Below are 61,609 nucleotides of genomic sequence, written 5' to 3' on the forward strand. Positions count from 1 at the left end.
CAATCGGGCTCCATTACTGACACTGAGCCCGATCAAGAGACTGCTTGTGGGGTCAGTGTGAGATAGATGTTGAACACATTCCAGGTAGACGTAAAACACAAAAACAAAACAAACAAAAAAAAAAGTATGGCGATTCACTTTAGTCCACGTATTGCACCACGACTGACACACAAATTGGCAAGGGAGTCGATGTTGTCCTTTAGCGGTTTCAGGGTTTAGTGCCTTCCTCAAGGACACCAGGAAGTCAACCAGCATCTCTCCAATAATTCACCACGTTTTTTGGCCATATCCTTTCCTCACAGACTTTTGCACCGCTGGGTACTTTGCACCGTAAACACGAGACTTGGAGATGAAAAACAAGTTCACTTGACGAACAAACGTTGTCTTTGAGCAAATAATTAAAACCCTAAAAAAAAAAACCTAAACGAAACCCTTCCTTAGTCAACTTATCGATTTAATACCCATCCATCGATTTTCTATCGCGCTTGTCCTCATTATGATCACGAGTGAGCTGGAGCTTATCCCAGATGACTTTGGGCGAGAGCCAGGGTACACTCTTGACTGGTCGCCAGCCAATTGCAGATTGATGTAATTTATCAATTAGGAATATCATTATGATATCATTCCAATAATAGTGGTAGGAGTAGCAGAAGCTGTGGAAGAATAGTAAAGAAATGTATTTCTTTTATCACTATTTTTGTTATACGCCTTTTTTCTAAGTTATCCACCTATTCATCCACCAAAATATTTGTTAATAGTTTTTGGTGGCTGTTGAGCTGCATCCTGTCCCACACTGGATTGGTTTCCAGGGAATCACAGGACACCAATAGACCAACAACCAGTCACACTCATATTTGCTTTTTATAGACAATTTTGTGTCTCCAATGAACCTAACATGCATGTTATTTTTTTATGTGTGAGGAATAACTGGAGAAAACCCACACAAGCATGGGTAGACCATGCAAACACCACACAGGAAGGCCAGAGCTCAAATTCAAACCCTGGACCTGTCTCGACTATGAGGCAGATGTGCTAGCACACCGTGCTGCCCTATCGTCATTTTTGTTGTTGTCACAACACGTTCATTATCACCACCGTTCTTCAATGACTGACTCGGAAAATTCAGATACTTCTAATCCCTTTTAAAATGATGCGTAGGGACCACTTTCATTGACAAAATATTGTATGTCTCCTTGCCCTATAAAATTTTGTGACCAGAAGGCCCCAGGTTTGATTCCCTGATGGGCAGCGGGAGTGAATACGCAGCCGGAGGAAATGTGCATTTAAAACATACAGTATGAATGACAAAAACAGAGTAAAAATCGTTAAGTGGCATTGGTTGCGGTGTCCCTGTGGACAGCAACCACTGGCACAAGTACCTGAATATGGTACGTTGAACCTGACGTGAAGTCAGTGAGCAGAGTCTCTGGGACCTCCAGGTACTTGGTCACTTCTGTGAAGACGGGATCCGGGTAAGGACACACTTCCTTGTACCTAGGAAGTATTAAGTCATCTCAATTTACAGCATAGCCTACTGATTCTGGTCCAAATAGAGAAAAATTATACCTGATGGTATAGCCGTCAATATTGGTGGTATCAGTCGGCATGGTCCAGGAGAGAAGAATCCCGTTGGAGCCTACAGCCTCTCCTTCTAGACCTGAAGGTGGACCAGGAACTGAAGACCAATAGTATGTTACTATTCTGTCACTAGGGATGAAACTATTTACATTTTACATGAACCACGTTAAACAAATTCAAATCGTTAGTACAGTGTGCAGTTCATTTAAAAAAAAAAAGATATTATTATTATTATTTTTTACTGTATACAGTCAAGTCAGAATTTAGACTTGTTAGCATTAAGCTAGTGGACTTCCATTAGACATAATCATGTGGTTTCGTTGAACAATTTAGATATACACTTTTTATGCGCCAAACAGGCCCTTGGAAATACTTTAAAAGTATTTTTTAAACGACTTAAAGAGTAAAAAGCACGCAGGAGGGATATATATACCGGGTGATTGAAAAGTAACTCCCTATTTTTAAGTACTTGTAATTTATTTCTGAAGTCTAATTTTTACAATAAATGAACATGTGAAGAAAGTGTATTGCATGGAGTTTGATTGAAAATTCGATATGGGCGCCAGCATGAGCCGCCAGTTTGTCAAGCCGCCTGGGAACCGCATTAACTGATTTCGCAAGGAACTCTTGTGGGAAGGAAGACATAACTTCTCGTATTCGCCCTTCAAATTCTTCCAAAGTCGTTGGTTTGGTAGAATAGACTCGCTCCTTTAATCATGGAACATACAAAAAAATATTACAACATATGAATAAATTATTTTTAAAATAGGGAATTACTTTTCTATCACCCTGTGTGTATATATATATATATATATATATATATATATATATATATATATTATATATCGCTCCATCACTGGCACGTCTTTGTATTTTGTGACACAGCATGTTATTAGCGATAGCATTCAGCTAACCGAATGAAGGTAAGAGTTATTGAGTTGTTCCCACCTTGCTGAGAAATTTCTGCCATTGTTAAACGGAAATAATGCTAGCGCCTTATTTTCAGTGATAATGTATTGCAGTGGTGGTTTTGAAGTGTAACAACCATTTGCTGGTGTGTTGTAGCTTGCTAGATTGTCCAGATGATTATTGAAGTTCTCAACAAAGGCCGGTTTGTGTTTGTGTTGCTGTATTGACAGATTACACGCATGTCCGTACAACAAACCTTCTTCCAGTTTACATTCTTGTGACCAATGAGGGAAGCAGACAGCTCAATCTTGCGATTTATGATGCAATTTGGGATCTTGCATGCAAGAAAATTAATTTAGTTTGTTGCTGTTTCAAATTTCTCATGTATAAAAAGTGCATAGGGTTGTTGATAATATATATACTTTATCGTCAAAGTACACCATGTTGTGTCTAATTTTTTTTGCTTACAATTCTTCCAGCAATATTGGATAATACTTAGTGTGAATTTTGGTTACTATCAATGTGAAGGGAAATTTTCATCCCTTTTCATCTCTCGCTGTCACTCGTTTCCATTCTTTTTTTACTTATCACTTATCGTAGCGCTGAAGAACACGAAGGACAGCATGAACAGTAACAGATTAAGTATGCTCGCGAGCACGGGGGCTTGTGCTCGCGTTTTCACTGATCTGAGGCTTCCCTTAAAAGTGACATTCAAGAGACGCTCAGCGCTGAGCTGTTCATCGTGTACTTCAAACACAAAGCACGTAAGTTAGCAGAGAGGAATTTAACAGACACAGTTACTAATACTGACACATTCTTGTTCTTCAATTCGATGATGACTCACTCAGAATAAAAAGACAGAACTGAACCTTTTGGAGTACAATGTCTTATCACCAGGCTGGTACCTTTAAAAGATATTGCATTTGTACCATAATAAAACTTCATTTTTACAGACAGTTCAATAATTAGGCCTGGCTGTAATGTGACAAGTATTGATTGTATCATTTGTTGTTGATGATGCTTCTGCGCCACTAATTTGACACCGCAGTAGAGTGGGCGGGGTGAGCAGTTGTTTTTTGCATGACACGGCCGCCCGCTTAATACATGCTGAATTCAGCGAGGCTACAAAAAGAGAGTGAAATGTGTACTACTATAGCGTAGTTACTTTTTCTTTTCTTGTTTTTTTCTCACAGATTCTCTGCTACGGACGTGGGGGCGCAAATGATTATGCCCAAAAAGGAGAGACGCAAGCACACACACAAAAGGCTTATAAGCAAAGGCTTATAATGAAAAAAAAAAAACCTGTTGGTTTTCTTTGTAATTAAGTACATTGGAACAAAATTGGAATTAAAAAAAAAAACTCACTAGAAAGTAAGAGAGCATTTTAACTTTCTTGTTTTGTTGCCCTCAAAATGCCGCAGCGAGGGATCGCAATAGACTCATACAGTAGTCTCTAACAGCGAACTATTGAAAGTACACGTGACCCAAATCAAGCATCGGGACGTCTCTCACCGCTCTCATTGGCGTTGAGCATGTGACTGACTCCCGGACTGATGTTGGTTGAAGACGCTGCAGTGACAGTCAGTGTGTATTGTGTGGATGGACTCACACTGTCCACATCAGCCTAGGGCAAACAAAGCAACAGCAACACACGACATACACAACATCAGGAAATATCACCACTAACAACACATAATCAAGTACAGTATGTGGTCTACAATTATTAGGGCCAAAGCATGGAGGTGCGAGGACCCTATTGAAATTACTTCCTTATTATTATCATTCTTCTGATGAATTAATCACATTTTTGAGGGTGTCAGAATGCCTGAAAAGCATGTGTATCCTGGTGAAAATACTGTATATACATTTTAAGGGTCCCAAACACGACCCCTCGAAACTCACCCAATAACACCCCTTGGAAAATTAGGGGGGGAAACGAGCCCCGGACACCAGTTTCACTGATCGGGATGAAAGTAGTTGGACATTTGAATCCTAAAATGACGCACGAAAAAGTCCCAAGGACCCATGCCCGAAATTGAACAGGAAGTTGGTCAATATGGTTTGAAGCAGACATTTTGAGTGAATTCCACGGATTGTGCTTTGACTAACTCTGACTAAAAAATTCAACCAAATGAGCCCCAATTTAACAGAATCCTAAACAGATAGGAGTGACTAAATTGCTAAAGTTTTTTTTTTGTTTGCCTCAACTGTGGCCAGCGCATGGCATCAGAGTTTGGTAATCACTTCAAGGATTGACCATGAAAAAGGGGTTCAGGGCCTATTCATTGCTCTTCGCAGATTTATTTTAATTGATTTTTAACTCAAATGATGAGTTATCTTTGCTAAGGCCGAAGGCTTTACGATGCTGATTAGGCTTATCACTGCCATATAAACCATCAGTGGATATTTAATAGATACCTCCCAAAATAATGCCCGACATTGGGAACTTACCTTTGAGTGAACAAGAGCCACGCAGAGTCTGAGCAGCAGGATGCGATAAAAGAAGGCCATGACGGAAAGGGGAGTTCAAGGTTTAGCTGAGTCGCACTAGTGCTGAAGTGCATCCAGAGTCACTGCAGGTAATCCGTGCGGCTGAAGAATGCCAACAAGCTGCTTCGTGCCGTGACTGGACCTGGCAAAGTTAGTCATGGAGAGACTAACCAGAGCCATACAGTTTTCCAACGTTTTGGTGTTAAGGACAGAAGACAGTGAATGCGTTCATTCCCTACTAGAGCAAATAAAACATTCAGGGTTAAGCTCATGGAGCCAACTCAATAAGTCATGAGATCTGTTACTCACCTGTACGTGTGTGTATGTGATGGTTAGGGTTACATTTTGGAGAGTGGGGGTATGGGACACATGGCAACCGGAAAGAACCAAGATGGGGTGAAGCCTGGCTGAACGTGTGTGGTACAATTCTGCACTGTAATGTCTGACCAGCATAAACTGTGCTAGGATTGAGAACCTCTGACGCATACTAAAAACAATATAACAAATGAACACCTTTTGAGCAACCCTGTATTATTTTTATTTGTGTTTGACCAAATACGTGTGTACACGTGCGTGATGTGCTCCTTATGAGTGCAAAACCGGACTGCATTCAGGGTCCCTCATGCTCTTAACGCTTATGCTGTAGTGTAGTCACTCACACACTCACACACGCGTGCGCACGCATGCCCATGCACACACACACACACACACAGGCGCGCACACGCGTGTGCGCACAAGAAAGTAAAGCCTCAGTGACTTTCAGGGACAGCATGTAGAAGCAAGCTTGGTCATTCTTCCTGGCCGAGGCCCTATGTGGATCATACATCTTTAAACGGCTGGAAACTCAATCTGTCAGGCGCTGACAGCAGTTGCTTAGCAACTAACAGGTGAGCGTGGAATGTGACGCAAACGTGTATATTGAAGAAATACTATTTTGTGTTTTACAGAAATGACATCATCAAGTGGTGCTCGATTGATGTCCCACCTTGTAGTCGTCCATCTGTCCTGGTGGGGGTTCCAAACACGGAGCTTGCCACTTGCCCCGCCAGCGCCAATTTCCGTGGCGCCTAGCGGGACTGGAGACGAGACAACATAGTGACAGCATCAACGCTCACTTTGAATTTGAGGGTTTCTTATTGAACCAGAAGAATGGAGCTAAATTTAGCACGTTTCAGATCCACTATCCATCCATCCGTTTTCTATCACTGGAGCCCATCTCAGCTGACTTTGGGCGACAGGCGGAATCCACCACGGACTGGTCGCCAGCCAATGGCAGGGAACATAAAGTGGCTCTAAAAAGTCTCCGCAACCCTGCGCAAATGGCAGGTTTTTGTAATATAAAAAAATGAGATCAAGATAAATAATATTAAAACGTTTTCCACCATGGCTGATAACCTGTGCAACAAATTTTTTTCTGTATCATTTTGACTGGGGAAGTAAATATAAACAACTGAGATAATGTGGTTGCACACGCGTGCACACCATCTTATACTGTAACTACGATGTGGCTGTGTTCAGAATTAACCAATCACATGCAAACGCATGTTAAGTGGGTGTCAGCACACACTTGCCACCATTTAAAGCACCTCTGATTAACCACACAAAACAATTTCAGATGTTCTAGTACATGCTTCCTGAGATTGTGTTTGTTTGTTTTTTATGCTTTCTGGCAAAAGCCTTTTTGCTCACACTGACTGCTATTTCAATTGTTCTTAATTCTTTATACCTTGTGTGCGCTGCTACCACTTTGCTTCAGTGTTGGTATGGTGTTCTTTGGGTGAGGTGCAGTGTTGAGTTCATGACAAATCTTTTTGGAATCGTGACCAAAACCTTCAATGTTGACGTCATTGGACCATAACACATTTTACCACATTTTGAAACATTGAGAGATTGCAAACATTATTTGTTACCAAGCCACAGTTTAAAATAAATTGAACAACAGTTTGTCAAATCGTTTTCCGTATTTCAAAACTAGTTAGAGGTTGTTTTCCCAAAGAGACTGTAGGCACCAAAATGTAAGAAACTTAAATGGTGACGATGCTGGATTTACACTACGGAGTTCAAGTGATACTATTCCTATGTTTTGTTCTCAAATGTCACAGTTGGGATATGCATCATGACAGTGTAAATAGGGGGGGGGGGGGGGGGGGGGGGTAAATGCATCGAAGCAGACATCTTGGGATCAGAAGCAGGCCTCTTCCAGATATGGATACAATTTCAATACGTAAAGAATATCTCCTAATGTGAGCGCAGCATTAAAAAGCCCACATTAAAAACAGCAACTGCAAATCGAAACAACAGAAAAAGTCCATTTAATATGGTATCTATATATGATATATTTGAGGTGTGTTGATTATTAAATAAGCAAAACAGAGCCAAGCAAACTAAATGGTATATAACATTTCATGTTTGTATTATTTTCGAAATATTGTTTAATTAAGTGCTGTCACAGCCCACTGTTGATTCTTGTAGCATTTTTAAGTGCAGTTTGGCCGATTTGTTTCATTACATTAGTGTAAACAACCCATATTCAACGTGTCCCTTGAAATTTACTTGGAAATTGATGGAATAACGGCGTTAAATCTGAATTGGGCACTTGGGTAAAGTAATAAATCAGACAAAAACACATTTAAAGCTTTTATTGACCTATTCTGGTGCGTCAGTAAGAAGGTGGAACGAGTATTGTCTTTTAACAGTACTTCTATAGAAAATCGGGCTCATGCAAGACGTCAGTTGGTAAAGACCCATGTTCATCTCCTCAAAAATATTCTACATTATAATACATTTTTTGGGCTAAAAATGATCAGTTGTCAAAAATAAGCAGGATACAACATGATTGTAAACTTCCCTACAATGGTTAAGTGGATGGGTACAGTCGATATGAGTGTATTTAAATTTTTTTTTAAATAAAACAAAAATTCTTTCAATCTAAAACAGTTCCAGGGTGTCAAATAATCCCAAGGATCAAGAGTTACAGTACATCTTACACACTCTATCCAGTGGCTTGCTGAAAATGGCCTATTTTGGGGGGTTTGCCCTCATCCCTTGAGCCAATGGCGAGTCCGGCTTTAGTTTCCATGACAACTCGATGCAGAGTTTGTGCTTGGCAACTGCAGTTGCCACATCTTGCCGGCGAGAGAGAGAGAAATACTCCTTTTTAGGGCCGCACTCAAATCAGCTTGTTTTTAAGGGGGTGGTCAAGGCAAGCCAATTTTATTTACACAGTGCCAATTCACAAGAGAAGTTATCTCAAGGCAGTTTACACTTTGGGTAGGTCAAGTACCACACTCTTCATACATTAAAGAAAATCAACTAAACCCCACACAAGCAAGCACTTGGCAACAGAGGCAAGGAAAAACTCCCTCGAAGGAAGAAACCTCAAACAGAACCCAGGCCCTGAAGTGAACCCGTCTGGTGCCGTCTCATTCAAGTGGGATCACAAATCAGCAAAATTCTGAACGGCTCGTCGACATTGACGTTTTCGGAATTAGGCAGCTAACAAAAGTTTTATTTGGTTGTTTAATTTCACACTTGATGGGTGAGCAGGCATTCCACAACTATTCTATTTGTATCCAAGCAAATAAAAAGACAATTTTCCATAATATGTCCCCTTTGAAGCACTGTATTACCTTGATCTCTAAGTGCTGTACAAAATCTAATGTGATACCTTCCCTGTACTACGTCATACATGCATCACAAATCTTCGAGCCCTCTGTTATTTCCTTGCCGGAACCTTTCATTCAGTTCCACTGGCAGGTACAGTCCAGGGGCTCTTGAAAGCGGTACGCCACCCTGGTGGCATTGCGTGTGCAGTAGAGCGCCACTGAGCGGGACTGCAGTCCGTTCTCACGGCAGCACTTGCAGAACCTGGCGTGACTGTTGATGTTGAAGTTGAAGATGGTGGCCGACGGACATTTTCCATCACAGGAGAAGACTGTCACCTGTAATAAGGCCGGGGCACAGTGTGAAGGCAGATGTATAGGCTAAAGTGAACCTCGTTCATCCTGGGGGATATCTGTGGTCTATAAATACCATATAAACACATTTAAATATACAGTGTGAGGAAAAAGTATGTGAAGCTTTTTTTCTTAAATTTCCTCCTTCGTGTTCTCCCTTGTACCTCACCATTGTTTGACGTATGGTAGATTTGTCAACAGATATGTTGGCATTTGCTCGTAATTTCTCACTGACACTCTAGGGTTCTTTTTTTACCTCATTGACCATTGTGTCCTGTGCTCTTGTAGTCTCCTTTAAAGGACGGCCACTCCTTGGAAGAGAAGCAACAGTGTTGAACTTTCTCCATTTATTTAACCATCGCGTGATGAACATCAAGTATTTTAGCGATACCTTTTGTTTTTTAACCTTTTCCAGCTTTATACAAGTCATCAATTCTTAATCGTAGGTCTTCTGAGCAAGGCATGGTACACATCAAGCAATAGTTCTTGACCAGAGACAATTGTAAACTGGTTGTGTGTTTTCTCGTGACCAGAGCAGCTTTCAGCCACATCTCCATTCTTGTCTCATTGATTGAACTGGCTTACACCTGACTGATTAACTCTTGGAGAATTTGTAACTGAGAGGTTCACTCACCTTTTCCTCCCTGTCCTGCAACTGTTTACATTTGCAATAAAAATATGAAAACAGAATTATTTAAGTGGTATTAGTTTCAGCAAATTCTCTGCTAGACCACGTTTTATGACCAATTTATGCAGATATGTAAGAAATGACTAACGTGTCACATATTTTTTACTCCCAACTGTATTTGATCACAAACAAATTTAAACATAAAATAGAAAACACTGTACGCATTGAAGTGTCCGGGTGGCTCAAGCGATGGTGAGTCTGTGTGTGAGTGTCCGGGCATGAGGTGTGGCGGACAGCAGGTTTTGCATGAGTGTGCTCATTACGTTTTAGCGGCGGGCGTTCAATAAACAGCCATAAAGAGCATTGGTGACAGTTGCTCTTCTTTCCCAAATGTGAGGGCATTTGCCATTAGTAAAACATAAAAGCCCATAAAAAAACAATTACTACCAAATATAGATTGATGCAATTTAGCAGAGATTTCCCTCACAGAGAGATATTTTTCACACAAAAAAAATCTGTGACATAATGAGGGTCAGAACGAGGATCCGCGATATAGTGGGGAACACTGTATTGTAATTGTGTGCGTGTGTATGTTTTCTCACAGGTGTGTTGCTCCTGCAGTCATCTTTACGTATGGTGGTCCGGATGGCCACTCGCTTGCATGTCTTACCGTCCTCTTTGCCTGTACTCACGTTCACAGAAAACCACAAAAAGTAGACGAATCACTCACAGACACTCTCTAATATAATTCAATACAAGCACTGTATCAAAAATGATACCTTGAAAAAAAATAAAGCCGCAAGCATCGATGAGTGGGCCCTCGATTTTTCATTGCGAATGTTCAAAATGATCAGGAAACTTTAATGCTTTGCTCCGCCCACGTTAGATGCCGTAGGCAAAAAGCTCAGCAATTTATCGTTGTGTATTTTGATTTTCTTACAATATGTAATCATCAAATTTCTTGCGATAGCGAATTTTTGTTTTTCGTTCGTTGTAAGCTATAATCATAAATTATATTTCACTCTGTGAAGTGTGCAGTGAATTTATATAAAATTGGAGTTTCACTTTTTGAAACAAAGTATTCCTCGATATTGTCATTTATCAAGACACACCTGTATATGAAGCTACAGTGTGACTCAAACTGAGCATCATTGTGTTTAAATGTGTTTGATACAGCACTTGTACTGGATGTCATTACAGTATAAATTCATGGTTACCGAATATTACCATTCAATGTAAATTATTATAATTGGCAAAAATGATGATGAATGACAAAAATATAAATAAACACACACATCTACACGCACACACACCTACACGCACACACACATTCTTATTAGGGACCCTGTGAGGACTATTGAGCTGGATGTTTTGTTGCCCAGCAGCAGCTATTTTATTGGGGTGCTCAGACTGCGCTTGGCTACAATGGAGAATGAAGATAATTGCAAGTCAATCAATTGGATCAGGCCTCATCGTCTAATATCAAGCAGCACATACCTGTGTCACAGTTAGTACTACCGGTGGGGGTTATGGGATTAACGGTAAAGGGTAAAACACCCACTCCAGCACCTGGTAGCATCGTCAGGACAGCAAAGAAAGAAAGCGCCGGGAGAACACAAAAACCATTAAAAGAAAAAACAACATCAAGAAGTCAACATGGCACAGACACAGCACAGAGAGGACGCAGGGCGCTAGCATGCACATGCACTTCCACACCTCAACAACAAAAGGAACCTAAATCACATAATGCGTGAAGACAACCTCTGCGCTAGCTCACAACCTCACCGTGGAGCAACTGCAAGGTCAAAGCAGGCAAGCGGTGAAGAAACAATCCACTTTCAATCACCCGGAGCGTACCATTACTGGATTGATGCACAGATGATTATAACTTTCCTTTTTCCCGCCTGTCGATCACCAGACCAAAGTCGCAGATTGTAGGGAAAAACAGGCCAAGCGTCAGGATTGATCGCCAGTTGCTACAACAGGCCACGCACCCCTCATAAAATTCAGCCAATAAGCCCATCCGCTGTCAGGCAACAAGGCACTCACCCTTCTCAAGCATTAATAAACGCAGACACTCACATGTCCTGCAGCAGCCGTCCAAGTACCTCTGAACCACACCACCTTTCTGCAAGTAGAGAACAATACTTACCACTTCTGTTTAATTGTATGATTATATATCTTCATTTTGACGTGGTATGCCAGCTCAGAAGCCCGAAACATGAGTAAAAATAGGAATAAAGGGAAACATTTGACCAAATTAGCACACATCCATCCATCCATCCATCCATTTTCTGTACCGCTTATCCTCACTAGGTTCGCGGGCATGCTGGAGCCTGTCTTAGCCATCTTCGGGCAAGAGGCGGAGTACACCCTGAACTGGTCGCCAGCCAATCGCAGGGCACATATATAAACAAACAACCAGTCGCACTCACATTCAATTAAACTACCATGCATGTTTTTGGGATGTGGGCGGAAGCCGGAGTACCCGGAGAAAACCCACGCAGGCACGGGGAGAACATGCAAACTCCACACAGGCGGCGCCGGGATTTGATTTGCTAACCAGTCGTCCACCGTGCCGCTTTTTATCATATTTATTTATTAAAATAATCTGTGAAAAAAAATCAGCCCTATGTGCCCCCATCATGTACCTCTAATATGATTTTTAAGAAACTACCACGCCCGAGGACAAACAACCAATCCGAGATTGAAGCTGTGACTCATGAAGTGTCATTCATTTCCCATTCACTCGCGGGCACACCCCCACTGCCTCACGCTCATCTGCTACCTGCATGGCCACCGCCGCAAAATTCAAATAAAAAATTTGCTCATCCTTCAGTTGCTAACAACTGGGCATAAGAGTAGCGTACAAAAGCAGAGCAAAGGAGCTCAGGCAGCTGAAGATTCAGAAGCTATGCCGAATTAGCAACCATTCTGCTCAACAACCCACAACGAGACAAAAAATAAGTTGTGTAAAGTAATAATTTTGTAAAAAGTTTAAGTGGAATTCAAAATATTGAACAGCTACTGTATCATATTGGAACCTAATTGATTGGTTGAATATTTTTGGGGCATGAATACACAATCACAAACAATTGAGAGGATGTCTGGTGTGATAAAGTAGCTATATATAAAAAGTCTACACATCCCTGTGGAAGTTTTTTGCGTACTATGGCTTGTGCTGTAAAATGTGATACAAACATCATAATATGCGGTCCCGACCATACAAAAGCCTTTGAAACTTCACAAAAGCAAACGCCAGTGTTACGTCATCTTCACAAACTCTTTTTCAAAGTTCTGAGAGCCATGAATGATGCAATAAATAAAACCATGAGGTGACTACCCCTGTGTATTAGGGGGATATTAATCTAATCGTGGTTCAAGGGCTTCCTTCTGCAACAAAGCAGTACAGCGATCGATGTTTTTTTAAAAAAATTAAAAAAGTAAAAAAAAAAAGGCTTACTCAAATGCATCTAACCTTATGCTGCAAGGCTCCCACAGAGTGAAGGAAAAGGTGGAGTTTGAAATTGGTTAATAACTCGTAAAAATAACAGACAAATTGTGGACACTCCAAATAGTATTCCATCCATCCATCCATTTTCTGAGCCGCTTCTCCTCACTTGGGTCGCGGGCGTGCTGGAGCCTATCCCAGCTATCATCGGGCAGGAGGCGGGTTACACCCTGAACTGGTTGCCAGCCAATCGCAAGGCACATACAAACAAACAACCATTCACACTCACATTCACACCTACGGGCAATTTAGAGTCTTCAATTCATGCATGTTTTTGGGATGTGGGAGGAAACCGGAGAGCCCGGAGAAAACCCACGCAGGCACGGGAAGAACATGCAAACTCCACACAAGCGGGGCCGGGGATTGAACCCCAGTCCTCAGAACTGTGAGGCAGACGCTCTAACCAGTCGTCCAACGTGCCACCACCAAATAGTATTGATTTGTGAAAAAATATGAAAATGACCATATTTGGACAGCGCCACAGGTTTTCCCACTGACAGCGATGAAATCCTATGACCACGCATGACCATTTTTATTAGATATTTTCAATTCAATGCTTTCAACTTTGTGGGACCATCTCACATGTCCAACATCCATTCCATCCATCCATTTTCTACACTGTTCCTCACTCGGGTCGCGGGCGTGCTGTAGGCTATCCCAGCTAACTATGGGCAGGAGGCGGGGTACACCCTGAACTGGTCACCGGCCAATCGTAGGGCACATATAAATAAACAACCATTTGTACTCACATTCACACCTACAGACAATTTAGAGTCTTCAATTCAGCTACTGCGCATGTTTTTGGGATGTGGGAGGAAACCGGAGTTCCCGGAGAAAATCCACACAGGCACGGGGAGAACATGTAAACTCCACACAGGCGAGGATGAATATTGCAATATTAGTCATTTGAACTGCTCTAAGTGCTAGAGGACTCTGCATCTTTTTTCACAATTGTCAAAAAAAAAAAAAAAAAAAAAATGTACCAGCATTACCAGATAACTAGCAACCCTTTACTGCTCAGTGACTGTTTTTTTTTGTCAATGTCTTTATGTCTCCAAAGTGTTCTCTGTCAATTGACTGTCTGTTGTCGTACTAGAGCGGCTCCAAATACCGGAGACAAATTCCTTGTGTTTTTGGACATACTTGGCAAATAAAGATGATTCTGATTCTGATGAACCGGGAACTCAGAACTGTGAGGCAGATGTGCTAACCAGTCATCCACCATGTCTCTTTTTATTTTTACTTGCTGAAGCCATGTGTGACAATACTTTTGTCCATCTTGTGTACAGACACCTGTCCTTGGTCCCCAACCTGAGTGCACTCGGTTTCATTGAAAGGTGGGCAAACCACGCCAGACCCTAGAACCACGGCCCCCACCGGTGTTTCCATGCAGTTGTAACTGGTGCAGTTCTCCACCCAGGAGCTTCCCACCTGCACACACCCACTATTCCAATCAATTTCACTTAAAAAAATAAAAATATATTGTTTAGTTTTTGTTTGCTCTCACGGTAAAAAGCTCTGTGGTCCCATTGTTGCTGGTGAATGCGCAGGAGATGTTTTTACAGGAGCCGCAGCACACCTGAGGGTCAGCAGATGATACGTATACCTGGTTCTGTTGAGACAGAAGAAGAAATTACCAATAATTGGGTCACTTTGAGCATTTTCCAACACTTCGGATCAAAGTCAGCAAAGGCCCCATTATCGGATGTCTCTCAAAGATTATTCTGAGCGATTATCCTGTGGTATGGGGTGTGTTAAGTGTTATTTCCCCCCACCAATCTGCTCGGAAAACTACCTAGCCAACAATCGTAAATGTTAATCCTGTTCAATATTTACAATAGCAAATACGTTTCCAGCAGTCTGGATGCCTTGTGGCACAATGCTGCCTCTCACAGGTCACTCTTGGTACTATGAAAGACATCTGGTTTGCTGGAGGAGACTTGCGATTGTCGGTGGAGATATCACTATGTGTGAAGTCATGTCAAGAACACGACCTAGTAGAAGAACAATAAGCACACACTTGCCCATCATTTCCTCATCATGGTTGGTGTCTCATGTCAAAAATTGGTTAAGATGTTAAACAAAGGTATGTGTGTATGCTTTAAAGCTAACATTACATATATGAAAATGCACTAAATATGCTGGATACATACAGGTTTACATTGCTGGGAGCAGTTGGCTGAAGTGATTTCCATGGCATAGAAGCCTGTGTTTGGATCTTTGTGATGCAGGCATTGGACAGTATAGCACAACTCTGTCTCAAAGTACTGAATGAGGGATTGGCCCGGTCCCAGAACTGTTACTCCTTGGAAAAGGCACACCTCTGCTTTCTCTAAAGGGAAGCACACACAAGCATTAAATCAATAATTACACGACAGAGGAAGACCAAAAACCCTTTTATGGAAGGTGGGTGGGGTGCCAGGGAGCCCTGGATGGCCTGGCACCCCAGTGTGTTTTTTCATGCTCGCATTCCACATACGGCATGCGTGTCGAGGACAGCCACAGTCGCTGCTGCTGATGTCTGGGACCTCGAATAGAACCTCCCCCTGAGAGAAGATAAAGCGCTCTGGCTAAAGCGATTCTGCTGTCTCGGTGTGAACAAAACCCTGCTTTAGAGTTTTAATGCAGCTTACTTACAAGCTGGCACACTTGGAGAGCACTGTCCTCACACTGACATTCTGGGAGTGACAGAGGCAAAAGCATACTGTGTGAGGTTTAAACACAAAAAACAGAGAACTTGATTGAAACTAAAATGTTTAGGTACCACAGTGCTGCTGCGGACAGCAATAGCCCGATGGAGTGGTTTCAACCAAAGTAAGACCCGGTGCACAGCTCACAGATGATTTGGGACACTTGTTGACATCACACACTGTAACACATGGGAAAGATTTTAATGAATAAAATTATTAGCGCTGTCAATCGATTCATATTTTAAATCAGATTAATCACACTTACATTTTGATTAATTGCGATGAATCACAGGCACCAAATATACCACACACAGTACCACATTTTGCTTTGAGATGGTATTTTAAACTTGTTGTGCTGTGATGAAAAGAATGAGGGACTATGTGCAAGAATGAGGTACTATGTGCAAATTACTATTATTATTGTTTGTTTTTTGTTTTTTTCAATAGTCCCACCGGTTCGACTTTTGAAGCAAAATTTGTCGCTGAGCACACCAGTCAGTCTCCTCACTTAACTTTGCACTGGCAGAAGCAATGACCTGATGACTGACTTTATAGCAACCTGCTCCACATTTCAGATATTCATCCGCAGTTAAGGTAAAGAGGGTGTGTGGTCAAAATAAATTCTGTGATTAATCCAATAATTCCAAAATAAATTATGTGATTAATCCAATAATTATTTTTGTGATTCATCTTGAGTTAACTTTTACATCCCTAAAGAATATATACAATAAAACAAAATAAAATATATTCATCCATCCATCCATTTTCTGAGCCGCTTCTCCTAACTAGGGTCTCAGGCGTGCTGGAGCCTATCCCAGCTATCATCGGGCAGGAGGCGGGTTACACCCTGAACTGGTTGCCACCCAATCGCAGGGCACATACAAACAAACAACCATTCGCACTCACATTCACACCTACGGGCAATTTAGAGTCTTCAATTCATGCATGTTTTTGGGATGTGGGAGGAAACCGGAGTGCCCGGAGAAAACCCATGCGGGCACGGGAAAAACATGCAAACTCCACACAGGCGGGGCCGGGGCTTGAACAAATTTTTAATATGGTTGTCTTATTTTGTAGCTAAAATATATAAAATCCATCCATCCATCCATTTTCTGTACCGGTTATCCTCACTAGGGTCGCGGGCGTGTTGGAGCCTATCCCAGCTATCTTCGGGTGAGAGGGGAGGTACACCCTGAGGTGGTCTAGCCAATCGCAGTATATAAAATACATAATTTAAACAAATTATAATAATGCCACAAAATTACATATAAAATATTTCATATATATTTATATATCATATATAAATATTTGATATATTTTCTGCAGTCCAGACCTGTCTCCCATTGAAAATGTGTGGCGCATTATGTAGCGTAAAATATGACAACGGAGACCCCGGACTGTTGAACAGCTGAAGCTGTACATCAAGCAAGAATGGGAAAGAATTCCACCTACAGTATATATATATACATATATATATATATATATATATATATATATATATATATTTACATGTATATACAGTATATACGCACATTAGTATATATACATACAGTACATACACGTGTATACACACACACGCATGCTTACAAGCACACATAGAGAAAAACAGTTGAGATATAGAGCCTACACTAATAAAATCGCAACAGCCATAGCAAAGGTAAAAACAAAAAGCTGGAATAATTAATATTACTATGCCATATGGCAGCACCGCTCACCACAAAGATAGTGTGGGCAGCAGCTTTGGGTGGTGTTCAAATCCACAGCCAGGATTTCTCCTTGCAAGCAGGTAGGAACTGGCTCCATGCACGATTCACACACTGCACGGCAAAACACACCATTATAGCCCTTCAGATGATGGAGGTGCCCATAATAAACAGTCACACTGCTCCTTAAAGGGGACACATTATAAACAATTGACTTTTTATTTCTTTTATCTGAATAGTTGAGTCTCTGGAGCACCTGCCCACCCATCATGTGTGAAATTAAACAACCAAGTGCATCTTTTGTAAGAGGCCTATTTCTGAAAATGTGAGCAAGAAGTGTGACCAGATCCAGAGCCACTTTCAAGCAACTCTACACTGTCTGAAAAACTATGATGCAGAAATAGCCCACATTTCCCACCACAGGTTCAGTTGTCAGGATGGGTTGAATTCTTGACTTATCCTTGGGGTATGTTGGTGAAAGAAAAAAAAATTGGGAAAAAAATGCATAATATGTCTCCTTTAATGTTTTAATAAATCTCTGGCCTACCACAGAGGTAAGAATAGCAGCACAGTTTCCCCCAACGTATCTCCACTAAAAACTGGTCTTCCCTACAGTTGGGGATGAGTGCAGGGGGACACGCCGCAGGGTCACACTCTGAGGAAGAGGGGTGACAACACAGCGTTAAAGCATGTCAAACAATTTGCTGGTAATAGTGCTTGTTCTCACCGCATCGGTACTCTGGACAGCAGGAGAGGGCGCTGTAACCGATCACCAGTCGGTCGCCGTGGTCACAAGCTGGTGCTTCACTGTCACATTTGGTCATGTTGCATTCTGGATGCAAGGACATGGTCGAAGATGTACGATTCTGTCACTTCATGAAAACACTTGACCCACGTAACGTTGTACCAGTGCACATTTCAGTGAGATTTTAATTCCTAACCCAAGTGTATCAATTACTCATGGGTCGATTGATCACGCCTTCCGAGTGGGGTACGCGTAATTTGTTTCCTGTAATTGGCTGGTGACTAGTCCTGGGTATAACCCGCCTATTACCCGATGTCTACTACTACTGTCACATGTATACAAATAGTTGTGTATACAATACACGTGTACACAAGAGTCAAGGGCTAAGAGCCAGTTCACCATCTGGAAGAGTTGTGTTTAACAAAAGAGTTACTCTATGTTATTCAGTACACTAAAAATGCATTATAAAATAAAGACAAAAGGTCATTCTAGTTATGCACAAAGCGCATACCACAAATGTACCCAACCATGGCACAAAAAAAAAAAAAAAAGTACAGTAACCGTGAGTAACCTGTACTGTCCCACCCCTACAAGCCACTCGTCCGCCATACTGCCTGCTTATGTGGCTTTGAGTAATATTGTAAGAATACCAATAATTGTGATTATTTTGGTCATGAAAATCATAGGATGTCATAGTCACGCTATTTCATCTTGACACTTGACCTCACCACAGATCTTCTTGGGGCAGCAGGCGCCTTCCTCCAGCACGTCAAGCACGTACTCGCCCTGCCTCTCGCACAGCGGCGTCGGAACAAAGCCGCAGTCGGGGTCCACAGCCAGCACGGAGCCATTCTCCATGCACTTGTACAGGCAGCAGCCTTGAGCGGAGCCGTTCCACACCTCACCAGGGGCCCGGGGCCTGCCTTCACTGTCCGTGCATACTATGGAAGCCAGATAATAATTCACAGATGGGCAAGGTAGTCATTTTCCGTTTTTTTCCGACATATATAATTTGCAGGTGACTGCCGCCTGCTCAAAAATCTATGACATCACGAAAACTATTATTTTCTGACTAGCATTGCTCTAGTTGCGTGTTATTTTCAATTACAATTGCAGTACAGTGAACCTCCATTTGTCACGGAGGTTACATACTACACCTGTAATAAGTGAAAATCAGTGCTATAGTGAGACCATATAAACAGTATTTCGTTTTTCTTTTAGTTTTAACCCACACATTTAAACTTATTAAAACACCTTGCAAACATACTTGAAGACAAAAATATTGTTACTGTAAATGAATAAAATGCATTGAAAATGACGTATATATTGTAGCGTCTATGTACATGCAAGCGTCTTTAAGAGGTGGGGCTTGGTAAGTAAGTATACTGTAAAATCCCATAAAAAATGATCTCTTAAAACAGAGGTGATGTGAAGGATGAACAGCGAAAAAGAAGAAGCGCTGTGAATAGAATTAACATGCTTTCTTTCCTACAGCAAATGTGAGAGACGGTTTTGTGGGTTTTCAAATAGGACAATTTGCATGTAACCAAGCATCTCTGATTTCTCCGGAAAAAAAATCTTCACAAGCATGTCAGGTCTAAAAGTAATAAAACTCATGAAATGGAGTGAACCAAACATTAAAATCACCGTAAGTTATGGTAATTTTTAAATCACTTTGTTTTAAATTAAAATTTTGAATTTCCGCAATACACAGGGCCAGCAGTTTTGAACAAACTACAAATTCACCTGGCTCAGACATATTAAGGAAGGCATACTGTACTTTGTGATGCAAGCCAGATGCATTGTGCATGCGCAATTGCAACAGCACAAGCTGGTCCACAATTTAGTTTATTTATTACATTTTTTTAACGGATCACAGAAAGATGTTGCTGCCTTTCAGTGCGACTCACCGCAGCGATCCTCGGTCACGCAGTGCGGGGAGTCGGCGCGATGCAAGAGGGTCCCGCCACGGCAAACGCACTCTTCCCGGACGAAGGGGCAAGCGGTCTCCTTGTAGTAGTCCCTGTTTAGACAGGTGAGGCTGGCGCAGGTGTTCACGCAAGGACGATACTCCTTACCGGGGGGGCACCGCAGAGCTGCGGGAGAAGTGATGAGCTTTGAGGCCATGAGTTTAATTTTTTCCATGACCAAGCTTGTAATTCAATTTATTCATATATCAAATCAATTTTCCTCTTTGAAATGTACTGAAATGTCATCAATACGTTCCAGCCCCCAAAAAACAACCACACATTTTTTTGCTGTGTTGTCAATCAAGGAAATTAGCACTGTGTTGAATATGAAAAAAGAACAAATAAAAAAGAATGCAAAGAAACAAACTGGTTTCATAAAGTGTAATTACAGTACATATTGTAGAATCCGTGTGTTGAATGTGTGCCATTAAGGGGTGTGTCCTTTTGAGTGATGTCAGGAGTTGAAGTTGCATTAGCCAGTTAGTCTGGGTGTGAGCATCTAAGCGTGAGTTATAGCCTACAGCAGCCCCTTGTGAGTGTTCATATTTTGTATTTGTGCGTTTGACGGTGCTTCTTTGACAGGGCATCACAGTACCTTAATTGCTCCATTTTTTCACTTTGTTTGAGGCATATCAGAAGTTTAGTCAGACCCCAAATTTTGACTCTCCACATAGAGCAAAAAAACGGCTCTTAACTAAAAAAAATACTTGTTAAGTCGGGGCATTCTTAAGTCAAGGTACCACTGTATCTGTATCTGCATCTGTGTGTGTGTGTGTGTGTGTGTGTCTGTGTGCGTGCGTGTGTTCTCACGGCAGAAATTGTGTCGTCTCCAGCTGACGCACACTTGGTGCGTGTAGCAGACGGCCACGTACGCCGCCAGAAAGTCACACTGGTGGTCCTTGTAGTGCAGGTCGCCTGCCCACATGATGTCACAGAATTGATCCGGAGGCACCTGCAAAGCACATAATCCAATGTCATAGTCCTCTGTTCATTGGGGACTCCTATGGTATGCTGTGATGTATTCTCTGAATACTGTCATGAGGCAAAGAGGCAAATCATGCTTTTAAAAGACGCACCTTGCTATGGCACGATATGAAGGCTCTCTGGTGGAGCATGTAGAGACAAATAGAGCAATCCCCGATGGTGCAGTTGTCACCGACCCTGCGAATGTGCTCGCTTTCGTCGGGCGTGGGCACCCTCCAAGCCTGTAGGAAGAGGATCATGTCTCCCACCTCCCTCACCACGGTGCCATTGGGCAACCTCAGGTCATTCTCCGGGTTGCCGTCGCAGTAACCTGCCGTGACGGGTAGACACGAGGTCAACGCCAAATGTCTGCTCGTGTTTATTCGATTCCCTCATCGAGCCTTTGCCGTGATGGTGACACTCACCGCACAGGCCTCGAGTGTACACAGATGCTTCGTTTGGCGTGATGTACTGCAGCACCATGATCCCAGTGCTGTGATACCACTGTATGCTGACATGGCCAGGTGTTTTGATAAGATACATAGTGCCGGTGTCTTCCACATGAAGAGAGTGGCGGGAGAACGGCAGCCTAGTTGGCCTGGAGTTCATTGTTACCTAAAAATATACATACAGGTGCATCTTTATAAATTGAAATTGTGTAGAAAAGTTAATTTACTTCCATAATTCAGCTCAAAAAGCGAAACATTACATAGATTCATTAAAAACATGGGAAATCTTTCACGGAAGAGCAATTCCTACTTTCATAGACATACTAAATAATTTTTGATTGATTTATTATATGTTAGGCGGCACGGTGAAAAACTGGTTAGAGCGTCTGCCTCACAGTTCTGAGGACCGGGGTTCAAATCCCGGCCCCGCCTGTGTGGAGTTTGCATGTTCTCCCCGTGCTTGCGTGGGTTTTCTCCGGGCACTCCACTTTCCTCCCATATCCCAAAGACATGCGTAGTAGCTTAATTGAAGACTCTAAGTTGCCCGTAGGTGTGAATGTGAGTGCGAATAGTCATTTGTTTATATGTGCCCTGCGATTGGCTGGCAACCAGTTCAGGGTGTACCCCGCCTCCCGTCCGAAGTTGGCTGGGACAGGCTCCAGCAGCTCGCGACCCGAGTGAGGATAAGCGGTAAAGAAAATGGATGGATGGATGTAAGTAAATAATAACACTGGGTTAGAAAAAAAATATTTGTTTAATTATTTTTGTTTTTTTTTACTGAGTTTGCGTCGCTGAATCCAAAAATGTTGTTTCTGTGTCTTCTGTTCAGGTCAGGTTTTTATTCCAAGTTGTTAACAGTTTAATAAACAAATGTTACAAACTTTGCCGAATGTAAGTTGAATAGTAGACACTGATAAAAGTACTTGTAAATTACATTATGTCATCATTGTTCAGAATTCAGGGCATTACCTTCCGTTTATTTGAACCTCTAAAGTGAAAATACCTGCACATGTAAAAGAAAATGTGTTCAAAAAGTTGACCTGATTGAACAAAACCAATGTGATATTTTGATTCAGCACATCAAAAGTTTCCTAAATCATTTAAAAAAAAAAAAAAAATCTTAATGAATTTATTGTTGACCACTGTAATTTTCAGACCAATTATTTAAAATCTGAAAATTTCCCACAGCACACTAATGTGCCTGGCACACAGCGGTTGGGAACAGCTGTCTTATGGAACATTCTAATTTCTTGAGATGTAAGCTATAATCATCAAAATTATAAAATCATGACTGTACTTCACTCTGTGTGTCATGTGTTACATTTTCCACGATATTCTAATTAATTGAGATACAGCTGTAAATTAACAAAATTCAAAAGGAACAAACACAGTTTTTAATTCAGGTTAAGAGGATCACCTTTCGATCCAGTCGATTGATGACAATGCGGTCGTAAGAGGTAGTGATATTTAATTTCTTCAAACACAGACCAGATGTTCCACCTGTTGGACTCTGTAGAGAAAGAAAATACAGGACGTAAAATAAATAAATAAAGCATGTCATAGCTTTTGGTCATAATGGAACAAGCTGTGTATGTGACACTCACAGGTCTTCTGATTGAGTTTACGCTCTGGAAGGATTATAAAAACAACAACATGATAAGCATAATACCACAGGGTGTCCCCAAATCATTGTAATATGAATATCCGAGTAACAAAATTAAATAGGCTTCATGTTGAAAAACAAAAGATTTATTTCTCAGAATTGTAATTTACAACATGTTCAAATATAGAGTATTTTTATTTTATTTCACAAAGCTTTGCAGAAGTTCAATATGCGCGCTCCCTGTTATTAAGACAACTATTAAGACATCTGGAAAGTGTTTTATACTGTTTAAAAAAGAATAATGTGTCTGATATAAACTTAATTTTTTACACCTCTTTCGAATTTAAGATCCTTTGAGCGAGACTTGGCTATGGTAGTAGACTATGAAATTATTTTTTTTTAAATTTTAAATAAATTACAACAAAACAACAACATATTCACAAAACGTTAAATGAATATGTAAAATTGTTCATTTTACACTCATTTTTAATTTTATTATTCACAAAAAATTAATTAAATGATTATTTAATTTGGTAAATGAATAAATAATGATAAAAATACATTTCTATGAACAAATGTTTACACAGTGCAATACCTATGCAACCTACACTTGAAGTTGAATGCCTGCATCTTTGAACTTTATATACTTATTTTTGTAGTTTATCTTTCATTATTTTAATTGTTCTTTTTTACAGCATCTTTTATATTCTTTGTATTAGTGGAGGGAAGCTAGCAAAGTAAGAATTTCATTGCTCAATGCTGCCGCTGTGTTTTTACCGTGCATATGACAATAAACATCTTGAACCTTGAATTTTATAAAACAACAGCAAAATTACAGGACTCTTTGTAATGTAAATACTCGGTGGACCATATTAAAGAATGTAGCCGGCTGTATGTGGCCTGTGGGCCATACTCTGCCTACCTCTGCTGTATATAATCGAGGTTTAACATTACCTGGCCGGTTGGGCATTTTTCAACTGTGCCAATAATAGTCTCTCCCGGTAGCTTAACCATGATGTAGGAGCCGTTATCATACAAAGCCACGTTGTTGCCATCAAACGTGATCACGCGGAGGTCAGACATCACAGTACAACGACCTGGCAAAAAAAAAATAAAAAACTCTTGATCATCCATTTTGATAAACCTGCACCATCAGCGTATATCAAAGAGTAACAATGTGGCAGCTTACAAGGGCAACGCCATTGTGGGCAGCAGGGGTCCATGTTGATGAGGACGGGCAGGCCTAGCAGGCTACACCGAGGTCGGGTGGTGTTGAAGCGGCAATGCAGGGACGCGTTGTAAAGCAGCAGCTGCCCGTTGAAACAGATGAGCTCTGCACACTCGTCAAGACGGTAGACGTATGGAGGCTTATGGGATACACAGCATTGAAGAATGCACAATTAGAATGGGCACCATAGTTAGACGAGAAGACACTATAGTTTACTTCTTATAGAAAAAAACTGTGAAGATTGGGTTGGGTTCGTTGCTTTACAAAGTGTTTTTTGTTTAAATATTTTCTTTAACATATGACTTTACTACTGCGTTAGCTTAAGTCAGTGATCGAGACCACGCGTGTTCACTTACATGCAAAATTTGGTTAGGTCGGTGTCCTACTAACAAAACTCTGTTGAAAAAAAAGGGCCGCTTGTAGTTGTACACTAATAAACATATTGGGATCTGTATTTTTTAAATCTGTGCTGTTCGGCTGCTCTCATGCAGTATGGGGGCTCTGTATGCCATGTCATGCCAAAACAGTTTTGTTGTGCAGGAAATTTGATACAGTCTTGTTATGTGACAGTCTGTATTGAGATGGATATTTATAGGTAATGCATTTGGACAGTATGAGGTTTGAGAAGGGATCAGAAAGAGTGAAAAGAGCAAATAGAGCGAAAAAGAACAAGAAAAAAAAACACCAGCATAACAGCAGTATAACAACACTAACTTCACATCGGAGTTGGATCTTCTCTACTTTATACAGTATGTGAAGGGAACTGGGAAGGCAGTGGCACACCCTGTGAGGAACGGATATGATGAGTAGCACATAGGACAAGACGGGACAGGGACAGAGGGACTAAGCCAGGAATTACGACACACTCTAATGAAGTGATGCAAAGAACAGTGAATAGGACAGGACAGGACAGGATAGGACAGGGGAAGTGAGACAGGCACTGCTATGCCCTGTGAGGAAGGGTAGCAACAAGTAACTAATGGGAAAGGGGAGGATAGGATGGGTGCAGTGAGCCAGACAGCGCAACACTCTGTGAGTAAGGGACACAACTAGTAGAAAATAGGGCAGACCTGGACAGGATAGGACAGGACAGGGATAGTGAGACAGGCAGTACTCCATCATGTGAAGAAGGGACGTAACAAGGAGATATCGTACAGGACAAGACAGGACAATTACAACTAAGCTTTATCATGTTGATTCTCATGATGATTGTGACTCTATTTCTTCAAATCCAACAAAAGACCCTCAAAAAACATCTTCCACACTGTGTACTCTCCTAGATGAAGTAAAACTCACAGTACAGGGTGTTGTGGGCATGAAGAACGGAGACGTGGTCGACCCCTCCTCTTTTGTCGGAGATATGTCTTGGCTTGTGAATAATTCTGTTGTCACCGGCTTGGTGCTCGTGCCAGTTGGCGCAGAGATTGCCTCGGCAACCGTCGAAACGTCCACCGGTGTGATAGCGGCGGGTTGAGGTTGAGAAGGAATAGCCATGCTAATGGTGCTTGTGGCGGGGGAGATGACGGGAGGTGGCGTCGAGGTCATGGGGGTAGGTGGCAATGGGGTTGAAGGTGTGGTAACGGTTGTGGTGGGAGTAACTGAAAGGGTTGGAGTTAAAATAAAGGGCGACGTGGAAGGCTCTGTGGGAGCAGTTGAGGGTGTTGGGGTCATCTGAGTGGGTGTACTTGTGGGGGGAGTTGTAGTGAAGGGGATCCTTGGAGGAAATGGACTGAAAGTAGTGGCGAAGGTCTCTGGCCTCATAGAGGTGGAGGATGTAGTGACCACTCTAGTGGTGCTCTTAGTGGTTGTGATAATCGTAGGCCTCTTTGTGGAAAGTGTTATCGGTGGAGATGTCGTAGTTATGTCAGGCTGTGTCACAAATGCATAGGGGGTGGGAGTCGGGGGAAGAGTTACACCTAAAAAGGACAGATCATATCACAAATAAGAGAGTTTTGGAGAATTCAGCCCTATTCAAAAGGAATAGTTACAGTATGCACCGTGGAACATCTGAAGTCCAATAAAGTAGACCCTGCATATTCACTGTTTGGTACCCGAGGATTCACCTATTTGGAGATTTCTTTTTCAAAACAATTTTTTCCAACGTAAAAAAATATTTACTTATCTTTTTTCTTTGTATTTTTTGTTTTTGGGGGGAGAAACCAAACCCCAAAACCGCTTCTTGGTGGTTCATCCCCACTTGTTAAAAAATATATAAAATATATATTTTTTCATTTCAATTACTGTATATGGGCCTCAATTCGCCGCAGATTTTCGCTATTTGCAGTCCGGCCCGGTCCCTATCTTCCACAAATAGCAGGGGTCCACTGTACCCATGAGGTAAAAAATTTTTTAAATGTGGGGGTGGGGAATACACATCTATCATCAAAACCATTAAAATTTTCATTATGCATTTGCCATTAAAGTTCAAAGTGTCAGGGCTGCTGTTTCAGCCCCCTGAGTCCAGCCCTTGAGTGTGTGTGTCTGTGTGTGTGTGTGTCTCCGGGTACTTTTGCTTTCCTCCCACATTCCAAAATCATGCATGTTAGGTTCCTTGATGACACTAAATTGCCATTGTGTGTGAATGTGATTAGAAATGCTTGTATGTCTATAACTGCAACTGGCTGGGAACCGGTTCAAAATGTATCCTGCTCAGAGGTGGGTAGTCACACAGTATATTTACTCAGTTACATTTACTCAAGTAAACTACTTCCTGTCGAGTTGAATACTCTACCTGTGCTTGTTCAAGTTTTCTTCATCTCGCATTCAAAAAACAAGCATGTTAGGTTTATTGATGACTCCAGATTGCCCATAGGTGTGAATGTGAGTGTAAATGATTGTTTGTCTATATGTGCCCTTCGATAGACTGGCAACCAGTCCAGGTTGTACGCACTTGCCCGGCATCCCAACCTTAAAATTTGCTCTGAAAGCCTTACAGTACTCACAATCCTCCATGTAGACACATCTGTTGGTGACCTCATCTAGGATCATTTCCTTGGGACATCGTGGAAAGCAGCCCTCCACGCTGTGACACATAGCAAGTCCTTAAAGAAAAATCCCTTTAAAATACGATTGAGTGTGCGTCACGATGCACTTACAGAGGCAGGAAGCGGCAGCGTTTAGCATCAGGGTCATTGCAAGTGCGCACGCATGGGCTGGCACAGGCCTGATAGCGCCACTCACACATTAGCCGATAGGGGATGACAAAGTGAGTCTCTGCATCAAGAGAGTAGCAAATTAGTTAGTGCTGTTGCATATATAAATGTAGAGCACCGGTTCTCAAACTGCGAGTAATAACTTGGGGGTCCATCCATTAATAAATTAAGTTTTTTTTTAGTGCATACCTACATATGGGGACCGCCCCAGCTTTGGAAAAAAAACATACTAAAACAATTACCGTACTTTCTCGTGTATAATGCGCACCAATGTATAATACGCACTCCCAAAGTTGACCTCAAAATTCAGGAAAACCCTTCCACCTATGTATAATGCATTTTTAAAATGCATGATTTTGCTTCTACAAAAAACATTTAATTTTATTTTAATGGGTTTCAAATTAAACAGTCAAGCATTTCGGAAAAGCAATGTCATTAAAAAAAACATAAACATAAAGAAATTAATGATGGTTGTTGTTCAGTCATGTCATATTTAAAAAAAAAAATAATAAATAAATAAATATATATATATATATATATATATATATATATATATATATATATATATATATACATACACACCTATGTATAATGCGCACTCTTGACCTTTGACAATTTTTTTTGGGGGGGGGGGGGATGCGCATTATACACGAGAAATTACGGTACTCGTTCATATATTAGCAATGGCCTATTTAAAAACTGATATGGTTGTGAAATATCACTGTATACTGTAAATCTGATCTTTTCCCGCTTTATAATACTTTTTTTCTCATCTAGAGATGTACAGGTAAAGCAAGGTGACCAAGAAAAATATTTGCAGCTTGGAAGCACATACCTCAGCTCAAAATTTTCCACAATGTTGCTAAATCACTCCTTTTGAAAAGTGTAAATGGGAACCATGTCTTTGGCAGTGTTCTGCGTGATTGACTGTGATTTCCTCGTCTGTTTCTTAGCAGGAATCAAATTCGTTAGCTGCTTTTTTGAAAAAATAGTCGATAGAGTGGCAGGAAAAGTTTCTAAATATAATGTCCAAATCGCAAAGAACTGCAAGGAAAAATATGCTTGTTCTTTGTCTGATGGATATTTCTTGTTTTGTCTTAGACAAATTCACTTCCTTCAAACATTTTTTTCCTGAAAAAATCCCAAAAAAACAACACTAATAATGTATAATTTCCTTATTGATTTTAGAGTAAAGAGTACATTTATCAAAAAGTTAGAAATACTATAATTCGGTAAGTGTATGCACTATAAATACGCTAGTTTTAAGACATCTTTTTTTTGTTTTTTTTTAGGCTAGCAACATTATTTATTCCCTCCGACTGACTGGCGACCATTTCAGGGTGTAGTCCGCCTTTTGCCAAAAGTCCGCCGGGATAGGGACCAGTGCCAGAACAGGATAAGCGGTATTGAGAATCAATGAATGAATATTGTTTAAAGAAATCTATCCAAGTCAAATGTATATGTTTTTTGGCAGATAGTTTTGCTCAGGTTAAGCACTATATTCTTCATTTCATTTTTTTAAAGCCCTGCTTTGGCAGTTTAGCACCTCTCTCTTTGCAGCCATGCTGTTAGTGAAAGCATTGCACATCAGCTCGCCATGATGGATGAAACCATCCATCCATTTTCAACACCGCTTATCCTCGTTAGGGTCACGGGGCGCTGGAGCCTATGACCAGCTGACTTCGGGCGAAAGGCAGACTACACCTTGAACTGGTCGCTAGTCAGTCGCAGGGCACACTTAGACACGAACAACCATTTGCATTCACACACCGTCACTGATTGGGAACTGAACCCACGCTGCCCACACCAAAGTCAGCCGTGTGTACCACTCCACCATCACTGACTGATGGATGAATATTGAACTTAATTCAACTGAATTTGGTTGGTTTCTTTCTATCGTAAATAATTTGGTTGAAACATTTAAAAATTAAATAAATAATACACATGTAGCGCCCGACTGGTTAGAGCATCTGCCTCACAGTTCTGAGGTCCGGGGTTCCGGTCCCGCCTGTGTGGAGTTTGCATGTTCTCACCGTGCCTGCGTGGGTTTTCTCCAGGCACTCCGGTTTCCTCCCACACCCCAAAAACATGCGTGGTATGTTAATTGAAGACTCTAAATTGCCCGTAGGTGTGAATGTGAGTGCGAATGGTTGTTTGTTTCTATGTGCCCTGCAATTGGGTGGCAACCAGTTCAGGGTGTACCCTGCCTCCTGCCCGATGATACCTGGGATTGGCACCAGCACTCCCGCGACCCTTGTGAGGATAAGCAGCTCAGAAAATGGTTGGATGGATGGATGGATAATGCACATGTGCTTTCGGGGGGCGTATGGTAGTGATGTTAATAAAGGGGATCCTCAAAAAACTGTCTCTCCTGTAAGGGATCCCTGGACTAAACATTTGGAAACCCCTGTCATAAATAACCATTTTTTCAGCAAAGAGGTCCATAGCTGTGCCACTTAAATAAACAAAAAATGTACGACATACCCTCGAGTATGAAGCTACTGCTGGCTTTGAAGCCGGCAGACGTGTCATATCTCAGAGCTCGAGCAGTGGTGCGTGTCAGTGTCAGAAAGATTCCCGGTTGGCCGGCAAGTTCGAACGAGGTGTGACCTGGCAGAAACAGCCCCTGATGCTGGATGAACGTCGCCCGACGTCTGAACTCCTCCCCTCGACTCCAGCGCTCCAGCTGGACACATCTCTTTTCCGACACCACAAGGAAAAAGTTGGGTCTCTCCGCGGACTCGAGGGACACCACAGGGACACCTGGGGGAACAACCACTGGGGATTAAACTACTGCATCCCTAAGAGTGCAGTGGAACCTCTGAAGTGGAACACCCGTGAAGTTGTCCATCTATCTAGCTGAGCTGGAGTCTTTCTCAGCTGACTATTGACGAGAGAAGCGGGGTACACCCTGGACTGGTTGCCAGTTAACCATAGGGCACATACGTATAGACAAACAACACTCACACATATGGACAATTTACAGCTGTGATTCTCAACTGGTGGTTCGGAATGCAAAAGTGAGTCAGGGACCCATTTTAGTCACGGACAGCTAATAAAAAAAATTACATGTATTCATAATCAGATATTTTCGGTACAGTACAAAGGGGTACCAAGTTTCCACATGGAAGCTATTAGGTAAGCAACATGAAATGTTACTCACTTGTAATCTAGTCACTAGTTTACGCTGTAAATAAATACAGTGCACCTTAGCCGATAGTTAATGGGCATCATGTCTAGCAATATGCTTTTTGTCAAAAACGGCATTAAAAATACAACATAGTGTATATGTTTTCAGAGGCTATTTTTAAACCAAAAAATGCTTTATTGTTCCTAACTTCTATTAAATTGGGTTGTGACTTTGCAACAACAGGAAAATGCAGATCCCAGGGTGAAAACAGTTGAGAACCACTGATTTAGAGGTTCTCATTCCGGTCCCAGCAGACTTGGCGAGAGAAGCGGGGTAGACCCCACACTGGGCACCGATCACTTGTAGGGCCCATATAGAAAATCAACAATGCACACTGACATTCACACATATGGACAATTTAGAGGTCCTCATTTGGGTTGCGGGTGAGCCAGAGTCTATAGCAGTTGAGTTTTGGTGAGACAAGCGGGTAAACCCTGGACTGGTCGACTATCAATCACAGGGCACCTATAGACAAACAACCATTCAAACTCGGATTAACACCTATTGACAATTTAATTTTAGTCTTAATCTTAAATCTGCAATGAGCCTAACATGCACGTTTTGGAATGTCCCAACGGAGATTCGACCCGTGATCTCCTGACAGTGGGCAATGGGCTTTTTTCCCCATTTATATTAGTTTCTATGCGAAAAATCACTCCTAAATTTGGAATAACTGAAGGTGGACTAGCGTCTCAAACCATGTTTCACTTTGGAGGTTCCACTGTAGTAGTACATCATGATGAGAACCTGCGACACTTACGTGACGTCCTGTTCCTGTGCAGGCCTGCCGTGACCATAAAGTTGAAGAGGAGGCCCTGGGCAGGCAAATGGCCTGACGTATGCCTCACCAGCGGAAACACTGATCCACTGGTGCGATTAACTCCTATCATCGTGTTATTGTGGACAGCGCTCACCAAGGAATACGGGCCGTCGCCTAGTGCTGAGGTGCGCATAAGAGGAGCTGAGCTTTAAGGAGGTGAGTGAGTAATGGATGGGATTACAATTATAAATACCTTGGTTGTAGTATTCACAATCCTGGGCTGAAAGGGATAAAGATTCATGACACTGTTGACAATCAGCATGTGATTGTTCATGTATGTGTGTGCATGTGTGTGCGTGCACTCACGACACACAGAGGGTGACCTCCAGTGTATGGAGATACCGTGCTGGCAACATTTGTGCGCATAGGCGGCGATGGACGTGCACAGACACTCACAGTCGCCCCCTCGGTTGCAGTTGCAAGTGTCGGTCAGGCAGTTTCTGTAGAACCAGGCCACATCCACCTGTAGAGTATCCATGTCATGAGAGTACATGCAAGCACACTGCATTAGACAGGAACACTCTCACTGGCCTCGAGTTGTGGCAAGTAACAAAGTACAAATACTTTGGTCCAGTACTCATTTTTTTGGGCATCTGTACTTTGCTTGAGTATTTAGTTTTCTGATGACTTTTTACCTTTATTCGCGACATTTTAAAACAGCTGTCATTTCTCCACCTTACACCTACAATTCCATTGCAACATGCTGGCAATTTTTTGTCTTTTTGTCTTGAGTTTGTTGTCACATTTCTGTCGGGCCAATTATATATTACTCGTGCACTCACTGTAGTAGTCTCACCACGCTGCACACACTTTTTTCAACCTCTGTGGAAGATGACACGACATAAAAAAGATGTAAATAGGGAGAGAGATAAAGTTCACCGCAGTTGCTATGAGATCTGAAATAATTGATATATTGGGGACAAACAATCATTAACAACTAATACTTTCTGGATACACTGTATACGTAAGTATGATAGTAATGCTCAGTTTTAGAGGGATTTTATTGCTGTCAATTGCCCTGTTGCAGAACACATCAGGCCCAGGGAGAATGGCCTTCTCCTTATCTCCATGGGGGTAAATGAAGTGAGGCCTTGTTTCGGGGTAAGTAGTTGTCAATAATTCAGGCGAGTGATGAGATATCAGGACAAAGAATTGTGGGTAAACATCTGGTGCAGAAGGAATCAGGTGACCACTATGATGGAGTCAATTTAGTCCAAAGGAAAGCTAAACTCAACTGTAAATCACATACGTTATAAAGTTGTCAAAAACGTATGTGAACCCTTTGGAAGCACTGGGATTTCTGCATTTTGGTGATGAAATGGAATCTGATCGTCATCTAAATCACAAGAACAGACAGTCATCTTAATCTAATACCACACATAGAATGACATGTTTTCATACTTTTATTGAAAAAAACAACAACATGTAAACATCATAGTGCAGAGTGGAAAAAGTATGTTTAGGGTCATTAACATTAAAACATGAAAACAAAATTGTTGTTGCTGTTACCAATTTAAGGTTAAAAAAAAAAAGGTTCACACACATTTTCATGCAACTGTATGTCGCCCCACGTTATGTCATGTGTTTCTAAAGGTTATGTTGCTATGAGATATGGCAACTATCCTAATAGAAATTCATCACATCGCCCTAAAAAAAAAAAAAAAAAAAAATTAAGACGCACCAGATGCATGAGAGACTCAAGCAAATGTTACGTCACGTGCAGTGCATGATTAATTATCTCCTAATAAGCATCCGGGCAATCGTTAATTATACGTGTTCATATCTACTGCAATATATCAAGTGAAGTCCTCTAAGGTTTGTGCTTTGTTTTAGACCTGTGGTCCACCGGCTGCTTTTGTGCACAAATATAGGACTCCATCTGCTGGCCACACATGTACTGTATAATAACTTTGTGTGTGTGCGATTAAATGGTGAGCAAAATTTCAAACAGTTACTATGACCATTTTATATTGTAATTATGGTCAGTAGAGTATTTAGTAAGTTTAATTAAGTAGCTTCGTCACTGGCTTCTTTTCTATTCGGTGATGCAGTATGTAATGCAAATAGGATGGCGGTAGGTGTTACTGATTGATAAGCTATGGCGAATTTCACTGAATTGGTCTGAAATGTATTATTTATTTACTACTAATAATGTATCTTTGTTCATCTCTCTATGCCACATAGTGTACATATGTATAGTGACAAGCAGAACAATTAAATGTTCCTCCACTAGATGACAGATGGTAATTAAACTGTTCATCCACCTGTTGCCATTCATACAACAGAATACTGTAATATATTTTTCACTGGCCCAGATTACACACTGAGTGAGGAAATGGAGAAGAGATCCTATTTATTTCAGTGTGTACACTTTTTGTGACATCTTTGTTTGGTAGTTTGCTGTAAAATGTTTCCAATGAAAAATATGAGCACAATAAGGGTTGGGAAACACTGAATTAGATCATTGACAACTGATACAGCTTCGGTTGAGCATGCTAGCTTCTTCTCTTCAAGGATGATGTGTTGGACTCTTGCTTTTAAAATGTACTCGGCTTTTTGCTGATGTGTTGGAGCCTGCTAGATTGATCAGATAATTCTGAAAGTTATCAACAAACAGTAGTTTTGCTCCATTTTGGGTTTATTTATGGCGCTTTATTCAAGTATCAATCTGTAGCCGCTAAGTTACTGCACACCTACTCCTGTTTACATTTTTGTGACCAATAAGAGAAGAGATCGAAGTTCCAGGGTTTGTCTGGGATCTGGCATGCATGACAATGAATTCTGGCTGGTGTTGTTTACAATCCATCTATCCATCCATCCATCCATCCATTTTCTACACCGCTTATCCTCACTGGGGTTGTGGGTATGCTGGAGCCTATCCCAGGTATGTTCGGGCGAGAGGCGGGGTACACCCTGAAGTGGTTGCCAGGCAATCGCAGGGCACATACTAACAAACAATCATTCACACTCACATTCACACCTACGGGCAATTTAGAGTCTTCAATGAACCTACCATGCATGTTTTGGGGATGTGGGAGGAAACCGGAGTACCTAGAGAAAACCGCGCAGGCACGGGGAGAACATGCAAACTCCACACAGGCAAGGCTGGATTTGAGCCCTCATTTCTTCTATTCAAATCAGGGCATGGCAATATGTCCTTAAAAAGCCAATTTCCTGATTTTAATTGGCTTCCCCCATTGGTTAATTGAAGTAAATGACAATGACATTATTAAAAACAAGTCTGACACCAAACAAGTTTTTATGTTTGTTTTTTTGTTACAGAATTAACTTCCACAGAAGTAAAAGAGCCATATTAGATAGACACTAGAAAGCGGGAAAGAAAATCATCTATTTAAACGAAAATGTCAAAAACTTCGATTAATCGTCCAACCCAAACTCAAAACAAAACTACTTGCAATGCTTTAGGTGCATGTACCTGTCATTTATTTAGCAATATCATATGATACTGATAATTGTCTGAATTTTAGTCATAAAATTCGTAGTATTAACTTTTCACTATTCATGGTTCATATCTCTACTCACCACATTGTGACAAGTTGCAAAGACCTCACTGTACAGGAGTGCACATTCCCTCTTGGCGTACGGCTGTCTTCCCAAGTCAGCTTCGCATGGTCGCTCCACTACGTAGTCACTTTGACACTACAAAGAGCAAGAAAGATGGTAGGCAAGATGAAGTTCTTGATACAAGAGGTGGGGGTGGGGTGGGGCATACCTGTCCCAGCGTCCAGCTATCTCCAAAGGTCTGCGCATTGTTAACCTCCATGTGGCTCGACGTGGTCATGTCGTTAATGGTCACAGCATCGAAATTTCCACAAAGTCCGCTGAGAAGGCCCTGGTGGAAAAATTGAAAATAGTTTAAAGGAGACATTATGGAGTATTGTATTCAAATAGTTGGGTCTCAAATTTAACAACCAAGTTAATCTTTTGTTATCTGTATATTTGTAAACATTCATCTGGGCAAACCCTTTCTTGTTTTATTTCTAAATACATTAAATATAGATAAGTGCTGAAAACATGTGCAAACACTTAGAACAGTATATCGCTGAATTGTTGAGATATAGCATACCATCTTTTTCACAGTTTGAATTTTCCTGATTTTGCGGGCGGGGCTAAAACACAGCCCCATGATGTGTATACTTTCTAGCGCGAGTTCTGTCCCCCACTATATAAGTATAAAGTTACATCATGTTGCTTGGCTGTGCTCAGTTGTGAGTTAGCTGTGCTTAGCTTCCATAACAAGGCCCATTTACCACTCCAGCTTGCAGTTAGCCAACGATGGCAACACCCCGAAAATGTATCTTCGCTGGATGCTTCAATTTACAGAACAGCTCAGTGACATTTTTTTAAACTCCCACAAGAAGGGGAAATAAAAAAAGCGATCGATTGACTTTTTAGAGACACGCAGATGGCGAGTTGAAACAAACACCACGAGCCGACTCTGCAGTGTGTATTTTACGACGGATAATTTTGTAAACTTTCACCAGAGACAACATGGCTTTGTGGGTAACTTGACACTAGTGAATGGGGGAGTGCCGACTGTCTAACGACCTGGGCTTCATCCTACCGTCCCACTGTCGTCAGGTGCTGTGTTCGGCTGTGACATTTTGTCACCAACAACGAGTGCAAATTGACTTGTGTGCTTAGTTTTCGGATTATTGTCCACAATAACCATTACATTTTGAAGTTGAGCCTTCTAACGTGATTATACATCGTCTCAGCTATCACCCCCTCAGTATGTTTTTACACCTTTTGGAGCATCCGTTCGACACGTCCACAGTGTCTGAGAGCTGAGAGGTGGCCCTTATAATTCAAATTTAATTCAACCTGATTTTATATACTTAGCGATTTTCTTTAGTCATTCAAATTTGGCACGCTTGTTAACATTACTCTTCTCTGTGGTGTGTCAAATTTAATGCCATTTTTGGGGGCTGCTTAGTGCTACTTTAATTTAATTTAGGAGTTTCTCTGACCATGATATGATCAGCTCGGCTGGGTTAAGATCTGCCATTTTCAAGCCAGGCTGGACCCCACTTTCTAAAATACTAGGATGTCAAAGCCAAAAGGTAAGCCTTGAGGTTTGTTGAATGCACACATTAACTGTTGATAGTGTTTGCTTCTGATGAGGAACACATAGTTAATTGCTCATTGGAGTTATCATACATTATGTGGTATTGGTGTTTGTATCATAATGCATTATGTTGCCTTTGTAAATGTATGCTGCAGGCAACTGAAATGTATTCCACCAGGTATCCTCCCCTTTTTTATGATGGGCTAAATGTACAGTGGGTACGGAAAGTATTCAGACCCCTTTAACTTTTTCACTCTTTGTTATATTGCAGCCATTTGCTAAAATCATTTAAGTAAAAAAATGTTTCCTCATTAATGTACACACATCACCCCATATTGACAGAAAAAAAACGTAATTGTTGAATTTTTTACAGATTAAAAAAGAAAGACTGAAATATCACCGAACCATAAGTTTTAAGACCTTTTGCTCAGTATTTAGTTGAAGCACCCTTTTGAGCTAATACAGCCAAGAGACTTTTTGCGAATGATGCAACAGGTTTTTCACACCTGGATTTGGGGATCCATTGCCATTCCTCCTTGCAGATCCTCTTAAGTTCTGTCAGGTTGGATGGTGAATGTTGGTGGACAGGTATTTTCAGGTCTCTCCAGAGATGCTCTTTCATCTGTCTTGCACTGAGGAGAAGCTTCCATCGGGCCACTCTGCCATAAAGCCCTGACTGGTGGAGGGCTGCACTGATGGTTGACTTTATAGAACTTTTTCCCATCTCCCGACTGCATCTCTGGAGCTCAGCTACAGTGATCTTTGGGTTCCTCTTTATCTTTCTCACCAAGGCTCTTCTCCCCCGATTGCTCCATTTGGAGCCAGCTCTAGGAAGAGTTCTGATCTGTGCCTTGCCACAATTCTGTCTCTGAGCTCTTCAGGCAGTTCCTTTGACCTCATGATGCTCATTTGCTCTGACATGCACTGTGAGCTGTAAGGTCTTCTATTGACAGGTGTGTGGCTTTCCTAATCAAGTCCAATCAGTATAATCAAACACAGCTGGACTCCAATGAAGGTGTAGAACCATCTTAAGGATGATCAGAAGAAATGGACAGCACCTGAGTTAAATATATGAAAGGGTCTGAATACTTATGGCTGTGTGATATTTCAGTTTTTCTTTTTTAATAAATCTGCAAAAATTTCAACAATTCTGTGGTTTTTCTGTCACTATGGGGTGCTGTGTGTACATTAATGATGAAAAAATAAACTTAAATGATTTTAGCAAATGGCTGCAATATAACAAAGAGTGAAAAATTTAATGGCTCTGAATACTTTCCGTACCCACTGTACATCAATCCATTTTCTATGTGGTCGCAGGTGAGCTGTAGCCTATCCCAGCTTACTTTGAGCAAGAGGCGGACACCCTGGATGGATTGTCCATCAATTTAAACTTTCCAATGAACCTAACATGCATGTTTATTAAATCTAGGAGGTACCCGGAGTACCCGAAGAAAACCCATGCAATCATGAGGCGAACAAGCAAACTCCACACAGGAAGGTCATAAATGTTGTCCAACTTGACAATCAGGTAACAGCAATGTCAGCTCAAATAAAACACTTGAAAAATGTCATATGATTAAAAGAAAATGAAAAAATATATATATTTTTTGCTCTTCAAGTATTGCAAACACATAAACTAATAAAATTGTGAGCTGTGGTACACACATACTGTACACATGCAGGCACACACACACACATCCAAAATTGTTGTGTCGGAAGCATGGCAGGCATGAGGCTGACTGCCAAAAAATGCCTTCCCCAGGTCCCTACGTTGAGATACAAGAACAGTCAGGACAAGGAAATCTGTCCTAATTTAAAATGATTGGCAGCTGCATACTTTCCACCGAGGCCCGGCTCTGATGTGCACGGTGGTCTTACGGTCCCAGAGGACGGTCAGGTCCTGATCGGGGAAGTAGACCACGGTGTAGAAACCGGCTTTCCACAGCTCAAACACTGACTCTCGACCCACCACAGTAGATGGGCTCTGCATGGGAAAGCGACAATCACACATCTTATTTGCATACATTATAAAATATGTTCCATATATATTCGGGTGTGTGTGTACAGGATTGCCAGAGTTGTCCATGAAGTAGATCTTGGTAAGCCCTACGTGTATGACCAGTGTTTTCATGCACACAATGCCACTTTCATAGCAGTCCTTGTTTTGGGCAACAATGGATACTTCAGTTTCTCCTGAACTCTGCACACAGGAAAAAGGTCATTCATTAACAAAATCCCCTTTGAGTAGAAAGCTAACATTGACATTTGGATTGTACACGCTCAGGAAATACTGCAGTGTAATTAAACAGCAAGGACCCAATTGCCCACTCTTTACGGGTCTGCACGGTGGTCTGCAAATCTGTCGGGTCTCAATCGGACCGCCTGTTCCACCCATTCTCATTCTATATCCCTGGGAGCACAGGAGCCCTGAGGGTTGGGTTGAACAGTGGTCTCTTTGTCGTCCGAAATCCTTGCCTAGCATTACCAGGGCACAAACAAAGGTGTATACACATACAAACGCCTTTACCTACTCTTTGTAAAAAAAAAAAAAAAAAAAAAAAAAGAGAAAAAAAAAACACTCAAACATTTTGTTGCTCTCTACCAGATTCAAACACAGTTATGCTACTTCCGTAAAGGGGACCTTAAAATTTACTTTTTAATGAATTGTATATAAATAGATGGGTCTCTGTAGTGCCGGCCCATCAAGTGTGAAATTAAATAACCTACTGTAAATATTTTGTTATCTGACTATTTCTGAAAATGTCGAGCCAAGTGAGACATTATCAAATTTACTGGACTGTGAGGCTGATGGATCTGCTACATGCAGCACATGCAGGAGAAACTCTACAAACAATACAAGTATAATTCGGTGACTTGGTAGTGAAGTGCTGCAACCACAAATGAAAATACAATTAATACTTTTACTGTCTTTATGCTGTCAGCTACACTGACTTTGGGAGCACGCAGGGGTTGAATATACAACCCCAATTCCAATGAAGTTGCGACATGGTGTTAAACATAAATAAAAACAGAATATAATGATTTGCAAATCATGTTCAACCTATATTTAATTTAATACACTACAAAGACAAGCTATTTAATGTTCAAACTGATAAATGTAATTGTTTTTAGAAAATAATCATGAATTTTGAATTTTATGGCTGCGTCACGTTCCAAAAAAGCTGGGACAATTGGCAAAAATTAAAGTTGAGGAATGCTCATCAAACACCTGTTTGGAACATCCCACAGGTGAACAGGCTAATTGGGAACAGGTGGGTGCCATGATTGGGTATAAATTCACAAGCAAAGATGGGGCGAGGTTCACCTCTTTGTGAACAAGTGCGTGAGAAAATAGTCGCACAGTTTAAGGACAATGTTCCTCAATGTACAATTGCAAGGAATTTAGGGATTTCATCACCGACGGTCCATAATATCATCAAAAGGTTTGGAGAATCTGGAGAAATCACTGCATTTAAGCGGCAAGGCCGAAAACCAACATTGAATGCCCGTGACCTTCGATGCCTCTGGCGGCACTGCATCAAAAATCAACATCGATGTGTAAAGGATATCACCAGATGGGCTCAGGAAAAGTTTAGAAAACCAATGTCAGTAAATACAGTTCGGCGCTACATCCGTAAGTGCAACTTGAAACTCAACTATACAAAGCAAAAGTCATTTATCAACAACACCCAGAAACGCCGCCGGCTTCTCTGGATGGACTGACGCAAAGTGGAAACGTGTTCTCTGGTCCGACGAGTCCACATTTCAAATTGTTTTTGGAAATTGTGGACGTCGTGTCCTCGGGGCCAAAGAGGAAAAGAACCATGTTATGGACGCAAATTTCAAAAGCCAGCATCTGTGATGGTATGGGGCTGTGTTAGTGCCAATGTCATGGGTAACATACACATTTGTGAAGGCACCATTAATGCTGAAAAGGACATACAGGTTTTGGAGAAACATATGCTGCCATCCAAGCAACGCCTTTTTCATGGACGCCCCTGCTTATTTCAGCAAGACAATGCTAAACCACATTCTGCACGTTTTACAAAGCGTGGCTTCGTAGTAAAAGAGTGTGGGTTCTAGACTGGCCTGCCTGCAGTCCAGACCTGTCTCCCATTGAAAATGTGTGGCGCATTATGAAGCATAAAATACGACAAAGGAGACCCCGGACTGTTGAACAGCTGAAGCTGTACATCATGCAAGAATGGAAAAGAATTCCCCCTACAAAGCTTCAACAATTAGTGTCCTCAGTTCCCAAACATTTATTGAATGTTGTTAAAAGAAAAGGTGATGTAACACAGTGGTAAACATGACCGTGTCCCAGCTTTTTTGGAACATGTTGCAGCCATAAAATTCTATGTTAATGATTATTAGCTAAAGACAATAAAGTTTATCAGTTTCAACATTTAATATCTTGTCTTTGTAGTATATTCAATTACATATAGGTTGAACATGATTTGAAAATCATTGTATTCTGTTTTTATTTATGTTTAACACAATGTCCCAACTTCATTGGAATTGGGGTTGTAGTTGACTTAGCTTTGCACACGTGGGAATAAAAACAATTCAGAATGTGGACACGGATGTGTGAGCATCTCCTTTTCTGCACGGAGTCTCCAGAAATCTTTAATAACAACACAAGAAGTTGCTAGATTTGTTGCTCATCACTTTTTAGAAAAATATTCACTGAGTTTGTAACACTAAATAGCTCTCGCATGCACATGATGGTCGTCATGGTAACAAAAGCCATACTCTACATTTGCATGAGTCGGAACTGACTGATTTCAAGTATGTCAAATGACTATTTGTGCGGGGTTGTTCTTTATCCTATATTTCTATATAAGAATGTCGGAGACCATTTATTAAGACGATTTTTTTAATTCTGACAAAACATTTTCACAATATGTTTCCTGTAAGGACCAGGCTGACACAAAGAGGAGACCAACCTCCATTCCATTTTGTAGCCAGGTGCCCCAATACTGCTAATAATTACATATACAGTATAACCTGCCACACAGACATTGCTTAGGGATCCATACAGACTCACTTGGAGCAGGTAGACCTGACAGTTGGAGTGGTAGTCATACTCCAGGCCATCGAAGGTGTGGTAATGTCTGTCGCTGTAGACGGTACACACAGCTGGACACGGTGAATAACTGCAGTTAAAATAACCACGTTGACACACACTGAGGAGATGGCGGGCAGCAGGTGGATGCATGTAAGGAAAAATAAAAAGAAATAAAGCAGACATGTAATTTCAACGTTCCAAAATGATTTTTTTTTTTAAATTCCGTTTGTTCCAAATGAGTGATAATCCTAAATCAAACAAAATCGTATCATATTGCCATACAATTTTGTGGATAATGTATTCCCTATTTACTTTGTCTCCTTGTTTAGTCAAGAGTTTGTGTTTATTTAAATAGAATACAAATAAAGCTACAAGCAGCGATGAATGGGCCCAGACATCCCGTTTTTTTATGGCAAATCCTTAAAATGATCATCCAACTTTCATGGTTTAGACAAATAAAAAACTTCACACTTCACTTCTCCCTTGTATACCTGCTTCCAATCGGGGCTCATTTAGATGATTTCCTTAGTAGTAATTTGTCTTGTAAATACTAACCCTAAAATATTTCCCAAAATTGCAGCTTCAACACAAAATGGCCGACTTCCTGTTCAATTTCGGGCATTGGTACTTGAGACTTACAGGTGCGTCCTGTTATAATAGACATGTCCACCTAATTTTATGATGATTTGTGTAAATGGTGTTGGGAGCTGATTATTTTTTGTAACTTTCCAGGGGGTACCACTCAGTGAGTTTTGGAATGTCACGTTCAGCACCCCTGCAAACTGCAATAGATACATTTGCACCAGGATATACACGCTTTCAAAAATGTATTGCGTTTTCGAGCATTCTTCATCCGACGAATAATAAGGGATTCCAAGAGGGCCTTTGACATACCATTTATAACAGGACGTTTCCACAGTTTCTCCAGGGAGATACTCCAGGCCAAGCCAGACACAGGGGCAGTTCTCTGGATAGTAACAATCCCCGCGGTGCAGTACCAGCCTTTAAATAGAATATACCAAGCATACAAATATGTGCAATAAGAACAAGACTGTACAGACACAGAATGAAGAAAGGAAGATATGCAGGACAAATTAATATTAGTGTGAAGATCTTGAAGATGAAAGCATACGCAGCTTGCTCTCTCTTGATTAAGTACACTGTGCCTTTAATCATTGCAGATGACTACCCACTAATTACATCTCTATCTCACAGGCAGCCTCAGGTTTTTCGTCCTTTTGTGCTCACATCCACATGCATACATTTGAAAATTAATCTCTTTAATGAGATCATTTTGTCAGAGATTGCCAAAAAGAGCTAGATTTGCACTGATGTTTTTTTTTTTAATTATTATTTCCAAGTACCTGTAAGGCGATTTCAGGACCTCAATGACACAGATGAATAACAATAATATTGAGAGTGGTTGTACATTACCCAGGAGGGCAGACACAGCTCGGGATGCACGGCGTGTTGGGTGGGCAGGTTACGTTCAACATGAGATTGCGGCATGTTGGCGCACAAGCCAAGCCGCCTCTGTGCTCAGCGCAACTGTGGTATACTTTACCCGTGGGGCACTGCCCGATTTCTGGGCTGTCTGGCTCTATACACACACAGAGATGAGGGTAAATCAATCACCAACCACAGCAGGTAGTTCTGGGAAACTAGCTGCAAGGCTACTAACATAATAAGCTTGATTTCAGCAAGGGGGACACCGCCTGAAACAGCACTTTGTTGTTAAAAGAAACAAGAACTGAAGGAAGGGGGAGTGTAATGGAGGGGGCAGGGTGTTACCTTTTTCCTCTGGCACACACTCTAGCTTCCCATTCCTGCACAGGCTGGTGGCAAATGAAGGGAAAAAAGAAAGGTTAGCTGAAGACAAGTTCATTTTGTCTTATTCGAACATCATTTGAGTTTTACAGTGAACCCTCGATCATTCTCAAAGTTGTCATTTGGAAACTCACCTCCTCACGAATTTTCCTGTAGAAAATAACTACAACTTTTCATTGAGAAATGTGCCTCTTTGTGCATATCTGCGCATTTTTGTGATCTGTCTGTAATGACCTAAGATACCGCCCAAACAGCCCCTAAAAATGCTTTTAAACTATTACCATTGTCAAGAGTGTGTAATTTTTCTTTTATTATACTTGTTTTTTTAATCTTTTACAATTGTCAGTTGAGAATGTTGAACTTTTATTTTTCTTTAGGCTTTTTGGGTTGTGTACAAATTCATTTGAAATACAATAAACCCACGTAAATTTGCAAATCAGCATTGCATATTCACCAACTTGCAAAATTTCACGTCGAGCACAACTTAAACTCCGCTGAAAAACGCACCTATTCGCACCCTGTTCATTGTAACGCGCCATGCCAGCAGAGGAGTCGTGAGTGTCGACTTGACAGCAAACAACCACGTGATGGAAGATTCCAGTAGAGGACACACACAACGCACACAGACAAGGCTTCTACAAGGCATTGACACCAGGAGCAAATAGGGAGGTAAACTTCTCAAGATGATGTAGATAAAGGTCTAGATCGCTATTGACAATGGTGGAAGTAACAGCTGATCAGCTGGTAGCAGCCAGCTACTCAACACAAGATACAAAGTGCCCAACAAATGGTAAAGAGTCCTTTGCCATATATGTAATTACAAAAATCAGGTGTGTATCACTAAGTCAAAAACATAATAAAGTGGCTAAAAGGAAAGTAATTGGTATTTTTATGGGTTGCGAAACGACGACATACATGCCAGCTTTCAGTGCATTTTCTCCAAATCAAATCATCTGTAAGCCATTTTTAACAGTAATGTTGTCAGATAACTTATAAATGATTTTAAAATGCTTTATAGTTTTGGCCATAATTCTGGTTCTAACTATTGCTAAAGGCAATTCTAAATGTTTATTATTTGCAATTCGTGTTGGGGCTTGGTCCCTAACCCACGCAAATATCGAGGGTTCACTATGTTTGTTTCTCCAAAGTGTTGCAGGTGGGAGAGCAGCCAAAATGTCTTTCTGCTTTTTCAAGCAAGCCAGCTAACTCACCAGGGTCCAGTGGCGCTGAAGAAGACCTCGCCTGGTTGAGACACACCAGCCATGGTATAGCAGTGGCACTGTGCCCTGCCAGCGACAGAAAAATTATTAGCTCATGACGTTTGTTTATGAGTGGACATGAACACATCCTTGTTAAATAAGCATGTTTGATGTGATTTTTTTTTGGTTTACTTTACAAACTATAAATAAATGGGAAAATGTATTGTTTTAAAAAGAGAAAAAAACAATAGTGCAGGTCACCAGAAGAACACCAAAACCATGCTTTTCTTCAGATGGAACTGGCACTTTTGTCATGGATATTAGTTGAGGAGAAATATTAAGTTTGGAATTTGGCTCAGCCTGAGCCCAGACTAAATCCAACTGGGAATCATCTGGGTTACCTGAAGGGGGCTGTGTACACCTTGCTATTTGACACATTTGGAGGACTTCTGCAAGGATGAGTGGTCACTTAATTCCAAGCCAACATTCAACAGATTTCTACCCTCAAATCCTTTGGCTAAATTAAAGTAGTGGTACTATTTCATTTTTATTTTGTGTACATGTGTTTTAGCTTTTATTTTTTATTTTTTTGGTATGCTGGTTTATTTTCAACCTTGTGAGTATGAGGGTTTAGCATATAAATATTCGATTGATCTATAAATATTCAGCATAACTCCTTTATTCTGACCTTTGGAAACATTTCAAAAATGCCTATTGATGAATTCCAATCTTGGAATACAGATTCCAATCTTGGCTCGATCCTCCTGTGTGGAGTTTGCATGTTCTCCCAGTGCTCGTGTGGGAGACTAATTTGTCAATAGATGTGAATGTGAATATGAAATGTCAAACGACCATTCATCATCATATTCAGTATGTGCTCTGTGATTGATTAAAAGTAAGATGGGATAGGCTCCAGCTCAACGACAACCCTGATGAGGAAAAGCGCTATACAAAATGGAAGGATGGTTTGAATGATTCGTCATGGTACATTAAAAAAGTGCTATTTTAACAGAGTTGTGTTCACATCCTATTAACAGTGGAAACTGGAGTAGACTTACAGTCGCACACATCGCTGGCGCATGTCGTCATAGTAACTGCCGTCAGGACAGCCACACCCCTCAGCGCAGTCATCTGGGTTACACAGCTCCATGCTGGACAGATCACGACAGGACCGCCCGCAGGACGACACACACGAGTGGTACAGCATCCCTCCGAGACAAACCACTCCTTTACGGTATGTACACAACCAACAGGCAAAAAAGTATGTGACCTACCATTTGCAAACAAACAAAAAATCCCAGAAGCCTTTTCACCACAATGTATTATTACAATTATGCAAAGATATTGTTTTCAAATCTCGACAGTGATTAAACTCACTCCAGCAGCTCTCGCAACTCACCGCATTCGGAGATGTGTGCTCGGAAATTAATGTCAACGCCGTGCTTAGAGCAGAGCAGAGTGTAGTGAGCCAGAGCGGTGCACAGACAAGCGCTTCCGCAGCGGCAGGCCTGGTAGCGACACTGCTGCCGGTAGATGTTTGGACCAATGTAGCCATGACACGGGGTGAACAGATTCCCCAGGAGCACGTCACACTGGGAGGCATAGAATACTAAGAAGATATGCACAACACATTATTATACGAACAATGTTGGACAATGTGCGTGTGTGTGTGCGTGTCTTGGGGGGGGAGAACAAAATGAGGAAAAACGTGTGGTGGTCGTCACTCAAGGATTGCTTGAGGTATGTTCACATACTTTTAATACGATATCGCTCACAAGCAGACAACAAAACGATATGTAGCCTAGCAAACTCGTACTAGCACTAACGGTTGTACATAAAAATCCATCCATTTTCTGAGCCACTTATCCTCACTAGGGTTGTGGGAGCGCTGGAGCCCATCCCAGGTCACTTTGGGCAGGAGGCGGGGCACACGCCGAACTGGTCGCCAGCCAACCGCAGGGCATACACAAACAAACAACCATCCGCACCCCCATTCACGCCTACGGGCAATTTAGAGTCTTCAATCAACCTACTGTGCATGTTTTTGGGATGTGGGAGGAAACCGGAGTGCCCGCAGAAAACCCACGCAGGCACGGGGAGAACATGCAAACTCCACACAGGCGGGGCCGGGGATTGAACCCAAGTCCTCAGAATTGTGAGGCAGACGCTCTAACCAGTTGGCCTCCGTGCCGCCTAAACATGCCGGCGTTCTGTCAAATCATACTCTAAAGCGTCGGTAAACATTGGTTTGTGCGTGTGAATAACTGTTGACAACGGCGTGCAAGTATGTTGACAACAGCAAGCACGGTAGGTGATGCGCCGGTCACAATACGCAATCATATTGGTCGACGTCAAGGTGCGCTGTCAGAGAGTTGTCGTTTATTCTGTATGTCACACTACACAGAAGATATCCAAAAAAATCAAACATGCTAGACTTTTCATTTTAGCTATTATAAGGCCAAATCGTTGGTCGTGGATTAGGTCACACTACAAGAAGTGTTGTCGTTCCCAACAAAATATGTCGGGCCCGATATGGGAAATCGGCTGCGCTAATCGGGCCATTATCCGGCCTAAAATCCTGTCGTCTGATCTAAAGCAAAGCAAAGTAAATGTATTTATATAGCGCATTTCATACACAAGGTAACTCCATGTGCTTTGCATGATTAAAAGCATTTAAAAACAAAAGAAAAAAATGCTTATAAACAATTAAAACAAAAATAAATCAAATAAAAGTACATCAGGTGTGCTGAGGTTGCACTGTAAACCCGCTTTAACCGAAAACATTCCCTTCTTGGTGGAGCTAATTACCGTTCTGTAGGTTCATCTCACACGGGTCAATGATGGGCAAGTTAACCGGCGCGACACAGGCTGAGGACACCTTCCAAGCGTTGGCATGAAGCTGTGGCGTACCCTCAATCATACCTGCAGGGGACCTATATAAAAATGGAAAACTGTTACAAAAAGCATTAAAAAGTGACAGAACTCGATTTGACATGAAAAGTGCAAACTCACAGAAAGTCATCTCGAAGATTTCCATTCAAGGTCCCGCAAAGGCCGAGCGTCAATCCACGCCAGCGGCTGTCCAGCTGCAGATGGACTCGCCCTCCTGTGCCATCGTAATGCAACCTCAGCCCCACTCGTGCCTTCAGTTGGGTGAACACCGAGGTCAGCTTGCGCACATCCATTGCATCTACATACCCAGGCAAAAAAGTGGTCATTTGATGTGAAATTTAAAGTATGGAGAAGAAAAAAATTATTCTGTTTAGTTGAATAAACCTGGATTTACACTGCATCAATGAACACAATTCAGATTTTTTTCTCTCAAGTGATACAACTGAAATTAGAATACATATCATGGCAATGTGAATAAAATAAACATCCAGATCTGCCCAAACACCACCAATAAACACATGGAAAACAACAATCGCTGCAACTCTAAACTACAGAGAAAGCAAATAGAATTACATTAAATGTAATGCAAATATATTACGTACATTAGAGTCACAATGTCCATCATCAAATTTGCCAAAATAATTACAGATGGCGGTAGCCAGTGGAGTAAGGTGGAAGTTACTCTCATTTAAATCAATTAGGGAAGAGTCAGCCCAGGCCAAGTAAACGCTAAGTGAAATTTATATTTATATTATTTACGCATTATTCTTTACTTTCCAGCCAGTGAGTAATTAACAAATACAATGAAAAAGGTCTATTTCACATGTTTGAAACTGGTAGTCAAATTGGAAGGGAAAAGGAGCTGACTAACATGTAATGTGGAGACTTGCAGACACACAAACAAATGTACTGTGTTCATATTGTTACTCTTATTTTGTTCATTCAAATGCTCTGAATTTGTTTTGACAACTCAGCGACTCAATTTGACCATAAAGAGTTATCTACTGTCAATTTAACATTCATATTTTAAACTCTGTGGGAGAAAAACATTTCAAATATTTGGGCTTTTTTTTGTTTCTGACACTTGTGTAATTAAAAATACCGAAAACAAAATTTAAGAACATTATTTCTATTCCTAAATAATGAAGGTAACAAGAAAGTTGAAGTGAATAGAATCGTCAATAGCCACCATCAATATAAGGCAGGAGAGGTGCCGAGTTGACGCCGATCATCACCCCTCCTTCTCTGGTCAGAGTGATCTGACGACTCACATCCTCCTCCAGCACCAGAGTCACCGACTGAATACACGCCTGCTTCTGTACACATAAAAAGGCAGGTTAAACCTGAGCCGATTTGTGGATGTATGAGGGGCCATCAGGGACATCCTTCAGGATTGTCTCTCACACACCACTGAAACGCTCATACACACTACTAAAACATTCTCACACACTACTGAAACGCTATCATACACACTACTGAAATGCTTCAACAAACAACTGGGAATCTCTTACACACAAGTGAAATCCTCTCACAGTTAATGAATAATGCATGAGAGGATTACAGTAGTGTGTATGAAAGCATTTCAGCAGTATGTGTGAGAGTGTTTCAGCAGTGTGTATGAGTGTTTCAGTAGTATGTATCAGTGTTTCAGTAGTGTGTATGAAAGCGTTTCAGTAGACTGTATGAGAGTGTTTCAGTAGTGTGTATGAGTGTCTAAGTAGTGTGTGAGAGCGTTTCAGCAGTGCATGTGAGCGTAAAAAAAATCAGTAGAGTGTGTGAGAGCATTTCCTTCATGTGTGAAAGTGTTTCAGTAGTATGTACAAGAGCATTTTAGTTATGTGCCTATGAGACGTAATCCTTAATTGCGTCCCTCACGGCCCCTCATATGGGTGTATAGACATCTCTTTGGCACCTCGGTGCAGGTCGTGTACTGCAGCGTGATGGTAAATCTGCTGCTGCCGAGGCTCTTTGCGAGAACGTACTGGCACGCACCCGGCTGGAGAAACATCCTTCCGTCAAACGTGGTCACAAATACATCGCCCACCACCGAACACTCCGCTGTGGGGGGATGGACAGAAGAAGTAAAATGACAGATTCACCGGGTCACTGCTTTCCCTACAAAAGGTCCGGCAGTCTTACCCGTGCAGTTGTTCTCAGTGCAGTTCCAAACGCCTCCCATGCAAATACTAAAAATGTAGCAAAGTAGTTTAACAGCACAATGGGGAAATTGATGAAATACATGTCAACACTCACCAAACATTGCAACCCTGTCGAAGCACATGTCCGTGCACGTATGACGAACCGTGGTAAACACACGGACACTGGGAAGCCGCTATACATGTTCCATTTTGTAAAATGAGCCCTGATGGAAAACATTAGGATGATCAGATTTTGTATTAAGGGCAAGCGGAGTAGCGCCCCACCAAATGGAATTTGGCTAGAAAAATAACTTCAATTGAGAAATTGTTTATTTAAAAAAAAAAAAAAATTGTAGTGCCATTGATTTTATCACTTGGGTATTTTGACATGCTTTTGTAAAAAATATACCTCTAGCACACTTTTTACCATTCATTCATTCATTTTCCGTATCGCTTCTCCTCACTAGGGTCACGGGCATGCTGGAGCCTATCCCACCTATCTTTGGGCGAGACGCGGCAGGACGCCCTGAACTGGTCGCCAGCCAATTGCAGGGCACATATAAACAAACAACCAATCGCACTCACATTGACACCTAGGGGCAATTTAGAGTCTTCAATTAACCTACCTTGCATGTTTTTGGGATGTGGGAGGAAACCGGAGTACCCGGAGAAAACCCACACAGGCATGGGGAGAACATGCAAGCTCCACACAGGCGAGGCCGGATTTGAACCCAGGTCCTCAGAACTGTGAGGCAGATGTGATAACCAATCGCCCACCATCCCATCACTTTTTACCATTACCATTAGAAAGGAAATTACAGCTAAAAAGCACAATATTAATACTGTTGATTTACTGGTATGAGGCTCACTATTTTTTTCTTTATGAACTCCCCCACTGTGCATAATTTTAAACTACAACTAGCAGGTAACAGAAATTACTAAGTTCCTTGTCTTCACTACCATCAGGACAGTAGCAGCCATCCAGGCAATGGAGGTTGGTTCCAAGGCACTCTTTGTCAAAGGTGCAGGTGGGAGGGCAGCAACTGATACAGTCTCTGTACACGAAGCTCTCCTCGCAGCCATCGTCTACATGCAAATAGAGTTTCACACACAAAGTAAAGCAGGGTCCACGCATAATCAGGCTGGATTGGAGCGCTCAAAATTAGCAAAGGCCCAATTTTCAGATGTCCCTGAAAGATTATCTGGAGTGATTATCCTGTGGTGTGGATTGTATTAAAAGTGTTTTTTTCCGACCCAAATTGGTCCGAAAACGGTCGGGGTCGACAATCATAAATGTTAAACCTGTTCAATATTTATGATGGTAAATCCTTGTGTGTGTGATTAATACCTAGAGCCACAGACCATGTGATTTTGACTGAAACGGAACATAGCCAATTACAAAGTGGAGGAGGATCCTCCACTGGATGCTTGACATTATTTTTATGAATTGTTTATTCATTTAATTTGGTGGTCTATTTATAAAATACGTATTTTATAAATAAATAGAGTAACACACAGATAATTGCCATTAATATCATGCAATTTTAAGGAAACAAATTTTATCAGGATATACTGTATATCATTATCAGGATATACAATTTTGTACATATCGCACAGCTCTAGTTGGTGGAGATATGGTTTTGTGTGTGGTTTGTTGTGTTGTTCATCTCGCGTTCACCACATAGTATAAGAGCAGTAAGCACACACATGCAAATGTTTTTCCTTGTCATGTGTGGGGTCTCTCACATTTTAAAAATTGGTATGTGTACCCTCCTTTCAGTTCAAAAGTTATAGTCAGAACTTACTGCAAGAGGGGAAGCTATCCCTCCATTCCCTCACTGGATACCCCACATGAGAGCAGGCCCGGGTGTACTCTACCAAGGTCCGGCAAAATGTCTCCTCATCATCGGATCTATGGTCGAAATACACTTTAGAATGAGACTAGTTTTAGAAGTAATGTGGGCCTGTAACCAGGCTAGCATACTAAACACATAAAAAGGAGAGTGGAGAGTGAATAGGTAGTTCTCACTTACACACAGAGGTCAGAGACACAGCTGGCCACAAATGGGTTGGGATCAATATTCTCATGACAGGACAGAAACGGGAAGAAGAGGAGAGCACTGCATTTCTCGGTAGCATCCTGCAGACATGAATGGCATAGCAATGGAGACAAAAAAACAAGCAGCCGTTGCCTATTTGGAAGTCAAACCTCAACCGTGATGTTTTGTTTATACTCTCAGATACAGTAATATCACGACGTACCATATTGGTACACTTAAATATACGGGACGTCGGGAAATAACTCTGACCGGATTGTGGTAGTGTTCAGAGTCGCAAACAAACATTCAACCATCCATTTTCTCTAGCGTTTATCCTCATTAGGGTAGCGGGTAAAATGGAGTCTATCTCATCTGACTTTGGAGGCAGGGTACACCCTGCACTGTCTTCAACAAACCTAACATGCATGTACCCACAGAAAACCCACACAAACTTTACACAGGAAGGCTGGAGCTGGCTACGACTTGAACTTGAGGATAATCAAAACTGGAAGAGAATAAATGCACCAAGACTTATCTAGTAAAGGTGCCACACCACCAATTTTTACCCCATGTGTGTGATGAGCCCCTTTGCAGGAATGGAAAATTTTGATCCGCACCCACCCCCACACCCAGCCACGTTGACGATTGGCTTTGAAAATGCAAAGGTTCGATCAGTACCCCACGTAAACGATTGGTTTTTGGGATGGAATACTTCAATCACATTCTATGCCAGTGGCTTACAGTGATATCCAAAACAATTAAATGTTCCAATTAACCTGTGTTTCCACCTGTTGCCATTCATACAACAGAATAATGTATTCAACTAAACAGTCCGAGATTTCACACTGAGCAAGTAGATTGAGACAAGATTATCATTATTAGATTTTTTTATAATGTAAAATACGTACCTTGGCAATATAAAGGTTGACGAACACTACTAGATAACCACAACTGCTGTTTTGTTTGAGTAGATAGATGTAATGTTTTACTCTAGGACGTATAAAATAGTGTTTTATTGTGCAATCGTATCCCTTGTTCAACCAAACAAGTGTCATTTGTGCTTAATCGACAGGATCCACAGTGATGGGTGCAACTACGGTGATTGTATTGGCATACTTAATTGCTTATCGAGTAGTTTGGTATTACACGCTGTGATTTGTGTCGGTAACAGACTTTCAGTGCAGTGCGTCAATGTAGTTCTTACGTCCATGTCTGATTCTGAGTCACACGGTCCACTGAAGTCGAGGTCCACTGAGGGACAGGCTCTTTCACGAGGAAGGTCCACCGCCCAGCTGTTAGCAAACACAGCAGGCTCATCAGTCCGTATGCCTGAAAATACATAATGGTGACATACAGTGCCTCTGGATGCGCTGTGATGAAAAGGCCATCGCACCCCCTTTTTCATGGCTTTAAATAATCATCAAATTTGATAACATGCTGCTGGTGGCACAGCTAAAATCAGCTTCACAATTTAGCGTGACTTATCCACTCTCTCCACTCATCCATCTAAGACAGGGGTAGTAAACCAAAAATTCTAAAAGGTCCAGATTGAGAAAAAAGGTCCAGAACGAGAAAATGTCTTGAAGCAAAGGTTCGGAAGATCGTGGAGCGTCTATTTATTGTGATGTATATTTAAGTAGCCTGCCTTGTAGTCTCCATCTGCTTGTAATCAATACCTCAGTCAAATCCAAAAACCTTTTGGCATTTATTATTGTTAAGTAACACAGAACTAAACAAATAAGTATGACTGCTGATATGTACAGTTGTGCTCATAAGTTTACATACCTTGGACAAATTTGCAAAATATTGTTTTTTTTTAATGACTGATGACTGAACAAGAACAATCATTATTTTCTTTATGGATATGTTTTGTTTAATGATGTTTAATGTTTCTGAAATGCCTGACAGTGTTATTTTGAATGGAATTCAAAATAAAATGAAATGGCTGGCACGGTAGACGACTGGTTAGCACATCTGTCTCACAGTTCTGGGGACCGGGATTCAAATCCCGGCCCTGCCTCTGTGGAGTTTGCATGTTCTCCCCGTGCCTGGGTGGGTTTTCTCCGGGTACTCCGGTTTCCTCCCACAGCCCAAAAACATGCGTGGTAGGTTGATTGGAGACTCTAAATTGCCCGTAGGTGTGAATGTGAGTGCGAATGGTTGTTTGTTTCTATGTGCCCTGCGACTGGCTGGCGACCGGTTCAGGGTGTACCCTGCCTCCCGCCCGAAGACAGCTGGGATAGGCTCCAGCACGCCCGCAACCCTAGTGAGGATAAGCAGTAAAGAAAATGGATGGCTGGATAAAATGAAATGTGTTTTGCCTGGCTGTTCATGTTTTCTTTAAAGAATTGTACACATATTAGGAATTCTGATGATGAGCACAACTGTGTGTTCTCTCATTTACATTACATTTACACTCTCATTTATCTCAAATGAGCACAACTGTGTGTTCTCTCATTTACAAAATAAAAGTAGGGCTTTGAAATTCAAAATAAGAGAAAGGAAATAAAAACAGAGTTAAATGTGTTCGGGTAAAGTGCTTAACTTAAAAATATATAAAAGGTTTGAGTTTTCCCTTTTCTGTTTGGCATCTTGAGACAACAGTGAAGTCTCAAACAATTGTACATATTTTAATTAAACAAATCTTAACAACGGAGGGTTTTGTTTGCTCAAAACCTTTAGGTTTTGTTTCATAATGGTGTTTCTCCGTCTACTCACTTCCACGCTGTGTCTCTTTCTCTCTTCCCTGTCATGTTTACACAATACACCCACTTGCAAAAACTGGTGAGTTTTAGGGTATGTTAAGACACCCAAAACGGTGGGTAATTACAGTAAATGTAAGAATTAAAGTTGCAAACAACAATTAACGGTCTGTCGTACCCCATTTTTTTGTGGTGAATCCCCCAAACAATCGTCAAACTTAGCACCATGCTACTTCGACATTACATGGCATAGGCAAAGAAAAAAGCTTTGCAATTTAGTGTTGCCCATTTGTTTAGGTTCTTCCAACTGAGCTTGATTTGGGAACATTTCTCAAAAGGGATTTATTCAAGTATGAGGCCTGGAATTTACCCAAAATGGTTATGATAGACATGTCCACCCAATTTTGTGTCAATCAGAAGAAAAATAAAAAATATGATTTCAAGATGGCCTTCACACTGCTTGGTGCTCTTGCCCTAATAACAATTGAGAAAATGTATGCCGACAGAAGTGAAAAGGAGACGATGGACCAGTCAGGCAGTTCTTACCGCGGGCAGTGGTGAGGTCATCACCGGCTATGTGGTTGAAATTCCCACACAAGCCACAGGGAGCACCCTGGTGATCCTCGCTCATTTTCAAGTAGACCCCCGAGCCACCATCCCAGGCCAGGGAGAAGCCAAAAACACTCTTCACCAGCAGGTAATCGGCCAGCCGCTCGATAAAAACGCCACCTATCGTGTGAGGCAGGCTGAGCCTGGGATTACACAAAGGCAGGCATTTTCAGCTTTCTAAATTCTCCTCAAAATAGGCTATTAACTACACAAGTATCCCTGCACATCACATACCTGCGTCCTCCCTGGTGGACATGGTATCCAGATATGTGAATCTCTTCCTCATTTGGGAATAACAAGCTAAGAGCTCTTGGACATGAATACACACTCCCGTCGCACACTCGGCTGTTGTGCACCTGAAGACACACCAAGGGACCAGTCGCCACATAAAAAATGCAGAAATGTGCCCAAATCTTCAGCCATGTTCATCGTGTCCCATTCAGTTAAACATATAGTATTTTCTAATCGTGTAACATTTTCCAGTGTGGTAGTACCCCAAGATTTTACATACATGCACTAGCCCCAAAGTTTGCTTGTATACAAATACCTGTAGGTGGGTGTCTGATGTGAGTGTCAAATTACACAACCAAGTACATCTGTTGTGAGCTGCCTATTTCCCCAAATGTGCTCGTTCTGGAATTTCCAGGATCGTGACGGAACAGCTTGTGTGTCAGATACATGTTCCACATACAGTACATGGATTTATGCAATGATGGACAAATGCTGCCTCCACCGCGAGTGAAAATACAATCTGGGGTTTTACTGTCTTTGTGGGAACTTGCAAGTGCTTCACAACGCGCACTCAATTCTTTCAGACTCAGGCCTCAAAAAGTAGCTCCAACCTAGTAGTTGTTATGGTAATTGAAAACCTTATTCACTATTGGCCCCACACTAGAGAGGGAAAGATGAGCACTGGTATAACACAGGACTGCCCCCTCAAAACGGGCTAAAAAAAGACAGTGAGAAGTGTTAGAATTCTTGATCCTCAACATATTATGACAAAAGCATGTCAAGACACTTTATTAAGACACCTGGGAACTGTTTTAAATCGTGAAAATCCAACATGTCAATGTTAAAGTCATAACCAATATATAAATCCTCCAATATTAGGGTCAAAAAGTAAATGCATTGAAATTTCTGATATGACATTTTTTAGATGGTCTACATCCTTGTTCTTACCCACACAGTATACTGTGGTGTTGCAGAGTGGCAGTCCTGGGCCAGGACGTACGAGCATGTCCCAGGTAAGTAGAAGTAGATTCCATCAAAGGTCTCAAAGTGGTGCTGACCCCAGGACCTGCAGATCCCATCTCTGTCTTGACCCTGGTTGGGTACTGATGGATCAGTTTTGGGTTTTGGAGACATAAATTCTATTAATTAAAAATAATTTAATACCCTTCTCACTTTTATCATACTTTGTCATCATCTTTTATTTAAGGAATATTTTTTTCCCCCCACCCAGTTAAAAGCTCTTCACGGTTCACTGCATCCCCCCAGCTGACGATGCTGACATTTGGGGAGTGTGGGGGGTGGGGGGGTCTGATGGTGGATTAAGTGAATCATCTTATCTGCTTAGCAAAGGGCACATTTGTATATCCGATACTATTTATCTGTACATGAGCTGATAAAATATATGATTATTTAAAACGTGCTTAGCTGCTGTAGTATTAGTCTTATCTCTCGAAATAATTCGCTTTATTGAATTGGGCTTTGGGGGGGAGAACACTTTCTTAAAGTAAAACAAAGATATCTTCAAGCCTCAGCTAGGTCCCATATCGCCTTCCAACATGTGTGCGGATGCTAAATCAGATTAAAATATATTTATGACAATTCTCCTGCTGTGTGCGTAGGATAGAGAGCAAGCGATCTGTGGAAATTAATTACGTTGTAGCGCATATATCTTTCATGAGTACTTGCTAAATAACCAGAGAATATGATATGTTTAGAATAACGTAAGCATGCATAATAGTCCCTTATGATGGGAACACAAACACTAATAATAAACACAGTGATCCAAGAGGGTATTGACTCCATCTGGTATTTGGACCCTAATAATAATTGAGAAGATTCGTGCCAATGTACCAGATAAGAGGTTCCACTCTTCTGGAAAGACTGAATTTTAGATCTCTATTGAAGTTGTTAAATAGAATTCGTTGGATGAACATTAATATTCGACCACTGAACAATTATTTTATAATGTGTCTCGCTTTTTGTGTTTCTGTTAACACTTTATTCACCAATCTGACAGCGGTCTCCCAGCGCCTGGAACTGGGTACAGTCACACACTCCATCGTCCTGACACCAGCCACCATTAAGGCAGCCACAATTTTCTGGGGGAAAGAAATATGAACAGCTTCCTTTCTGTGACATCATCATTATCATCATCATCAACTTTATCTTCCAAACCAACAGAGCGCTTACCTGAGGAGGAGTCTCTGGCAGTGTAGTTGTGCAAAACGTTGCGTGACAGAGTCTCATCGGAGAGCAGCGGTCTGTATGTCTGGTTAATGGTTTAAATCAGCTGTTTTCCAACTTTTTACAACAAGTACAAGCTAAAAAAATAGTTCGACCTTCAAGTACCACCTTTATGACCTACATTAAAATACAGTAGCATAGTAGGCCTGAGCGTTCATCAAAAATGAGGCAGAGGGTTTATTCCTAAAAAGTACATTTAATATTATTGTAAGCCACTGGAACATTATGCACAGTTTGAGCATTAACACTATGCTTAAAATATAGGAATATTAAAAAACTGTACTTAAATTATTCAATTAAAATGCATTGCCCATGAGTTAAATTTAAAAAGGAATTACCTTAATAAATGCTTGAAAACAAACAGTTCTATGACATAAAATGCATCTGTATTGTACTTAAAAGTTAAATACAAACCGTCATGTAAACCGCACATTACAAATGTACTGTGCTGAATTTAAAAAAATTAAGCCAATGTAACATTACGCACATTTTGAATTAATTTAATTCAGTGATCTTTCACATACTAGAGGGAAAACCAAAATTTGAGAATCTTTGAGATCTACTGGTTTAAATTATTATAAACTGAAATAGAAATTGACAGTGTCCGTCTGAAATCGACAGTGTCTCTCTGAGAAAGTGCAAATGTGTGTCACGTATACAAAGACAGCTTTGTGTGAAATTTAAGTGGGGGGATTTTTTGGCACATGAGGGCACCCAGGCTTGCTCTGGTTTTCTTCGGTGTAGTGTACCAACCTCATCCCAGAGGAGATCCCGTTTCCTCCGAAGTGCATTAGCCCGTCTGCACACACAAATACACACAAACACACGTACTAGCAGGAAGGAGTGATAAAAGGGATGGCTTAAGACTTTACACAACTCGTAACTGAGGTATTCTTTACTACGTAGAAAGGATACTGTCTGTCACACAGGCTGGAAAGAGTGCAAGTGTAATCATCACAAGATTCAACAATGACAATCACTCACTGGGCACTTCATTAGGTACACATTGAGCGCCAATTTCTGTATCAAAAGTTTTGCCTTTTTCTATCCCAATGAGTTGGGCCTGATCATGGAGAGGTAGCGTTCAATTTCTTATGCCACACCTATTCGGAACAAACTCACTGTTCTTTTAAATTAAGGATGACTACCTTTCTAACGGAAGCTGCCAATTCCTAAATGATATTTAAACTCATTCTGCAGCATATAAAACCTTTATTTTTGAACGCTCATCCAATAAGGTTTGTTTGAATGTAACACTAATAGAAAAGACAACAATGCTTAGGGATATCAATTTGACAGTATGCAATGTGGGGTTTGCAGTTCAGTAGTATAGGAGTGCAGTGCATCACATGGAGTTGTTACTGATGTTTCGGAGACACAACAACTCAAAAACGTACCGTAAGGAGAAATGTAGAAAGATAAAAATACAGCAGGCCTACATACAGTTTCTAATGTAACAAATTGGTTACAAAAGAACTTGTCTCTGACAGTGTCAATCAAAAGAGTGCATGATTATCTCCATAAATTAGGAAATGTACATTTCACTCATATCAAACACAATATACAATATTGTTGTTGTTTTCCATCCATCCATTTTCAACAGCGCTTGTCCGATACCAGGAGAAAACCCCCACAGGGAGAATATGCAAACTTCACACAGAAGGCCCCAAGTCGAGATTTAAAACCAGAACCTCTTGACTGTGAGGCAGATGTGACAACCAATAGTCCACCATGGTGCCCTTTGTTGCTATTAAAAAATATGAATTCATTTACCTTTGTAGTCTTGATTCTGAACCTGAAGGTCGATGCTGGGCTCCTAAACATGTCAGAAGAAAATAAAAAAAAATAGAAACACAAGTATTTTAAAAATGGCCTCTGTGCATTTTAACAGGGCGTCTTCGGATTTACGACAGTTCCCCTCCTACGGCCAAAATGCAGCATAATCGATCATGAACCTATGCTAGCGCAGTAGTCATCACAGTAAATATTTGTATGAAAAACATTTCTACTGATAAATATTAAATAATCACATTAAAAACAGGAGGTACGGAGCTCTCTGTCTTATATTGCAGGCCCCCTTATGACTGTCTCTGGACTCCCTGTGGGCACCCTAGATACAGTTACTACTGGGGATGTCCCGATCTGATCACTTGATCGAAAATCGGGGTCGATTACGTGTTTTTTAGCTAATCCAGATCAGGTGAAAAAGATCGCTTTTATTTGACTGAAGCAGACTACGTGTATGTATGCGTGCATGACACATAAATACACAGGTGGTCCTATATATATATATATATATATATATATATATATATGTGTGTGTGTGTCTTTGTGTGTATATATATATATATATATATATACATACATATATATATTTGCATTTAAAACACTTCTATGCTATAAATATAAAACACATGAATAATCTACGGCGGTCACTGAGCGTGCCTTCTTGTGCCCATGACAACATACTCTTACACTTCTTGATCTCAACACCCTTGATTGTGTACACACACACACACGCACACACGCAGGTATTGAAATTTAGTGATGAAGAGCTGTCTGCCTGTCTCACTTACCCTCCACGAGAAGAAGGAGGAGGTGGGAGAGAGACAACATGACAGCAATGCGTCTCACTGTCCGCTTGAGGCTCATCTCAGAATCCGGTACATGTCACTGGTCTCGGGAGGATATTTGGACAACGGTGGCCCCCGCGAGAGAAGATCAAGTGGGTCGCCTCTCGCAAGACAGTCTGGTGCAAGTGGGAGGGAGGGAGGGAGGGGGAAAAAAACAACCTGGTGACGACACGCAGCATACTCCCACTCAGCAGGTGAGTGCTAGCCTTGCAGGTAAGCTAAAGTTCTCTGTTTTTCTTCCACATTAGAAGCACAAACGGACTTGTTGCTTTATTTTCACTTCCATACATCGTGTTTGTTGGACTTAAATCCCCAAAGGTGCGTTATGGCGAGGAAAGGAGGACAGGAAATCCTTGTTTATATAATCTTGTTTATTTTTGAAGTATTCATTGCTAACTTTGCTTTATGTTTACTATTGACTGTTTTACCACGTTGTGGCTTAGTTATGAACAATCTAGCTAATTGACTGTTTTATTATGACAATCGAATTGTCTGGTGAGGCCATTCTAGTAGTATCAGGACTTTAGCGTTCACCTTTTTTTTTTTTTTTTTGCATTCAAAATAATTTGAATACATATTTATAAAATTGCATTGGGGATATAATAATCCATTTTGTGTGCATGTTCAACAGCTAATCAAGCAAAATTGTATGCCCCCACCCCCGTTGTGTCATTATCATATCCAGTAGCATATGTATCGTGTATGTGGTTGAATAGAGCGGGTGGAGGAAAACACACACAAAAAGGTTTACAGAAAGTGTATCTTGTTTAGGTTTGTACATTGTTTGCATAGTTTTTCTAACGGCAACTAATGTAAAACCAACAGTGAGTGCATCATAATTGGATAACAATAAAATGGAAAGTGCATTTTGAAAATATTGACTTCACACTTTCATTGCTTTAATGTTCTTATAAAGTGCAACCTCAAATTTCAAATGCCCAAAATTTTCAGATTTTTTTTTACCTCTAAAGTTGCATAAAATCTCAGTAGTTGAGATTGTCCTAACCCTCAGTGAGTATCTAAAGAATGAAATCCACCATTGTTTTACTTGTTCTTTATCCTTGGATTCTCATACAGAAGGATACTGCCGATACAAAATGGAAATGTGTGATGAAAGTCTCTGTCTTGGCTGTTCAATAGAACGAGGCATCAATTACACTTTTTCTCAGGCTCTTTGGTACATACAGTATCTCAGATCAGAATTGAAAATCTCAAAACTGCTTCAATTTTCACATCATTGTGCACATCAAAAAAGCAGTTTCTCATTTCTTTGAACCAGTTGCAAATGCTGTGGCACATCCACGTAAATGAATATGTACAATTCTCTACTGTTTCTGACATGATCAATTGCTT

At 41.1% G+C, this 61,609-nt stretch overlaps 1 protein-coding gene across 1 annotated transcript; it reads right to left on the reverse strand.

Annotated features, from left to right (window-relative positions):
- Positions 1-8,717: 8,717 nt before the first annotated feature.
- otogl (otogelin-like) lies at positions 8,718-60,260 on the reverse strand. Its single transcript, XM_061676863.1, has 57 exons — positions 60,200-60,260; positions 59,397-59,439; positions 58,344-58,422; positions 57,570-57,648; positions 57,386-57,478; positions 56,328-56,482; positions 55,383-55,504; positions 55,086-55,291; positions 53,042-53,166; positions 51,832-51,938; positions 51,604-51,710; positions 50,759-50,884; positions 49,914-50,022; positions 49,800-49,846; positions 49,573-49,718; positions 48,850-48,976; positions 47,781-47,958; positions 47,577-47,701; positions 46,168-46,377; positions 45,827-45,995; positions 44,781-44,855; positions 43,534-43,577; positions 43,177-43,342; positions 42,637-42,744; positions 41,722-41,860; positions 38,740-38,874; positions 38,512-38,658; positions 35,319-35,438; positions 35,129-35,245; positions 31,892-32,048; positions 31,779-31,805; positions 31,526-31,705; positions 30,060-30,338; positions 27,519-27,636; positions 27,366-27,445; positions 25,720-26,339; positions 24,385-24,562; positions 24,150-24,292; positions 23,197-23,220; positions 23,010-23,102; positions 21,569-21,758; positions 21,257-21,474; positions 20,991-21,132; positions 20,121-20,306; positions 18,939-19,151; positions 18,193-18,297; positions 18,013-18,120; positions 17,478-17,579; positions 15,837-15,941; positions 15,710-15,750; positions 15,552-15,618; positions 15,226-15,404; positions 14,580-14,684; positions 14,384-14,503; positions 11,644-11,689; positions 10,164-10,243; positions 8,718-8,918 (listed from the first exon to the last, which is right to left on the reverse strand). The coding sequence occupies exons 1-57, from the start codon at positions 60,237-60,239 to the stop codon at positions 8,718-8,720; spliced, it is 7,551 nt and encodes a 2,516-aa protein (XP_061532847.1). The 5' UTR covers positions 60,240-60,260.
- Between the last annotated feature and the right edge of the window lie 1,349 nt (positions 60,261-61,609).

This window comes from Phycodurus eques, chromosome 5 (assembly GCF_024500275.1).
Source record: "Phycodurus eques isolate BA_2022a chromosome 5, UOR_Pequ_1.1, whole genome shotgun sequence".
Classification (NCBI taxonomy): Eukaryota; Metazoa; Chordata; class Actinopteri; order Syngnathiformes; family Syngnathidae; genus Phycodurus; species Phycodurus eques.

Bases quoted from the DNA above. Each gene is read 5' to 3' on its own strand.
- otogl (XM_061676863.1), bottom strand. From the start codon at position 60,239: ATGTTGTCTCTCTCCCACCTCCTCCTTCTTCTCGTGGAGG. The intron at 59,440-60,199 runs GTAAGTGAGACA...TGACATGTTTAG, and splicing joins CCTCCTTCTTCTCGTGGAGG to GAGCCCAGCATCGACCTTCA. The intron at 14,685-15,225 runs GTATGTATCCAG...CTGTCTCAACAG, and splicing joins GCTCCCAGCAATGTAAACCT to AACCAGGTATACGTATCATC.